Source organism: Balaenoptera acutorostrata, chromosome X, assembly GCF_949987535.1.
Source record: "Balaenoptera acutorostrata chromosome X, mBalAcu1.1, whole genome shotgun sequence".
Classification (NCBI taxonomy): domain Eukaryota; kingdom Metazoa; phylum Chordata; class Mammalia; order Artiodactyla; family Balaenopteridae; genus Balaenoptera; species Balaenoptera acutorostrata.
The window spans coordinates 106,140,487-106,212,575 of NC_080085.1; positions in this window are offsets into that span (position 1 = coordinate 106,140,487).

Consider the following 72,089-nt stretch of genomic DNA (forward strand, 5'->3'; position numbering starts at 1 on the left):
CTGACTAACCTGTGAGAGGTTGCATTAGGAGCAGCTAGCCAGATACCATTTGAAACCTTTTCTGAAGGTTTTTTTTTTTTCCTCAAGTGAACAGGCTCTTAACAGGCCATTTTCAAGTCCTAGCTCCATAGCAGGCGTGTGAAAGGACATTAAATGCATTGGCACCTCTGTAACCTTTTGCAGGTGACATGTTATCAGCTTGTTTCTACATGTCTCTTTCCCTTGGTGCCTCTGTTAGAGAATCCCAGGTGGATAATCATTTTGTCTAATGCTAGGAGGCATTTCTGATGTTCTCAAAAGTACATCTATGCACTCACCTTAGATATTGTTTAGCTCTTTTCTATAGTGTCTAGTTCAGGGATATACTGTGATGATACCACAACTGTTCTCAACTTCATTTTAATTTTAGCTCCAGCAAATCATTAATTGGACAATCAAGCCTTGAATAACTCTGGTTCCTTAAGACAGTATAATCATGTCTAAATCCTACCTTACTCTATTCTTTTCAAACAATCCCTAAGCCAAGATTGTGTCCAGAAACGGTTGCTAAATTCCATCTTCCATTAACTTCTTTTCTTCTCTCCATTTCTTTCCATTTAGTCTTCCCTTGTTTGTTCTCCTTACATCTAAATTTAGATAGCTTTTGTATATTATGAAATTTATCTAATTTTTCTGCTACTGCAACATTTTTGAATGACCATCCTATTTTGATATGTTTTTCCTCTCTGTATTCCATAGATATCTGTGTCATATGTAAAATTATGCTAATTAATTAAAGTCAAGAATCTTTTAGAAATCCCCCTGAACATTTATCTTAAGCAAATTGTACTTCTCATTACTCTGTGGTTAAAATTAAAAAAAATAATAATAATAAAGAAATAAATAAATCCATTCAAGTTACTTTAAACAAAAAAGGAATTGGGTCACATAATTGGGAAACCTAAAGGTAGATGTCAGTATCTGGGACTCCATTTCTCTCTGTGCATCAATATCATGTTCAGATAAACTCTCTCCATGTGGCAAGGAAAATGGCTATAATCATCCCTAAGGACGGACCTTCAAGATGGCGGAGGAGTAAGGCATGGAGATCACCTTCCTCTCCACAAATACATCAAAAATACATCTACATGTGGAACTACTCCTACAGAACACATACTGAATGCTGGCAGAAGACCTCAGACTTCCCAAAAGCCAAGAAACTCCCCACGTGCCTGGGTAGGGCAAAAGAAAAAAGAAAAAACAGAAACAAAAGAATAGGGGTGGGACCTGCACCTCTGGGAGGGAGCTGTGAAGGAGGAAAAGTTTCCACACACTAGGAAGCCCCTTCACTGGCAGAGACGGGGGGGTGGACGGGGGAGAAGCTTCAGAGCCATGGAGGAGAGCGCAGCAACAGGGGTGCAGAGGGCAAAGTGGAGAGATTCCCGCACAGAGGATCAGTGCTGACCAGCACTCACCAGCCTGAGAGGCTTGTCTGCTTACATGCAGGGGCGAGTTGGGGCTGGGAGCTGAGGCTCAGGCTTCGGAGGTCAGATCCCAAGGAGAGGACTGGGGTTGGCTGCGTGAACACAGCCTGAAGGGGGCTAGTGCACCACAGCTAGCCTGGAGGGAGTCTGGGAAGAAGTCTGGACCTGCCTAAGAGGCAAGAGATCATTGTTTCGGGGTGCGCGAGGAGAGAGGATTCAGAGCACTGCCTAAACGAGCTCCAGAGATGGGCATGAACCGTGGCTATCAGCGCAGACACCCGAGATGGGCATGAAATGCTAAGGCTGCTACTGCAGCCAACAAGAAGCCTGTGTGCAAGCACAGGTCACTATCCACACCTCCCCTCCCGGGAGCCTGTGCAGCCCGCCACAGCCAGGGTCCTGTGATCCAGGGACAACTTCCCGGGGAGAATGCACGGTGCGTCTCAGGCTGGTGCAACATCACACTGGTCTCTGCTGCCGCAGGCTTGCACCACACTCTGTACCCCTCCCTCCCCCCGGCCTGAGTGAGCCAGAGCCCCCAAATCAGCTGCTCCTTTAACCCCGTCCTGTCTGGGCTGGGAACAGACGCCCTCAGGCGACCTACACGCAGAGGCGGGGCCAAATCCAAAGCTGAACCCCAGGAGCTGTGAGAACAAAGAAGAGAAACGGAAATCTCTCCCAGCAGCCTCAGGAGCAGCAGATTAAATGCACAATCAACTTGATGTACACTGCATCTGTGGAATACCTGAATAGACAACGAATTTCCCAAAATTGAGATGGTGGACTTTGGGAGCAACTATAGACTTGGGGTTTGCTTTCTGCATCTAATTTGTTTCTGGTTTTATGTTTATCTTAGTTTAGTATTTAGAGCTCATTATCATTGGTAGATTTGTTTATTGATTTGGTTGCTCTCTTCCTTTTTTTTTAGTACATATATTTTTTTTTCATTTTTCTCTATTTGTGTGTATGTGTATGCTTCTTTTTGTGATTCTGTTGGTATAGCTTTCCTTTTACCCTTTGTCCTAGGGCTCTATCTTTTTTTTTTTTGTATACTTTTTAGTGTTTGTTATCATAGATGGATTTGTTTTTCGCTTTGGTTGCTCTCTTCTTTCTTTCTTTTTTTTAATTTAATTTTTTTTCAATCATTTTAAAAAATTTTATTTTAATAACTTATTTTATTTTTTTTATCTTTCTTTCTTTCTTTTTTTTCTCCCTTTTCTTCTGAGCTGTGTGGCTGACAGGGTTTTGGTGCTCTGGCCGGGTGCCAGGCCTTAGCCTATGAGGTGGGAGAGCCGAGTTCAGGACACTGGTCCACCAGAGACCTCCCGGCCCCACATAATATCAAACAGCTAAAGCTCTCCCAGAGATCTCCATCTCAGCGCTAAGACCCAGCTCTACTCAATGATGAGCAAGCTACAGTGCTGGACACCCTATGCCAAACAACTAGCAACAGAGGAACACAACACCACCCATTAGCAGAGAGGCTGCTTAAAATCATACTAGGTTCACAGAAACCCCAAAACCCACCACTGGACACGGTCCTACTCACTAGAAAGACAAGATCCAGCCTCACCCACCAGAACACAGGCACCAGTCCCCTCCACCAGGAAGCCTACACAAACCACTGAACCAACCTTACCCAGTGGGGGCAAACACAACAATGGGAACTAAGAACCTGCAGCCTGTGAAAAGGAGACCCAAACACAGTAAGTTAAGCAAAATGAGAACACAGAGAAATACACAGCAAATGAAGGAGCAAGGTAAAAACCCACCAGACCAAACAAATGAAGAGGAAACAGGCAGTCTACCTGAAAAAGAATTCAGAATAATGATAGTAAAGATGATCCAAAATCTTGGGAATAGAATGGAGAAAATACAAGAAACGTTTAACAAGGACCTAGAAGAACTAAAGAGCAAACAAACAATGATGAACAACACAATAAATGAAATTAAAAATTCTCTAGAAGGAATCAATAGCAGAATAACTGAGGCAGAAGAATGGATAAGTGACCTGGAAGATAAAATAGTGGAAATAACTACTGCAGAGCAGAATAAAAAGAAAAAAAGAATGAAAAGAATTGAGTACAGTCTCAGAGACTTTTTGGGACAACATTAAATGCACCAACATTCGAATTATAAGGGTTCCAGAATAAGAAGAGAAAAAGAAAGGGTCTGCAAAAATATTTGAAGAGATTATAGTTGAAAACTTCCCTAATATGAGAAAGGAAATAATCAATTCCAGGAAGCACAGAGAGTCCCATACAGGATAAATCCAAGGAGAAACATGCCAAGACACATATTGATCAAACTATCAAAAATTAAATACAAAGAAAAAATATTAAAAGCAGCAAGGGAAAAACAACAAATAACATACAAGGGAATCCCCATAAGGTTAACAGCTGATCTTTCAGCAGAAACTACGGAAGACAGAAGGGAGTGGCAGGACATGTTTAACGTGATGAAAGGGAAAAACCTACAACCAAGATAACTCTACCCAGGAAGGGTCTCATTCAGACCCGATGGAGAAATTAAAACATTTACAGACAAGTGAAAGCTAAGAGAATTCAGCACACCAAACCAACTTTACAACAAATGCTAAAGGGACTTCTCTACGCAGGGAACAGAAAAGAAGGAAAGACCTACAATAACAAACCCAAAACAATTAAGAAAACGGTAATAGGAACATACATATCGATAATTACCTTAAATGTAAATGGATTAAATGCTCCCACCAAAAGACATGGACTGGCTGAATGGATACAAAGACAAGACCCATATATATGCTGTCTACCAGAGAACCACTTCAGGCCTAGGGACACAAACAGACTGAAAGTGAGGGGATGGAAAAAGATATTCCATGCAAATGAAAATCAAAAGAAAGCTGGGGTAGCAATTCTCATATCAGGCAAAATAGACTTTAAAATAAAGACTATTACAAGAGACACAGAAGGACATACATAATGATCAAGGGATCAATCCAAGAAGAAGATATAACAAATGTAAATATTTATGCACCCAATATAGGAGCACCTCATTACATAAGGCAAATGCTAACAACCATAAAAGGGGGAATCAACAGTAACACAATAATAGTAGGGGACTTTAACACCCTACTTTCACCAATGGACAGATCATCCAAATTGATAATAAATAAGAGGGCTTCCCTGGTGGCGCAGTGGTTGAGAGTCTGCCTGCCAATGCAGGGGACACGAGTTCGAGCCCTGGTCTGGGAGGATCCCACATGCCATGGAGCAACTGGGCCCGTGAGCCACAACTACTGAGCCTGCGTGTCTGGAGCTTGTGCTCCGTAACAAGAGACGCCACGATAGTGAGAGACCCGCGCACCGTGATGAGGAGTGGCCCCCGCTTGCCGCAACTAGAGAAAGCCCTTTCACAGAAACGAAGACCCAACACAGCCAAAAATAAAAAATGAATAAATAAATAAATAATAAAAATAAAGGAATTCCAAAAAAAAAGCTTACTTTAAAAAAAATAAAGAAAATAAATAAGAAAACAGATGCTTTAAATGATACATTAAACAAGATGGACTTAATTGATACTTATAGGACATTCCATCCAAAAACAACAGATTACACTCTCTTCTCAAGTGCTCATGGAACATTCTCCAGGATAGATCATATCTTGGGTCACAAATCAAGCCTTGGTAAATTTAAGAAAATTGAAATCATATCAGGTGTCTTTTCCTACCACAATGCTATGAGACTAGATATCAATTACAGGAAAAAAAACTGTTAAAAATACAAACACATGGAGGCTAAACAATACACTACTAAATAACCAAGAGATCACTGAAGAAATCAAAGAGGAAATCAAAAAATCCCTAGAAACAAATGAGAATGAATAAACGAAAACACAAAACCTATGGGATGCAGCAAAAGCAGTTCTAAGAGGGAAGTTTATAGCAATGCAATCCTACCTCATCTCAAATAAACAATCTAACGTTAGAACTAAAGCAATTAGAGAAAGAAGAACAAAAAGACCCAAAGTTAGCAGAAGGAAAGAAATCATAAAGATCAGATCAGAAATAAATGCAAAAGAAATGAAGGAAACAATAGCAAAGGTCAATAAAACTAAAAGCTGGTTCTTTGAGACGATAAACAAAATTGATAAACCATTAGCCAGACTCATCAAGAGAAAAAGGGAGAAGAATCAAATCAAAAGATTTAGAAATTAAAAATGGAAAGTAATAACTGACACTGCAAAAATACAAAGGATCATGAGAGATTACTACAAGCAACTATATGCCAATAAAATGGATAACCTGGAAGAAATGGACAAATTCTTAGAAAAGCACAACCTTCTGAGCCTGAACCAGGAAAAATTTGAAAGTGCAAACAGACCAATCACAAGCACTGAAATTGAAAGTGTGATTAAAAATCTTCCAACAAACAAAAGCCCAGGACCAGATGACTTCACAGGTGAATTCTATCGAACATTTAGAGAAGAGCTAACACCTATCTTCTCAAACTCTTCCAAAATATAGCAGAGGGAGGAACACTCCCAAACTCATTCTGTGAGGCCACCTTCACCCTGATACCAAAACCAAACAAAGATGTCCCAAAAAAAGAAAACTACAGGCCAATGTCACTGATGAACATAGATGCAAAAGTCCTCACCAGAATACTAGCAAACGAATCCAACAGCACATTAAAAGGATCATACACCATGATCAAGTGGGGTTTATCCCAGGATTGCAAGGATTCTTCATTACAGGCCAGTCAATCAATGTGATACACCATATTAACAAATTGAAGGATAAAAACCATATGATCATCTCATAGATGCAGAAAAAGCTTTTGACAAAATTCAACACCCATTTATGATAAAAAGTCTCCTGAAAGTAGGCATAGAAGGAACTTACCTCAACATAATAGAGACCATATATGACAAACCCACAGCCAACATTGTTCTCAATGGTGAAAAACTGAAACCGTTTCCACTAAGATCAGGAACAAGACAAGGTTGCCCACTCTCACCACTATTATTCAACATACTTTTGGAAATTTTAGCCACAGCAATCAGAGAAGAAAAAGAAATAAAAGGAATCCAAATCGGAAAAGAAGAAGTAAAGCTGTCGCTGTTTGCAGATGACATGATACTATACATAGAGAATCCTAAAGATGCTACCAGAAAACTACTAGAGCTAATCAATGAATTTGGTAAAATAGCAAGATACAAAATTAATGCACAGATATCTCTTGCATTCCTATACACTAATGATGAAAAATCTGAAAGAGAAGGTAAGGAAACACTCCCATTTACCATTGCAACAAAAAGAATAAAATACTTAGGAATAAACCTACCTAAGGAAACAAAATACCTGTATGTAGAAAACTATAAGACACTGATGAAAGAAATTAAAGATGATACCAACAGATGGGAGATATACCATGTGCTTGGCTTGGAAGAATCAACATTGTGAAAATGACTATACTACCCAAAGCAATCTACAGATTCAGTGCAATCCGTATCAAACTACCAATGGCATTTTTCACAGAACTAGAACAAAAAATTTCACAATTTGTATGGAAACACAAAAAACCCCGAATAGCCAAAGCAGTCTTGAGAAAGGAAAACAGAGCTGGAGGAATCAGACTCCCTGACTTCAGACTATACCACAACGCTACAGTATCAAGACAGTATGGTGTACTGGCACAAAAACAGAAATATAGATCAATGGAACAGGATAGAAAGCCCAGAGATAAACCCACGCACATATGGTCACTGTATCTTTGACAAAGGAGGCAAGAATATACATGATGAAAAGACAGCCTCTTCAATAAGTTGTGCTGGGAAAACTGGACAGCTACATGTAAAAGAATGAAATTAGAACACTCCCTAACACGATACACAAAATAAACTCAAAATGGTTTAAAGATTTAAATATAAGGCCAGACAGTATAAAACTCTTAGAGGAAAACATAGGCAGAACACTCTATGACATAAATCACAGCAAGATCCTTTTGACCCACCTCCTAAAAAAATGGAAATAAAAACAAAAATAAACAAATGGGACCTAATGAAACTTAAAAGCTTTTGCACAGCAAAGGAAACCATAAACAAAATGAAAAGACAGCCCTCAGAATGGGAGAAAATATTTGCAAACGAAGCTACTGACAAAGGATTAATATCCAAGATACACAAGCAGCTCATGCAGCTCAATATCAAAAAAAACAAACAACCCAATCCAAAAATGGGCAGAAGACCTAAATAGACATTTCTGCAAAGAAGATATACAGATTGCCAACAGACACATGAAAGAATGCTCAACATCACTAATCTTTAGAGAAATGCAAATCAAAACTACAATGAGGTATCACCTCACATCAGTCAGAATGGCCATCATCAAAAAATCTGCAAACAGTAAATGCTGGAGAGGGTGTGGAGAAAAGGGAACCCTCCTGCACTGTTGGTGGGAATGTAAATTGATACAGCCACTATGGAGAACAGTATGGAGGTTCACTAAAAAACTAAAAGTAGAACTACCATATGACCCAGCTATCCCACTACTGGGCCTATACCCTGAGGAAACCATAATTCAAAAAGAGTCATGTACCACAATGTTCATTTTAGATCTATTTACAATAGCCAGAACATGGAAGCAACCTAAGTGTCCATCATCAGATGAATGGATAAAGAAGATATGGCACATATATACAATGGAATATTACTCAGCCATAAAAAGAAACGAAATTGAGTTATTTGTAGTGTTATGGATGGACCTAGAGACTATCATACGGAGTGAAGTAAGTCAGAAAGAGAAAAATGAATACCGTATGCTAACATATATATATATATATATATATATATATATATATATATATATATGGAATCTAAAAAGAAAAAAAAAATGGTACTGAAGAACCTAGGGGTTAGGACAGGAAGAAAGATGCAGATGTAGGGAATGGACTTGAGGACACGGGGAGGGGAAAGGGTAAGCTGGGACAGAGTGAGAGGGCGGCATGGACATATATACACTACCAAATGTAAAATAGATAGCTAGTGGGAAGCAGCCGCATAGCACAGGGAGATCAGCTCGGTGCTTTGTGACCACCTAGGGGGGTGGGATAAGGAGGGTGGGATGGAGACGCAAGAGGGAGGGGATATGAGGATTTATGCATACATATAGTTGATTCACTTTGTTATACAGCAGCAACTAACACAACATTGTAAAGCAATTATACTGCAATAAAGATGTTATAAAAAAACATTCGTAAGCCTACACTTTTACAGCTTGTAACTCATAAAGAGTTTTTCTCACTCCCAATGTGCATATAGCAAATTTTTAATAAGAATTCTGATTACTCATTCTTGAGTCATGGGCTTATCCCTTGAATAAGAAATAAGTTGTCATGATTGATTTGTAGGGTCTGGGTCACATGCCCGTCAGTATGGTTCAAGGGTCAGGCACTATGGTAAACAGTTCCACTAGAACAGTTTATGTTGTGGGTGAAATAACTCTTCCAAGGAAAGAATGCTGACATACAAAATTAACATATCTACTATACATATGATATTATGTTTTACATAATATTTTCCCCATATTCCTGCCTTTAAGAAGACGTTTTTTAAACTCAGTGGAAAACAGTAATCATGAAAGAAATCAGTCTTTTCATAACCTTACTGAACCCTTATATAACTTGTTATTTACCAGACACTTTTTTACTATTTTACAAATTTTAATTCATTAATCCTCACAACAACCTATGAGGTTGGTACTAGAATTATGTATAGTTTACATATGAGGAAACTGAAGCATGGAGAGGTTGAGTAATTTGCTCATGGCCACATAGTCAGTAAGTAGAAAATCCCAGGATTTGAACCCAGGCTGTCTAGACCCAGTGTCCATGTGCTTAACCATCTCATGCCATACACTGTGCTTATTATTTGACACCTCCTTCCTGATCCATCTAATTTTTTCACATGCTGTTGTTGAGTGTAACTTCTAGCTCATTAATAAATTGCAACTGTATTTCCTCTTCTCCATCTCTCTATCCACTGTTGTCATTCCATTCCTCCATCCTTGGTTCCTTCTTCATGAGTTGTTCTTTCCTTGCTTTTTTTTTTTTTTTCTTTTTTTCACGTGGCAAATTGGTATAGTATTTTAACTAATTTCTTTCCTTGAGTTTACTCCTTTGAGACATGTTTTCCAACTTCCTCCAGGGCGGTTTTTCTGAAATATAAACCTAATATTTTGCTTCCCTGATTAAAAACATTAAATAGTTTCCCAAAGTTTTTAAGTTAAAATCTAAACTCTTTAAAACAGCCTCCAGGGGCTTCCCTGGTGGCGCAGTGGTTAAGAATCTGCCTGCCAATGCAGGGGACACGGGTTCGAGCCCTGGTCTGGGAAGATCCCACATGCCGCGGAGCAACTAGGCCCGCGAGCCACAGCTACTGAGCCTGCGCGTCTGGAGCCTGTGCTCCCAACAAGAGAGGCCGCGATAGTGAGAGAGGCCCGCGCACCGCGATGAAGAGTGGCCCATGAAGAGTGGCCCCCGCTTGACGCAACTAGAGAAAGCCCTCGCACAGAAACGAAGACCCAACACAGCCAAAATAAATAAATAAATAAATTAAAAAAAAAAAAAAAAAAAAAAACAGCCTCCAAAGCTCTGCATGAGCAAGCTTTTTCTGATTTTTCAGATACTCTTGCCATTCCCACACTTGCCTAATTTTTTCATACACATCTCTTGCCACTTTCCCACTTATATCTGACATATCACCCACACTATCTAGCTTTATGATCTTTGGAGAATCATCTTACTCTCTGATCCACTGTTTACTCAACTGCAAAACTATGAGGTTAGACTAGAATATCCCTATGTACCTGCCAGCCCTTAAAAAATCTATGATCCCGATTCTTGGGTTATCAAGTTTTCCACTCTGATGTATTTAGCTTTCTGGATCCTTTATATGTATCCCCAATAAGTGGTCCTGGATGTAAGTTTTAACTATGTCCTTGGAGGAGGAAAATGTCTTAAGTTTTTCTTCTTCGTACTTTGAGATTAATAAGGAATTTCAGTGTATGTTTTTCTTTTGTATACTAATTATTTAAATGCTCTTAGTTCAGAACTGTGTCTGATCTCACCAATTTTAAAAGCTTTAAAAAGGAAAAAGACTAACCTATTTACAAAGAGTCAACAAACCCTAAAAATCAAAGATTAGAATTCAATTTAAAGTTTAGAATCCACAAAGTTTGAATGTGTTTATTAATAAGTAAATTTCCATGATCATTTTGAATACCGTCTTTAGCTAAACTGTGTTCATTCATTCTGGTGACTTATATAGTGATCCATTCGTGTTAGCTAAATTGAAAGTCTTGCAGCTTTGACGTATATAAACACTTATTGACTCTGAAGGGCTGGGATTTGTTTCTTGTCCTTTTTAGAGTCAGTGTTTTCCAAATCACTGTTGCAGAAACAACAGGACCTCAATGGCTAGTTGTTTTTGTGCAGAGGGAAAAACATGCTAATGAACTCTGTATGTAGAGGTATGAGTGTGTTTTTGAATTTCAGTTTAGTTTTTTTAATTTACGGTTTTCCTTAAAGGGAACTTGCTTCATTTGTGGAATGTTTTCATAAAATGTGAAGATTGAGAAGGGGCCCCTAAACAAACGTTTCAGAAGTGAAATTGGTTGCTTTTTGTTTAATGGAAAACAAATTGATCTCTACTCCAATGCAATACAGGGTTTTCTTGAACAGAATTAGAGACTACGGGAAAGAGGAGAAGGCAGAAAGGGATTATTAGTCCTCTCCTGCCTCTTCCTGCTTTCCGTTACTTGGCTTCTTTTCCCTAGTAGAGTGGGCTTTGGAAGCAAGCAGATTAGAGTATGCATCCTGACTTAGCTACTTCCTAGCTGTGATTTGGGGCAAAGTTATTGCCTCTTTAAGCCTCAGTTTCCTCACAGTCAAGTGAGGATAATAAAAGTGCTTCTCGTGTAGGACTGTAATAAAGATCAAATGACATAATGCATGTTAAGAGCTGGACACAGTGTAAGCAATCAGTAAATTGTTATTATTAAATATTACTGATGTTCCATGTGTTGATGAAGAATAAAATTATATTTCATACCACACAGCAAATTTAATTCAAAATTACCTGTGCAATCTTTCTGTTCTCTTTTTAAATGTTCTAACTGGCAGTCCCCTACCTCACTTCCCTTTTTTGTCCTCCTCCCTCACAAAGACTCTTAAATCTTCCCTGTTACCTGAGTAATTCAATTCTTTCCAAAATGTTTTCCCAGTTAGCAAAATGAAGGCCTTATAGATCAGCTAATCCGGCCTTCTTAGAAAGCAGCTCAGCAGACATTCAAGCATGACCTTGTGTTGCTTTTTTGGTCCATCCATCTCCACCTCACTCCCTATCCTCCCACCTACCATCCAGTAAGCAGGTCTCTTGCCAAAAAATGGATTCTGCTACTAAGAACGATAGGATTTCTCCAGTGGTACAATTGTTATCCTCAACAAGCAGAGGATTTAGCTTCAGCGCATATATTTTAAGTAATTGCATTGTTTGATGGTGCCTTTAAGGTCTCTGATCACACACCAGGAAAAAGCTTTCTAGTTTTGGAGGAAAGTGCTAATAGGTTAGTTTATTCTGTAGTGACTTTTGACCATTTAAATCTCTGTGCTCTGAAGCGTTATAGAAGTTGCTTGGACTTAAAATAATACCTCTCTATATCGGACTGGAGCAGTATATTTTAAGCAGTATAGCATATTAGAAGAAGCCAGACCTGGACTCATATCCTGGCTCAGACACTTACTGGCTGTGTGATCTTGGGCAAGTGTCTTAACTTCTCTGAACGTCATTGTTACCATCTATAAAAGGTGGATAAAAACATCTACCTCAAAAGGTTATTTTGAGGATTAAATGCAATACAAAACCCAAATCCCTGGTATATAATACACATAATAAGTGTTTCTGTAATCATTTATATGTGTGTGTGTGTATTTTAAAAATTCTCTGTTGAAAATATGTGGAAATACGGTCAAAAGTAATATACAATCTACACCTGAGTATATGTGCCACTAGAAGTTTTAAACTGTCAAGAGCTTAGATATGGCTGCTCTTAATAGCTATTAAGAAGTTAAGTCAACATGGACATGTTAAGAAATGCTCTGTTCACCAGTATTTCTGTGTGGAATCACCATTGGCACTGGGACCACACTGTAGCTCTCTCGTGGAACTACACTGTGTTGGAGACTGCTTTGTAGCAAGGTCTTTTTGGTATTTCAACTTTTAAATCTTTTCTATGATACCTAAGTTGGCCCTATCTAATGCTGAATTCTTGTTTGTTATAAGTAAAGTGATTCTCTTTACCAGGGAAAATAAATCCTACAGCTTGAAAAGGAGATGGAAGAGGAAAATAGTCACACCAAAATAATAGTTTTTTTCTCATGAAATACAGCCTCTGCACACTTTCACAAGCAAGCATTTGCCAGAGAATTCTTGACAATTAAATGTTGCCCCCTACCCTTTTTTAGAGGTAGCTCTTCAGTACAAAACAGCTGTCAAAATGACAAATGAATCTAATGTGAGCTGATAAAAAAATACAAAACTAGCTTCAGACTCTTCTTATGTGAATAGCATGTTGTATATGGGATTTGCTGGAATTTAATCAGATTTCTTTATAGTCACTGAAAAGAAGGAAAGTCCCACTCTCAAAGACATTGGAATGATCTAACTCTCAATTCTGGAGCACGTCTTTTCCTGAGACCTGAGGGTTCCGATAATACTTGCTGCTTAAAGTGGTGTGCAGGAATTATACTTTGTTTTGAATCAAGGTTCTCATTGCTCTTGATCTTCAGGGGCCACTGCTAACTATCTTTTGCCATCACATGTTTTCCTCAGGATCCTTGAGCCTATCAACCTGGCTTGCTTTCTTGACTCTACCAAGAGGACTGTTGACTTACCAGCCTTGCCAAAGGGAAAGGAAGACTGGGGAGTGAGTGCCCTTCCTACCACGCTGACTTCTTCACTTGGTCTGGGGCACTCATACCCACTTCAACTAGTCAAAGGCCACTCATTATTCAAATCTCAGATTAAGCATCATTTTCTCCAGGAAACTTTTTCTGACACACAGAATAGATGGAGTTCCCTTAGCATAAGCTCTAATTGTTCCCTCTACTTTCCCTTCATAGTGGTTACCACTATGACACTATTATGTCATTATAGTAAGTTGACCCATATGCAGTTGCTGTTTATGTTAGTCAAAAATGGTCAAGTATTGACAGTTTCTTATGGTCCAACCTAAAATACTTATTTGTGGAGTTAATTTCTCTCTCCCTTAAAATACCATAAGCTCCATGAGGTCAGAATTCAGTCTGTCTCTTTACCTCTGTGTCCTCAGTATCTAGCAAAATGTCTGTCATATAGCAGTTGCTCCATAAACATTTGTTGAATGATGAATGAGTGAATGAATGGATATCACCTGAATACCAATTTCAAGGATGATATGTAAACTCTTGAAACAAGTATTCAAGATACTTCAGACTAGGAAAATTACACTGTGTGTGGAGGGGTGGGCATGCTTTATCATGGGTGGGAAGGACTATTTTTTTTACAAGTGACTCAGCTTCTTCACAGTAGATACTCTTATGTGCCCTAGGGTGGTATACACTTGCCCACCACACATACACTCCTGAGTCAGAATTACTGTTGTATGTTTCTGTTACTGATGGATATCTATCATCTCCCTCAGGAATTTTGCACCAAAACAAACAAAACGTTTGAATACAACTACTCTAGCTTCTAATGATTCCTACTTCCCTGGTCAACCTTATCTCCACTACGCTTTTGGATGAAACTTGCACTCAAGCCAAACCACTCTGCTTGCTGTTCTCCACGTACATTTTGGACTTCTTTTCATTTGCATCCTTGCTCATGCTCCTGTCTTCTATCAGTTGCTATCCCACCCATATTTCAAAGCCCAATTCATAGTCCTTCCTCTTCCTGAATCCTTTCATGACCGGTCGAGGTAAAGTTTCTCTTTTAAACTCCTAGAACACTTACTATGTGTCCCATGCAGCGTTCTCATCACTTAGTTACTGCCTGGTTTGACAGTAATTTGGTCATGTGAGGATCTGTTATTCTCTTCATACCCTGCCCATTCTTACCCCTCATTATCAGTGATTTGGGAGAGTGGGGACTTGGAGAAAAACATGCCTGCTTTGAAGAAATTATATCAATAAATTTATGTTTAATGAACTTAAAACATACTTGTTATACAAAGTACAGAAAGTTCATGAGATTTTTATGTATAGCAAAAGGAAGCATTCATTTTAAGTTGAGAAATAGTTCAAAAGGGAAAATAACAAGGCACCATAGATAATATATAACTAGAAGGAGGTTAAAAAGTGCCCTGGCCTAGGGGACAGAAGAAATGGCATACATAGCCCCTCTCCTCTTATACCCACTGAAAGTCAGGACAACACAACAATATATAGAGGAGTCTTTTGGTGACACACATGGTCACTAAAAACTCTCTTTATCTCTTTTCTTTCTCTTTCCTAAGAGCAGCAGTTTGGGCTGTCAGATTTGGAGATGAGCAGTTTAGGACTGAGGTGATTTTGCTTCAAAGATACCTTAGATGCAGAGGTTTTGTTTCAGAGTCCATCTTACACTTCAGAGTGAGGTGAGTAGAGCTGGGAGTTTTTCAGTTTCCCTTTAAATGATCAGCCTAGATTCTGCAAGTGGGAGAGGAGGTAGGAAGCAGGGCAGAAGCTCTGTCCATCCAAAGAGACTCGTTTGGGTGGAGCGCCTTTTAGGCTGCTCTTTCTAGATGTGGTTTTATCATAAACAATTAGACAAATGCAGTACCAGTAAATGCTAGAGAACCACCAAGGTGTCTTTTCTCTCCAAGTAAATTATCAGGTTCTTGAAAATAATGGTCATAACTTGTACTTACATTATATGAAACACAGTGCATTATAAACAGTAAATCTTCAACAAGTACTTCATTGAATAACAGAAATTAGGCACTGGAAGGGCCCTAGGAATCACATAATTCGACCTCTTCATTTTATATTTCATTAATTCAACAGACAATTATAATGTGACTACTCTGTACCAGGTACTTTGTCCACAGAAGACGCAAAGACAAATAAGACAATAATTGTGTTTGGGGGGAATTACAGCCTGAGAAAACTGAAACTCATAGAGGTTATTTCACTTATTTAAAACCATGAAGCCTAGGGTAGACCTGGTCATGCACAGTTTAGTGCTCTTTTCTTAAAAAAAGTGCCTTTGTTGGGTCCATGGTGATCAACCCTACCTCACTCTGGATCCTGTATACTGGTACCTGCTGCCTCCCTAACTTGAGAAAGTTATTTCTTGCTCCTGTTCTAACCCTAGAAGAGGAGATGCAATTAGTAAAGTCTGGCGCTTCATTAGCCCTCATTGTGTGTAAGTTAAGAATTCCTTCTTATAGGAAGTTTACTTTTTGTCTTACTTTGTTGCATTCAGTTGCATAAAGATTTACATATCTGAGCCATTAGCTTAAGTTTTTCCTCTACTTTATGTCTTTCTAATCAGGTTTCCCTTCATCTAAACCTATGCCTCATTTTTAGGAAAACTCCCTCTAAAGAGCATCCTCTTTTCTTTTCATTTTATCAAAAATATTTTTATTTATAGCAAATGTTTTTCAAGAAAATTGTGGTAAATTTTAAAGATACAGAATATGAAGGAAAGAAGATAAGAATCGCCATAATAGCACATACCCAGAAATAACTACTCAACTTTCAGATATATTACTTTAATTTTGAGGTGGAGTAATAGTGGAATAATTCCATAATCTTTAATTCTGCAGTCTGCTTTTTCCCCTCAATAATATATTATGAATATCTATTCTTATTAATAATTATTCTTCAATATAAGTTAAATTTATTGGTTATATAATGTTACATTTCATAAAAGTTTCTCTTTCATGTGACTGCTATGTGCCAGGCATTATGCTTTTTTTAAATTGAAGTATAGTTTATTTACAATATTGTGTTAGTTTCTGGTGTGTGGCAAAGTGATTCAGTAATCATATATATATACATATTCTTTTCCATTATGGTTTATTACAGGATATTGAATATAGTTCCCTGTGCTATACAGTAGGACCTTGTTGTATGTCTACTTGTTGTTTATAGTAGTTTGTATCTGCTAATCCCAAACTCCTAATTTATCCCTCCCCCACCCCCTTTCCCCTTTGGTAACCATAAGTTTGTTTTCTATGTCTGTGAGTCTGTTTTGTAAATAAGTACATTTGTGTCATATTTTAGATTCCACATATAAGTGATAGCATATGGTATTTGTTTTTCTCTTTCTGACTTACTTCACTTAGTATGACATTCTCTAGATTCATCTGTGTTGCTGCAAATGGCATTATTTCATTCTTTTCTGTGGCTGAGTAGTACTCCATTGTATATATAATATATACCACATCTTCTTTATCCATTCGTCTATTGATGGAGATTTAGGTTGCTTCCATGTCTTGGCTCTTGTAAATAGTGTTGCAGTGAACATTGGGGTGCATGTGTTTTTTTGAATTATGGTTTTCTCTGGGTATATGTTCAGTAGGGGGATTGCAGGATCATATGGTAGTTCTATTTTTAGTTTGTTTTTTTTAATTTATTAATTTATTTTTGGCTGTGTTGGGTCTTCGTTTCTGTGTGAGGGCTTTCTCTAGTTGCGGCAAGTGGGGGCCACTCTTCATTGCGGTGTGCAGGCCTCTCACTATCGTGGCCTCTCTTGTTGAGGAGCACAGGCTCCAGACACGCAGGCTCAGTAATTGTGGCTCACGGGCCTAGTTGCTCCGCGGCATGTGGGATCTTCCCAGACCAGGGCTCGAACCCGTGTCCCCTGCATTGGCAGGCAGATTCTCAACCACTGCGCCACCAGGGAAGCCCCCTATTTTTAGTTTTTTAAGGAACCTCCATACTGTTCTCCACAGTGGCTGCACCAATTTACATTCCCACCAACAGTGTAGGAGGGTTCCCTTTTCTCCACACCCTCTCCAGCGTTTGTTATCTGTAGACTTTTTCATGATGACTATTCTGACCAGTGTGTGGTGGTACCTCATTGTAGTTTTGATTTGCATTTCTAATAATTAGCAATGTTGAGCATCTTTTCATGTGCCTATTGGCCATCTGTATGCCTTCTTTGGAGAAATGTCTATTTAGGTCTTCTGCCCATTATTTGATTGGGTTGTTTGTTTTTTTGTTATTGAGTTGTGTGAGCTGTTTGTATATTTTGGAAATTAAGCCCTGGTCTGTCACATCATTTGCAAATATTTTCTCCCAGTCGGTAGATTGTCTTTTCCTTTTGTTTATGGTTTCAAGGAACTGTACTTTAATGAACAGGCATTTTGTGTAAAAAGAATTCTAGTGAAGGATTTAAGTATAGTCTATAGTTAAACAGCTGACTCCAGATTCCACTTACAGAAAAATATGTTTTGGGGGGAAATTCCTTGGTAAGAATCTTGAAAGTGGAGGGTTGAATGTCTGAGAATGCGAGTTGGGAGCAAACCTGGCATGAAAATATTGCTAAACTCCTTTGTACAAGAAATTGGAATACAGGGCTGGAGGTAGAGGTGGGGTGGGGGGCAAAAGAAATAACAGGATAGGAGAGAGAGAGGAAGAAGTTAGGCAACATGTGAGAAGGCCAGAACCTTAAGGATGTGTCCAGTGGCATAATATCAGTGGTAGGGTAGAGGACCTTTAAAAACAAAAGTCAATAATATTCAATGTTTCATTTTTTTATGTAGCTACAATATAAAATCTCTTCCCTTTCTCAAACCTCCAATAATGTCTGTTATACCTCTCTAATCTTGTAGTTCAGTTTACAAAGAATGAATTTCTGTAGGTCTAAAGGGAAATGTAGTTTTGCCCTATAACAGCTTTGCTGATGCTTTGTGGAGGTTGGAGCATTCAATCAGGAGAGAAGTGGTCTAGCAGTTCCAAGAAGTGACTGCAAAAAAAAAAGGGAACAGAAGTCAAAGAGACTAAGTAATACAGACAAAAAGTAATTTTAACCTGTTTAAACTAAAGAGTGGCCATTTGACAAACTCCTGCTTTTTACTAGAAATACACTAGAGAAGTAATCTTGGAAGGTTGGAAGATGTTAGGAAGTGGACATCAAGGTTAGATAATACAGTGTGATAAGTTCTATAGTAGAGGCATGATCAGTATCTTTGTTGGGTCTAATGTGAATTGACATTTACATATAAAGAGTCCCCATAGCAACCCTCAATTAAACTTTGATTCCAAACTAGGAGTTAGGAAATTCATGGCTGTAGGAGACATATTTTTCCACTAAAATGCCTATTATCTTTCTTAGAACAACTTTGTCAATAGCCTTCCTACAGAACTTAAAAACATTTCTGAAAAGATAGCAAGATTCATCAATAAAGAGTTTAACTTAGATACTATCTTTTTCTGCCTCTTTCCAAAAGACTCAGCTTGTTTCTTCGCTGGTGTGGTGTTTTGCTGACACCTGTATGAATCGTGACTATCTTTATTTGGGCTTCAATGATAGTGCACTGCCCTCTAGTAATGTAATGAAAACCTATTTTAACAGCTTGCCATCATACTATTAGATATAGCATGGGTCAAGACCTAGTCCCAAAATAAGATGACTTTGTATAGTAGAAGCCTGGTATAATATGGTTAACCTGGCAGGAGGTCGTACTCCTACATCCCAATACCAGAGTTATAAAGGAGTTCTGCTGTATTGGTTTAATTGATGTGTTATGCTGATTAAAGATATGTGCCTTAATTCTGTCTCTTTCCTTTCCACTGCAATGAAATGTAACCTCTGGAGTTACTATGAAGTGTTGGTTGTTTATAGTGTCTTTCTAACTGACAGACAATATCCCAGATTCTACTGTTGATTGCAACTATGACAGGGATAGACTCATCTGGAGGTCTAGAATATATGGAAGCAGAATATATTCTGCTTGAGATTAAAATATAGAACACAAGGATAGGTATCAGAAAAAACATTCTAAGTATTTTTCCCTCCCAAAGGAAGCAGTTTGAAGTCAGATTTCAAATCTGAATAGAGTTATAGAAATTGAGAGCCAAGATGCAAAGTCAAATAAGACAGGAATGAACTGGAGTAGAAAAGTGAGGAAGTGCAAAGCAGTGAAAGGAAGATGAACTTGGAGTAATTTATGACTTGAAGGCTAGAGAGATATGGAAATTCTTTGTTTTGTTCTAGAGACTTCTGACGTAGTCATGTTGAGGATAATTTAAAGCAGGGTTTCTCAACCTCAGCATTAGTGTCATTCTGGACCAGATAATTCTTGGTTGTGGGGCGTTGCCCTATGCACTGTAGGATGTCTAGCAGCATCCCTGGCCTCTACCTACTAGATGCCAATGCCCCCACCCCATTGAGTTCCTGTAAACCAAAAATGTCTCCAGACATTGACAAATGTCTCTTTGTGGAAGAGAGTAAACTTGGCTGGTTGAGGACCACTGACTGAAGGCATTGACAGAAAGAAAATAGTTAAGAGAGTTAAAATATACTCCACTTAGGCTATATTTCCCACATATAGAGAAACTCATAATAGTGTCTTACTGTCATCCTCTCCACCTCATATTTCTAAAGTTGTGCTATCTCTTTTTTCCCTCCTCTGAAAGTTAAGACTATTGTTTACACTTTCCCTGTGGTTAGAGTAGTTCAGAAAATAGAGTGATGATAAATTCCATGTGTTCCTTAGGTCATGATATATATTCAGGGACTACTTTCAAATGAAGAATGGTGTCATCAGGCAAGGAAATCCTTGGAGGAATTTCTGACTTTCGGGCATTCTCAGATGTGTCTGGAAAAAAGTTCTAAATAGATACAAAGGTAATTCTATTCAAATATATTTTTTGATGGGTTTTCTGTTTATTTGGTGCCCCAGCTTAGCTGTGCGATATAAGCTCTCTGGATGTATGAGTGTTTCTGTGCATGTGTGTTGATTTTCTGAGTTTTGCTGGAATTTACTTCTGTTTGTTCTTACGGAGAATAAAAATGGAAAATAAAACAATACAGCTGCCCCCATTGACACTACTATCCTAATGTTATTTTGGTCTTGAATCTGTCTAGTTCTTGGCGGTTTCTTTAACTTTTCAACCATTTCATCCAAGGAAGCTGAAAATATTACATGAAATGTTTTCCTTATCTGTTTGTAAGCTGGGTTTTTAGAATTCAAGCAATGATCCCAAACTGTCATATTCCATTGATTTCTACAATTACTCATTTTAATAACTTCTATTGGACAGCAGGGGATCATCTGTAGTGTTGCAAAACAGCATTACCTTTTGTAACTCAAAAACATTTTTACTGACGTGAAGATTTATTGGCCTAAACTATTTATAACGCTTTGTTCTATTTGTTCTAAACATTAGCCAAGGTACATACTGGCATTCTTATTTCAGAAAAGGGTAGGTTACTATTAGTCCCTTATCCTTTGTTGACAGAACATTTGACACTTCTTTTTCATTTCAATGCTATTACTTTTCACAATATTTTGTTTCTTACATGGAGGATTTTGAAGAGCGTTTTTAAGACCAAATTTGTCCTGAAACTGAAGTATTTGACTTCTGGATTAATTTGCCATCTTGAAATAGAATATCTAATAAAAGTTCCCAAATCTGTAATTTTTAGTAGAGTAGATGATATGAAATGTGGTGGATGAGGTGGACATTTCTCTAAAATGGTAAAACCATCCCCAAATTGCAAAAGTGCCTTGTTGTGCACAAATATGATCACTATGTGAAGATCCACTAAATGAAAATGTACTTTTACAAACAGTTTATATCAACCAGATGGGCCTTTGGCCCGGTTTTATTTTTGTTTTAACTATAGAATTGTGTTCATTATAAACATTTAAATACAGAAATGTGTAGATATTAAAAGTGAAAGGATATTATTTACCTCTAATCCTCTGCCCAATTCCACTCTCCTAAAATCACTGCTGATGACAGTTTGGTGTATAATTTTTAGAATGTTGTTCAAGGTATACAAAAATAACCTGTCATGAGGTATCTTTTCATGATATACACACATCTACCCACCCTACTAACCAACACACACAATTTTTAAATGATTGCTTTAATATTTCATTCTATGGGTGTAGCATAAATTTTTAAACTAATCATTAATGTTAGAAATTTATTTATACCATTTTGTTATTTTACAGATGATGCTTCAGTATATATCTATGTTCTCTAAAATGACTGAGGGTTCCGTGAGAGTATGAGCTATATTTTGTTTATTTGTTTATTAGAGGTTCAACTATCACTGCCTCCAGATCTCCAGTTAAAGTCTATTCTACTCACTTGCCTTGCACAAATGTCACTGTGTGAGGTGAACAAAGGGAAGTTGGATTAGGATGAAGGAGAAGAAGTGATATCTGATAGCTGGTTGGAGACTGGGCAGTGATAAAGGAGCAGCAGCAGAATGCATAGTAGAAAAGAAAATACAGCAAAAGCCATAAATCAGAACCAGAGAGGATTATCAAAAACTTAAATTCCCAGGCTATGCAGAAATATTAGAGGAGTATATTAGACTCACATGGCAACTGGCCTTTCAAGCGAAATTTACCTGGACCATAAGTGGAAGGTAATTGCAGTTGATGTCTAAGTGTTAATGAGAACTATTTTACATGCTTTAAAACTTGAAAGTGATCCATCTAAGATATATATATAAACAAGAAGCAAAGAACCTAGATTTCAGTTTACATGAGAACATGGGCCAGGCTTATTTTGTCCACCACTTTAACTTACATATATTAAGCAACATGCTAAATATTTTTTTAAGGAAGAAATAAAAGGAAAGAAGGGAGGGAGGAAGAAGAAGGGAGGAAGGGAGGAAGGAAGGAAACTTATGGATAACATAATTCCAAACACAGCTTCATTTTAGCATAGGAAAATAAAGGTTCAAATAGAAAGATCTATTTAAAGATTTGGAGAAAGTTTTGAAATATTAGGTACATCCCTAATTTATGAATGTATGATTATACTCTTTAATAACATATCCCTCAGTAGGCCTATGAAAGATTAAATATTGACCTACATTATTTTTGCATTTAGTAAATATTTATTGGACAGCTACTGTGTATGCAGCGTTCTCTGTTGTGGGAGACACGTGGCTTTTGCCTTTAAGGAATTTATAATCTAGGCTTAAACACACATGCACATAATTTAAATGACTTAAGAGAACAAAAACAACAGCAGTGGGCCACAGTGGGAAAAAGACCGTGAGTTTTTGAATAAGGTTTAAGTTCAAATACTGGCTAGCCATGTAACCTTGGCATGATACATACTACTCTAAATCTCAGTTTCCTCATTTATAAAATAAGGAAATCAAAATATTATCTACCTCATAGGGCTATAGTGAAAAATAAGGTAATGTAGTTAAATACTTAGCATAGTGCCTGAAACATTGTAAGCACCTAATAATGAGGATATGAATATTACGGTTATTACCTACCAATAACAGTGAACACAAGATACGTCTTTAAACCATATATGATTAAGTGCCAAATGAGGACTGTAGATGAGAGGTCAGCACATTTTTCTTTTTTTTGTGTGTGAAAGAACACATAGTAAATACATTAGAATTTGCAGACTGTAGATGATCCCCAACACATATTCATTATTTTTTGTTTATAATTCTTTAAAAATATAAAAGCTACTCTTAACTCACAGGCTGTACAAGAACAGGTTTGCAGCTGGATTTAACCAGAGACCGTATTTCGCCAACCCCTGCTTTAGATGCTAAAGTACTGTAGGGTCTCAAGAAAGATACTACCGGCATGCTGAGTTTATTGTAAAAGGTGGGTCTTGATCTGTGTCTTAGAGAATCAATGGACCATAAATATAATTTGGAATGGTAATTCTTATCTTCTTAGAGCAACTGATAAAAATGTTGCTCAGTGTGTCACTCTGAAAAATGAATGGACTACTGAATGTAAATAACTGAAAACAGAATTTAGGAATAGGCTTTTAAAGCTTTGGGCACTCAGTGAGTTTCTTGGACCTACGAATGTGGATGGCACTCTTTGGTTATTACCCCTTCTATGAGATCTCCCACAGTATATTTTTTCTGTATACAAACCGTTTGTTTATTTCATAAGGATTCAACATTGAGAATTCAGCATATTTGAAAGATGAGTACAAATATAACAATAATTGCTAACAATAATTTCTTTATGCCAGGTAATGTTCCAAATGACTCACATTCATTAACTTATTTAATCCTTACAGTAACCTTATGATGTATCTAATGTTGTTATTACCCCCATTTTATAGAAGAGGAAACTGAGGCTTAAAGAGTATAGGCAGATTATCCTATGTCTCACAGATAATGAGTGGCAGAGGTGAGATGTAAGCACAGGTAGTCTGGCTCTGGAACCTATACTCATACAATACCTTTTCTAGTGGGCTCTGATTCATTAGTGGTCTTAGGCAGCTGAGACTGAAACTCAATTTTATAGAATTAAAAAATAAGGCTAGCATATTTCCTGCCATATTATTTTTATCAATATATTTTGAAAGATATACTGAAGTAAGAATTTTTTTCTGGCCATCCACAAATTTCTATAGTGTTTCATTTACCTATAAAACAGAGTGATAAACACTGTGGTTGGGGGGATGCCATGACGTTATAATGTCATCCTCATTTTACAAATGAGGAAACTCACATTTGGGGAGATACAGCAGCTTGTCCAAGGTCACATAGCTAGTCAAATGGCAGACCCAGGATTTGACCCTAAGTCTGTCTGATGCTAGAGCCCAAGCTTTAACCATCTTACATACTGCCCCCAAACAATTTACAGTCTAGTTGGGAAAATAAGGGAAATTATTACTAATAGTATCCAATGGCATTTATGAGATGAATAGACATTAAGTGCTGTGAAAATTCAGTGGAAGGAGAGAGCACTTTGAGCTGCGGTAGACACAGAGGAGGTGATGGTGATGTTAATTTTTATACCAGTCAGTCCAAAATTAGCAAAGCACAAGTTGCAAAGTGGGAGTGGGATGTGAATGCCAAAAATACTGGAGATATGCTAGATGATTTAAGACAATGGCACATTGGAAAGGGTTGCTTCTGCTGTAATTTATTGTTATGGAAACAATACATACTAACAGTAAATGTTTAAAAAAAAAAAAAAGAACCAAAGACTGAAGGAGAGAGGGCAGTGACATCTGAAATTTATCTCCAAACCATTAAATAATCAATCATACTAAAAGCTTTGAGCAGGAGAGTTAAAGATGATAGCATTTTGCTACAATACTATCCTTTCATAAATAGTAAAAGATTAGAATTAGCAGTGGTATATTTTTTAAAAAGGAATACTAGCTGAGTGGATGCTGTCAAAGTTTAACAGTATGCTTATGATTTAACAGTTTTCATGTTAGGGAAACAGAATTTTTATACTAATAATTTTTTGGCATCTTAAAAAAGTCACAGCATTTTAAACATCATTGTTGCAATCATCTGTATTTGCCCCATATTATATTTTGATTTTTTAGCCCCATAACTGGATATAATTTAATAATGTCTCTAAAATATGCCATTATCCATCAAGGAGTATGATATTATCTTGTCCCATTCATTTCTCTGATTTTCTATTGAAGAGTATGTCTGATATCTTTTGTAACTCCTGATAAGGTGTCTTTTTTTTTTTTTGTATTAGAAGGTCATTACAAATCTCTGAATAGATTGATGAAACTGTTAATTTACCTGTCAAGAGAGGGCCACAGATGTGTCTGAAAGAGATGTACTAATGGCATGGCACTAATGTAATTTCACAAACGACTTAATGGAGCACATAAAGCATATTTTCTCTATTAAATACACATAGCATGGCATTATATCTTGCTTTACGGGCTGTGAAAAATATTTTTAATCAGCTAAAAGATGAAGAGACTCTTCAAGGTTATGCAGATTAAGTTATAAAAAGCCCTTAAACGCATAATCCTCAGTGAGTATTCAGGAAGGAAAATTTCAATCAGGGATGTTTGTTTAGACTGACAACATTTGTGAGTTTAAGTTTCCAAGAGGATTTTAAAGGGAAAATTAGAATGTGAGTGTCATTCTTAAAAACCGAAATAGGGAAAATGCAAAGTTATTCAATGCTATGTTCATTAAAATATATTTACCGAACCAGGATCCTAGGTTGCTGACCTCCCTTCTAGTCTGAATCAGAACACAATTGTAGCTATAGTTGCTTTTGTTTGTTTTAATTACCTGACCACCTACAAATATTTCTCACTGTCCTTGAGATTGTGATCACCACTTCCTTCTCCTAAGCAGCAAGTAATTACCAAAATGCCTTTAAGTACCAACTTGCTGACCTCAAATAAAGAACCTTTTATACTTCATTGATTCATTCATTGATTCATTTACTTATTTACTCAACAAATCTATATTTAACTTTTATAATATACTCAGCACTCTAGTAGTCACTTGAGATATAATGGGCTTCAAAGTACTTCTACATGTCAATTATGCCTCAGAAAAAAAAAAACCCAACAACTTATGTAACACTGAGCTTTTTAGGAAATAGGCTAGGCCTTAGACTGAGAATGTAGCAGGTAGGGGTTCTGGCCCCTTAATAAATAATTGATGGGGGTGCTGCTGTTCTACCTTGGGAAGAATTTTATGCAAAAACTGGGAAACTGGCACTTAAGGTAGAGTCTGGGGAGTTAGGCATGCCTGGAATTAAGCAAAAGTCCTCTAAACCAGGAGGTTGAGGCAGAAGTCAAAGAACCTCCAGTCAACTGAGATGAGAGGCAAGTCCAAGGTCTTCCAGCCAGGGAATCAATCTCCAGGACCCGTAGTTTAACTTCTGAGCTGCCCACTCTTATCTTGCCCCTGATAATAAATAACCATAGGTGTCATGAAAGTTGATGGTCAGGGAATTGAGGACCCTGACCCTGAAGACCCTGAAGCACTGTAAGGTCTTTCATCATCCAAGAATGATTAAAATTCTTTTCAATATATTTTTCTTCCCAAAGTAAGAGAAACAAACCTTCAAGAAGAAGTGAATCTAAAATTAGTTTCCACTTTATATTAAAATATTCTGAGAACTCCATCAGGGTCCCAGGAACTGAATGTTGGGCCCGGCTGCATTACTTCTGAACTGTGTGATCATGTACACGTCACATAACTTTCTGGAGCTGTAGTTTCCATCTATAAAAAAAGGATGCTCAAACTGGGCCAGCCTGACATTTGGGGTTGTGTTAGGAGAATCTAATGATATTAAACATGAGAGCGTTTTAAACTTGTTCAGCAATATACAAATGTAAGGAATTTTTACTTAAGAGTATCTCAGGCTCTGAAAAAGTCTGCTTTAGTACTTAAGCAGCAAGTTCCTTAAGAGTCTCATCTGAAAGTTATTACAGTAGTTGAAAGTATTTTAAGAGTTTATAATAAAACTGGAAATGACAGATATTCTCATTTTGTTATGCAGGAGATAGAATTGCCAATCGTCAGGTGACCTTAGGACTGCTTCTTTTATTCTTAATAAATGTACTGTGTACTGATTCTAGGTAATACCTGTTCACAAAGAGTTGAAAACATTTACAGCTGTGCTGTCCCCCTCTTTGTAGAAGGTGTTTTGTCTATTAGGTTGAAGTAAAGGCCGTTGTACTGTATCAGACACGGCAGTGCATTATCTACTCAGGGCAGTAGGACAGAAATAATAAAGGCCAGAGATCTAGTTAATGATCGGCACCACTAAGATTTTGCAGCATAGAAAGTATAGCAGTACATCCAGAATGAAAATAAAAGCAGTAAAACCAAAACATACAATTATATAGGACCCAAAGTTGTCCAGGGATGTTGTTCTTCTGGAATGTAAATGTAGGCATGACTATGATCCCCTCTTTTTTTCCACCCTACTTTTTTTTTTAATATATATAAATTTATTTATTTATTTATTTTTGGCTGCGTTGGGTCTTTGTTGCTGCACGCTGGCTTTCTCTAGTTGCGGCGAGCGGGGGCTACTCTTTGTTGCAGTCTGCGGGCTTCTCATTGCGGTGGCTTTTCTTGTTGCCGAGCACGGGCTCTAGGCGCACAAGCTTCAGTAGTTGCAGCACGTGGGCTCAGTAGTTGCGGAGCTCGGGCTCTAGAGCGCAGGCTCAGTAGTTGTGGCTCACGAGCTTAGTTGTTCCGCAGCATGTGGGATCTTCTTGGACCAGGGCTGGAACCCATGTCCCCTGCATTGGCAGGCGGATTGTTAACCTCTGCACCACCAGGGAAGTCCCTCCACCCTAATTTTTAATAAAATTTGTGTACACTAAATTTACAGGTACTTTTTATGGTATACAGTTATGTTAGTTTTGACAAATCATAGAGTTGTGAAACCATTGCCAAGATCAAGATACAGAATAGTTTCTATACCCCAAGAAAACTGCTTCATGCTGCCCCTTTGTAGTCAAACTCTTCCTCCTATTCTTAACTCCTGTCAATCCATTCTCTGTCCCTATAGTTTTGCCTTTTCCAGAATGTCATATAAATCAAGTCATACCTAGAGTACATTGCCTTTTCAATCTGGCTGCTTTCACTTAGCATATAATGCATTTGAAATTCATTCACGATGTTATATTTATCAGTAACCCATTCCTTTTTATTGCTGATTAGTATCCCATTGTATGAATTTACTACAGTTTGTTTATAAATTCATCTGTTGATGGATATCTAGGAGTTGGATGGCTGGGTCACATGGGAAGTATATATATTTAACATTACCAGAAACTACCTGATTGTTTTCTAAAGTGGCTGTACCATTTTCCATTCCCACCTGCAACGCATGAGAGCTCCAGTTGCTCTGTATACTCTCCAGCATTTGGCATTGTCATTCTAATAGATGCATAGTAGTATCTCATCAAGATCGTTATTTGTCCTTTTTTCCCTAATGATTAGTTAGACTGAATACCTATTTGTGTGCTTATTTGCCATCCATATAACTTCTTTGGTGAAGTGTTTCTTCATGTGTTTCACTTATTTTTAAAATCAGGTTTTCTTGTTTTTAATCACTAAGAGTTCTTTATATATTCTGGATATAATCCTTTGTCAGATATATGATTTGCAACTATTTTCCCTCAGAATGAAGCTTATCTTTTCATCCTCTTTTTTTTTAACATCTTTGTTGGAGTACAATTGCTCGACAATGGTGTGTTAGCTTCTGCTTTACAACAAAGTGAATCAGCTATACACACACACACATCCCCACATCTCCGCCCTCTTGCGTGTCCCTCCCTCCCACCCCCCCAGGCGGTCACAAAGCACCGAGCTGATCTCGCTGTGCCACGCGGCTGCCCCCCACCAGCCATCAGTTCTACACCTGGCAGTGTATACATGTCCATGCCACTCTCTCACCCTGTCCCAGCCTCCCCCTCCCCCTCCCTGTGTCCTCAAGTCCATTCTCCAGTAGGTCTGCGTCTTTATTCCCGTCCTGCGCCTAGGTTCTTCATGACCATTTTTTTTTTTTACATTCCATATATGTGCGTCAACACACGGTATTTGCTTTTCTCTTTCCGACCCACTTCACTCTGCATGACAGACTCTAGGTCTATCCACCTCACTTCAAATAACTCAACTTCGTTTCTCCTTATGGCTGAGCAATACTCCACTGTATACATGTGCCACATCCTCTCCGTCAATTCATCTGTTGATGGATACCTATGCTGCCTCCATGTCCCGGCCACTGCAAACAGAGCGGCGGTGAACATTGTGGTACATGACTCCCTTTGAATTATGGTTTTCTCAGGGTATATGCCCAGTAGTGGGATTGCTGGGTCATATGGTAGTTCCATTTTTAGTTTCTTAAGGAACCTCCATACTGTTCTCCATAGTGGCTGTATCAATTTACATTCCCACCAACAGTGTATGAGGGTTCCCTTTTCTCCACACAATCTCCAGCATTTACTGTTTATAGATTTTTTTTTCTGTTTCCAATTGAATTTATTTATTTATTTATTTTTAACATCTATATTGGAGTGTAATTGCTATACAATGGTATGTTAGTTTCTGCTTTATAACAAAGTGAATCAGTTATACATATACATATGTCCCCATATCTCTTCCCTCTTGCATCTCCCTCCCTCCCACCCTCCCCATCCCACCCCTCTAGGTGGTCAAAAGCACCGAGCTGGTCTCCCTGTGCTATGCAGCTGCTTCCCACTAGCTATCTATTTTACGTTTGGTAGTGTATATACGTCCATACCACTCTCTCACTTTGTCCCAGCTTACCCTTCCCCCTCCCCATATCCTCAAGTCCATTCTCTAGTAGGTCTGTGTCTTTATTGCCATCTTGCCCCTAGGTTCTTCATGACCATTTTTTTTTTTTACATTCCATATATATGTGTTAGCATACGGTATCTGTTTTTCTCTTTCTGACTTACTTCACTCTGTATGACAGACTCTAGGTCCATCCACCTCATTACAAATAACTCAATTTCATGTCTTTTTATGTCTGAGTAATATTCCGTTGTATATATGTGCCACATCTTCTTTATCCATTCATCTGGTGATGGACACTTAGGTTGCTTCCATGTCCTGGCTATTGTAAATAGAGCTGCAATGAACATTTTGGTACATGACTCTTTTTGAATTATGGTTTTCTCAGGGTATATGCCCAGTAGTGGGATTGCTGGCTCGTATGGTAGTTCTATTTTTAGTTTTTTAAGGAACCTCCATACTGTTCTCCATAGTGGCTGTATCAATTTACATTCCCACCAACAGTGTAAGAGGGTTCCCTTTTCTCCACACCCTGTGCAGCAATTATTGTTTGTAGATTTTTTGACGATGGCCATTCTGACTGGTGTGAGGTGATACCTCATTGTAGTATTGATTTGCATTTCTTTAATGATTAGTGATGTTGAGCATCCTTTCATGTGTTTGTTGTCAATCTGTATATCTTCTTTGGAGAAATGTCTATTTAGGTCTTCTGCCCATTTTTGGATTGGGTTGTTTGTTTTTTTAATATGGAGCTGCATGAGCTGTTTATATATTTTGGAGATTAAGCCTTTGTCAGTTGCTTCGTTTGCAAATATTTTCTCTCCTTCTGAGGGTTGTCTTTTTGTCTTGTTTATGGTTTCCTTTGCTGTGCAAAAGCTTTTAAGTCTCATTAGGTCCCATTTGTCTCTTTTTATTTTTATTTCCATTTCTCTAGGAGGTGGGTCCAAAAGGATCTTGCTGTGATTTATGCCATGGAGTGTTCTGCCTATGTTTTCCTCTAAGACTTTTATAGTGTCTGGCCTTACATTTAAATCTTTAATCCATTTTGAGTTTATTTTTGTGTATTGTGTTAGAGAGTGTTCTAATTTCATTCTTTTACAAGTAGCTGTCCACTGTTGCCAGCACCAGTTGTTGAAGAAGCTGTCTGTTCTCCATTGTATATTCTTGCCTCCTTTATCAAAAATAAGGTGACCATATGTGCATGGGTTTATCTCTGGTGTTCTAGTTCTGTGAAAAATGCCAGTGGTAGTTGGATAGGGATTGCATTGAATCTGTAGATTGCTTTGGGTAGTATAGTCATTATCACAATATTGATTCTTCCAGTCCAAAAACATGGTATATTTCTCCATCTGTTTATGTCATCTTTGATTTCTTTCATAAGTGTTTTATAGCTTTCTGAGTAGAAGTCTTTCGCCTCCTTAGGCAGGTGTATTCCTAGGTATTTTATTCCTTTTGTTGCAGTGGTAAATGGGATTGTTTCCTTAATTTCTCTTTGTGATTATTCGTTTTTGGTGTACAGGAATGCCTGAGATTTCTGTGCGTTAATTTGTATCCTGCAACCTTACCAAATTCATTGATTAGTTCTAGTACTTTTCTGGTGGCATCTTTAGGATTTTCTATGTATAGTATGATGTCATCTGCAAAGAGTGACAGTTTTACTTCTTCTTTTCCAATTTGTATTCCTTTTATTTCTTTTTCTTCTCTGATTGCTGTGGCTAGGACTTCCAAAACTATGTTGAATAAGAGTGGCAAGAGTGTACATCCTTCTCTTGTTCCTGATCCTAGTGGAAATGCTTTCAGATTTTCACCATTGAGTATGATGCTCACTGTGGTTTCTCATATATGGCCTTCATTACGTTGAGGTAGGTTCCCTCTGTGCCCATCTTCTGGAGAGTTTTTATCATAAATGGGTGTTGAATTTTGTTGAAAGCTTTTTCTGCATCTGTTGAGATTATCACATGGCTTTTAATCTTTCAATATGTTAACATGGTGTATCACATTGATTGACTTGCATATATTGAAGAATCCTTGCATTCCTGGGATAAACCTCACTTGATCATGGTGTATGATCCTTTTAATGTGCTGTTGGATTCTGTTTGCTAGTATTTTGTTGAGGACTTTTGCATCTATGTTCATCAGTGATATTGGCCTGTAGTTTTCTTTCTTTGTGACATCTTTGTCTGGTTTTGGTATCAAGGTGATGGTGGCCTCGTAGAATGAGTTTGGGAGTGTTCCTCCCTCTGCTATATTTTGAAAGACTTTGAGAAGGATTGGTGCTAGCTCTTCTCTAAATGTTTGATAGAATTCACCTGTGAAGCCATCTGGTCCTGGACTTTTGTTTGTTGGAAGATGTTTAATCACAGTTTCAATTTCATTACTGGTGTCTGGTCTGTTCATATTTTCTATTTCTTCCTGGTTCAGTCTTGGAAGGTTGTGCTTTTCTAAGAGTGTGCCCATTTCTTCCAGATTATCCATTTTATGGGAATATAGTTGCTTGTATTAATCTCTCTGAGCCTTTGTATTTATATAGTGTCAGTTGTTACTTCTCCTTTTTCATTTCTAAATCTATTGATTTGAGTCTTCTCCCTTTTTTTCTTGATGAGTCTGGCTAATGGTTTATCAATTTTATTTATCTTCTCAAAGAACCAGCTTTCAGTTTTATTGATCTTTGCTCTTGTTTCCTTCATTTGTTTTTCACTTATTTCTGATCTGATCTTTATGATTTGTTTCCTTTGCTAACATTGGGGGTTTTTTTGCTTCTTTCTCTAATTGCTTTAGGTGTAAGGTTAGGTTGTTTATTTGAGATGTTTCTTGTTTCTTGGGGTTGGAATTTATTGCTATAAACGTCCCTCTTAGAACTGCTTTTGCTGCATCCCGTAAGTTTTGTATTGTCGTGTTTTCATTGTCATTTGTTTCCAGGTATTTTTTTTTTTTTTAAATCCATTACTTTTTTATAGCTACTTTATTTATTTCTTTTATTTTTGGCTGTGTTGGGTCTTCAGTTCGTGCGAGGGCTTTCTCTAGTTACAGCAAGTGGGGGCCACTCTTCATCGCGGTACGGGGACCGCTCTTCATCGCGGTGCGCGGGCCTTTCACTATCGCGGCCCCTCCCGTTGCGGGGCACAGGCTCCAGACACGCAGGCTCAGTAGTTGTGGCTCACGGGCCCAGCTGCTCCGTGGCATGTGGGATCTTCCCAGACCAGGGCTCGAACCCGTGTCCCCTGCATTAGCAGGCAGATTCTCAACCACTGCGCCACCAGGGAAGCCCCCAGGTATTTTTTGATTTCCTCTTTGATTTCTTCAGTGATCTCTTGGCTATTTAGTAGTGTACTGTTTAGCCTCCATGTATTTGTAATCTTTACAGATTTTTTCCTGTAATTGTTATCTAGTCTCATAGTGTTGTGGTCAGGAAATATGCTTGATACGATTTCAGTTTTCTTAAATTTACCAGTGCTTGATTTGTGACCCAAGATATGATCTATCCTGCAGAATGTTCCATGAGCACTGAGAAGAAAGTGTATTCTGTTGTTTTTGGATGGCATGTCCTTTAAATATCAATTAAGTCCATCTTGTTTAATGTATCATTTAAAGCTTGTGTTTCCTTATTTATTTTCATTTTGGATGATCTGTCCATTGGTGAAAGTGGGGTGTTAACATCACCTAGTATGATTGCGTTACTGTCAATTTCCACTTTTATGGCTGTTAGCATTTGCCTTATGTATAGAGGTGCTCCTATGTTGGGTGCATAAATATTTTCAATTGTTATATCTTCTTCTTGGATCAATCCCTTGGTCATTATGTAGTGGCCTTCTTTGTCTCTTGTAATAATCTTTATTTTAAAGTCTACTGTGTCTGCTATGAGAATTGCTACTCCAGCTTTCTTTTGATTTCCATTTGCATGGAATATCTTTTTCCGTCCCCTCACTTTCAGTCTGTATGTGTCTCTAGGTCTGAAGTGGGTCTCTTGTAGACAGTATGTATACGGGTCTTGTTTTTGTATCCATTCAGCCAGTCTATGTCTTTTGGTGGGAGCATTTAATCCATTTACATTTAAGGTAATTATCGATATGTATGTTCCTATTACCATTTTTTTAATAGTTTTGGGTTTGTTATTGTAGGTCTTTTCCTTCTCTTGTGTTTCCTGCCTAGAGAAGTTCCTGTAGCATTTGTTGTAAAGCTGGTTTCGTGGTGCTGGATTCTTTTAACTTTTGCTTGTGTGTAAAGGTTTTAATTTCTCTGTCAAAACTGAATTAGATCCTTGCTGGGCAGAGTAATCTTGGTTGTAGTTTTTTCCCTTTCATCACTTTAAATATGTCTTGCCACCCCCTTCTGACTTGCAGAATTTCTGCTGAAAGATCAGTTGTTAATAATATGGTGAGTCCCTTGTATGTTATTTGTTGTTTTTCCCTTGTTGCTTTTAATATATTTTCTTTCTATTTAATTTTTGATAGTTTGATCACTATGTTTCTTGGCATGTTATTCCTTGTGTTTATCCTATATGGGACTCTCTGTGCTTCCTGGACCTGATTGACTATTTCCTTTCCCATATTAGGGACATTTTCAACTATAATCTCTTCAAATATTTTCTCAGTCCCTTTCTTTTTCTCTTCTTCTTCTGGGACCCCTGTAATTCGAATGTTGGTGCGTTTAATGTTGTCCCAGAGGTCTCTGAGACTGTCCTCAATTCTTTTCATTCTTTTTTCTTTATTCTGCTCTGCAGTAGTTATTTCCACTATTTTATCTTCCAGGTCACTTATCCGTTCTTCTGCCTCAGTTATTCTGCTATTGATTCCTTCTATAGAAGTTTTAATTTCATTTATTGTATTGGTTATCATTGTTAGTTTGCTCTTTAGTTATTCTAGGTCCTTGTTAAACATTTCTTGTATTTTCTCTATTCTCTTTCCAAGATTTTGGATCATCTTTACTATCATTACTCTGAATTCTTTTTCTGGTAGACTGTCTATTTCCTCTTCATTTGCTTGGTCTGGTGGGTTTTTACCTTGCTCCTTCATCTGCTGTGTGTTTCTCTGTCTTCTCATTTTGCTTAACTTACTGTGTTTGGGGTCTCCTTTTCACAGGCTGCAGGTTCTTAGTTCCCGTTGTTCTTGGTGTCTGCTTCCAGTGGCTAAGGTTGTTTCAGTGGGTTGTGTAGGCTTCCTGGTGGAGGGGACTGATGCCTGTGTTCTGGTGGGTGAGGCTGGATCTTGTCATTCTTTTGGGCAGGATTGCATCGGGTGGTGTGTTTCATGGTGACTGTGACCTTATTTTGATTTTAGGTAGCCTCTGTGCTAATGGGTGGGGTTGTGTTCCTGTCTTGCTAGTTGTTTGCCATAGAGTGTCCAGCACTGTTGCTTGCTGGTCCTTGAATGGAGCTGGGTCTTAGCATTGAGGTGGAGATCTCTGGGAAAACTTGCGCTATTTGATAATACATGGAGCCAGGAGGTCTTTGGGGCCCAATGTCCTGAATTTGGCTGTCCCACCTCAGAGGCACAGGCCTGACACGCGGCTGGAGCATAAAGACCCTGTCAGCCACATGGCTCAGAAGAAAATGGAAGAAAAGAGAAGGAAAGAAAGCAAATAAAATAAAAGTTATTAAAATAAATTTTTAAAATTATTAAAATAAAAAAAATTTAAAAGAATTAAGAAAAAAGAAAGAAAGAAAGAAGAGAGCACTGAAACAAAAAACCAAATCCACCAATGATAACAAACAAATGCTAAAAACTATAGTTAAAAAAACAAAAACAAAAACAAAAAAACGGACAGACAGAACCCGAGGACAAATGGTAAAAGCAAAGCTATACACACAAAATCACACAAGGAAGCATACCCATACACACTCACAAAAATAGAAAAAGGAAAAAATTATATATATCTCTATATAAACAAAAAATGAAGAGAGCAACCAAATCAAGAAACAAATCTACCAATGTTACTAAACTCTAAATACTAAGCTAAGATAAACATGAGACCAAAAAAAAATTAGATGCAGAAAGCAAACCCCAAGTCTACAGTTGCTCCCAAAGTCCACTGCCTCAATTTTGGGATGACTCATTGTCTATTCAGGTATTCCACAGATGCAGGGTACATCAAGTTGATTGTGGAGATTTAATCCGCTGCTCCTGAGGCTGCTGGGAGAGATTTCCATTTCTCTTCTTTGTTTGCACAGCTCCTGGGGTTCAGCTTTGGATTTGGACCCACCTCTGCGTGTAGATCACCTGCGGGCGTCTGTTCTTCACAGACAGGATGGGGTTAAAGTAGGAGCTGATTAGGGGGCTCTGGCTCACTAAGGCCGGGGGGAGGGAGGGGTATGGAATGCGGGCCAAGCCTGTGGCGGCAGAGGGTGGTGTGACGTTGCAACAGCCTGAAGCATGACGTTTGCTTTCCCGGGGAAGTTGTCCGTGGATCACGGGACCCTGGCTGTGGAAAGCTGCACAGTCTCCCAGGAGGGGAGGTGTGGATAGTGACCTGTGCTTGCACACAGGCTTCTTGATGCCTGCAGCAGCAGCCTTAGCGTCTCATGCCCGTCTCTGGGGTCCGCGCTGATAGCCGTGGCTCGTGCCTGTCTCTGGAGCTCATTTAGGGGGTGCTCTGCATCTCTTCTCCTCGCACACCCTGAAACAATGGTCTCTTGCCTCTTAGGCAGGTCCAGACTTTTTCCCGGACTCCCTCCCGGCTAGCTGTGGCACACTAGCCCCCTTCAGGCTGTGTTCACGTAGCCAACCCCAGTCCTCTCCCTGGGATCTGACCTCCGAAGCCAGAGCCTCAGCTCCCAGCCCCCGCCCGTCCCAGCGGGTGAGCAGACAAGCCTCTCAGGCTGGTGAGTGCTGGTCTGCACCGGTCCTCTGTGCGGGAATCTCTCCACTTTGCCCTCTGCACCCCTGTTGCTGTGCTCTCCTCTGTGTCTCCGAAGCTTCCCGCCCCCTCCCCCGCCACCCACTGTCTCCGCCCACAAAGGGGCTTCCTAGTGTGTGGAAACTTTTCCTCCTTCTCAGCCCCCTCCCACTGGTGCAGGTCCTGTTCCTACTCTTTTGTCTATGATTTTTCTGTTTTCTTTTGCCCTATCCAGGTATGTGGGGAGTTTCGTGCCTTTTGGGAAGTCTGAGGTCTTCTACCAGCGTTCAGTAGGTGTTCTTTAGGAGCTGTTCCACATGTAGATGTATTTCTGATGTATTTGTGGGGAGGAAGGTGGTCTCCACGTCTTATTCCTCCGCCATTTTGAAGGTCTCTCAACAGTTTTATTTTAGGTTTTCAAAAATGTTGTTCTATTATATTTTGACCTGTGTGGTTTCTCATGAGCAATCCACCAATTATGCAAATTCATTTTTCTCTGGCTGCTTTCAAGATTTTTTCTTTATTTTGATTTTTAGCAGATTGATTATTATGTATCTAGTCATGGTTTTCTTTTAGTTTATTCTTTTTGTGGTATGCTGTACTTCTTGACTCTATAAATTTATTTTTTCATCAAATTTGAGATTTTTCAACTATTATTTTATTCAAATATATTTTATTTACCAATCTTTATCTCCTCTCATTCAGGGACTCCATTGACACAAATATTAGGCCTTTTGATATTGTCCTACAGGTCTGTGAGGCTCTGTTCATTGTGTTAAAATCTGTTTCTCTCTTATTCTGATTCTATAATTTCCCTTAATCTATGCTACCTTCAAGTTCACTTATGATTTCCTATGTCATGTCCATTCTGCTACTGAGCCCACCCCAGTGAAGTTTTTATTTTGGATCTTATATTTTTCAGTTTTATTATTTCCATTTAGATCTTTATTGTAATATATGTTTCTCTGCTTGGAACTTCTATTGTTTCTTTTATTTCAATGAATGTTCACCTTTAACTCTTGGTAAATGGGGAGGAAAACAACAATTACCACTGCACACCTTTTGGGATGGCTTAAAAAAAATCCAAAAAATTAACAGTACCAACTGCTTGAGAGAATGCAGGGCAACAAGAACTCTCATTATTGCTAGTGGGAGTACAAAATGGTACAATCACTTTGGAAGACAGGTTGGCAGTTTCTTGCAAAGCTAAGCATAACCTTATCATGTAATCCAGCAGTCATACACTTTGGCATTTACCCAAAGGAGCTGAAAACCTATGTCTGCACAAGAACTTATACATGAATGTTTATAGCAACCTTATTCATATTTGCCAAAATGTGGAAGCAACCAAGATATTCTTAATAGGTGAGTGGATAAATAAACTGTGCTCCATCCATAGAATGCAGTATTATTCAGTGATTTACACAATAAGCTATCAAGCCACAGAAAGGCATGGAGGAACCTTAAATGCATATTGCTAAGTGAAAGAATCCAATCTGAAAAGGCTACATACTGTTTGATTTCAGTTATATGATTTTCTGGAAAAGGCAAAACTATAGAGACAGTAAAAAATGATAATGGTTGCCAGAGGATTGTGGGAAGGGTTGAACAGGTAAAGCACAGAGTTTTTTAGGGCAGTGAAACTATTCTGTATGATGCCGTAGTGGTGGCTACATGACAGTGTGCATTTATCAAAACCCAGAAAACTTTACAGTAAAGAGTGAATCTTAATGTATGAAAATGAAAACTCATTTAGAAGGTTGGTGGATTCCAGGATGGATTGCATAAAATGACAAAAGGATATGCATGTTTCACAAATGTATGAAACAAATGAACAGAGTTGGGGGGATAAGGTGCTGACATAGTTATTTTGGAAATAGATGGAATCTGTAAGACTAAAGACATAAGGAACTTTATATAAGCATTTCTAGTTTATAAAATTATTTCCTATGGGGGTTATGGGTTGACAATTCTGAAACCACTATACATGTATACTGGAATGAAACAATTAAGTAAATGGATCCTGGATGGTGGGAACTAGTTTTCTCCCTGTTGACATGGAAGGTTACAGGTAAGTAAGGGGAAAAGTATAGATTGATCCATGTGTTAATGGGTTAGAGTTGGAGAATTTAGTATGAGTTCATGTTTAGCATAATACAGATACAAAGGAATATATATAGAAGTATTTATAGACATAGGTATACACATGAGTTAGTATACACACTTGCATTTTTTACTTTGCCAATTGAGAAAGCATAGAAGCAGCAACAATCTAGTACCAATCAGCACACCTAGTACCCAGATCTTGGTTTCTAATACCATTCTCCAATAAAAGGAGCCAGAGATCCTTTGAAAAATGACTGATTATAGGACTGGGGCTAGAAATATCCAAAATGAGCTTGGCGCATCTTATAATGCCAGAAAATAAGAAAGCATGCCCCCCCATACAAAAAATAAAAGAACCAAAACATAATGGTGGGGTGTGTCAAAGGATACCAGGAGCTAACTGAAAGAGTTTCAATTGCCAGTGCTGGAAAAAATTTGAGCAATAAAATAAATAAAATAGCATTAGATAATAGCTTAAAGTAGAAAATAAATATTCATGAGTCAAACTGACATAAATAAATGATCGAACAAGTACATAAATGCTGGAGAATAGGCAAATCTCACAATGCAGAAAAATCCCAAATAATTTGTGTAGATAATCTACCCTTAAGAATGTAGAGAACAACTCTCTACTTACTAAGTTTAGGTTGCATATCATGAATTTTTTCCAAAGAATATATTATGGAAAAGGAGGAAAAACATTAATCAATTTACATTAGAGAAACCTGACAAATACTACCTTAAGCCAGATGATCAAAGTAAAATTAACATCAACAATGATGTCAATTGATAATATGTTTCCTTGATATGATGATATGTGTATGCACTGTATGCACCTTCTGTGATCTTTCTCCCCAAAACATATTACCTCAAACTAATAATGAGAAAAACATCAGATAAATCCCAGTTAAGGGGCATTCTATAAAATGTCTGATTAGTAATTCCTCAAATCTGTAAAGGTCATCAGAAATGAGGAATGCCAAAAAACTCAAAGCCAAGAAGAGCCTAAAGAGACATAACATCTATATGTAATATAGTGTCCTGCATGGGATCCTGGAATAGAAAAAGACATTGGGGAAAAACTGAGGAAATCTTAATAAAGTATGGACATTAGTTGATAATAATGTATCAATATTGGTTCATTATTATGACAAATGCACCATACTAATGTAAGATATTAATAACAGAGTGGGTGTCAGGTAAATAGGAATTTTCTGTACTATCTTCACAATAACTCTGTAATCTAAAATAGCTCTAACATAAAAAGTTTATTTTAAAAAACTTGAAAAGAAGAGGATTTTTCCACAATTTTTGACTTTTATGGGCCTTGCTTCCAGGTCCTCTGACTGTAAATAAGGAGTTTCTCCTGGAATTTTTGTGTTGAGTGCTCACTACACAGTTCTGCGTTTACACCTCCTCTCAGGTCAAATTCAGGATACAAAGGAGGGAAAAATCTGTGAAGCTTACTAATATTTAAGTTGTGACTGTAGTTGGTGACTTTTCACAGCCCTCAGGTAGAGACTTCTGTATTTTATTCAAGGATTGTAGTTGTAATCAGTGGGAGAGATAAGGTGTAGTTTAATTATTCCATCTTGGCTAGGATTGGAAATCCAAACCCAGAATTTATTTGGTTGAAAGGGGAACTTGAATATCTTTGGATGATTTTTTTTTTCCTTTTCGAGAAATCCATATTGTTTTCGATTTTTCATTTTCTAGTTGCTCATGCCCCACTGAATGACTCCTATAGCTGCATTCAGAGTATTACCTTGCAACTCTATCATTTTATGTGCTAACCCATGGGTTTGTCTTTTATTGATTGGAGTTCTGCATTCAAACATACATTGGTAGATGGTATATATGTATATATAAATGCATATGTATATTTTCTTTTTCTTTCTTCCTTGCTTGCTTTTCTTTGCTTTCTTTTGTTTCTCTTCCTCCCTCCATCCCTCCTCCTTTCTCTCTCCCTCCCTCCTTCCTTCCCTCCCCTCCTCTCCCTCCCTCCCTTCCTTCCTTCCTTCCTTCCTTCCTTCCTTCCTTCCTTCCTTCCTTCTCCCCCTCCTCTGTCCTATATATAGAGAGAGATAACCATGTCCTTACTAAAATACATACACAAACAGGATCATATCATGCTTTTTGGTAACTTGCTTTTTCAAGTAACAATATATATTGGGTATTTTCCCATGTCCATACAAGCAAATAAATCTTCTTTCAAAATGGTTGCATATATAAGGATGTTAGATTTAGCCCATGTCTTATGGGGAGTATTTAAACATAGTTACACTTGCAATTTTCTGTGGCTGCAGTATAGAAGGGAACAAGACTAGAGGCAAGGAAGCCAATAAAGACAGTAAAGCTGGGCTTCTCCAGGCAACCAAGATGAGGACCTGGAATAAGGCAGGTGGATGGGAAGTTGGGACACATTTGAGAAATGTTTGAGAAGTTAATAAAAAAGATAAAATGCTTGAATACTATTCAAGGTAGAGATTATTTTATGCTCTAGAAATGACTTGACTGAACTCCTTCAGCATTGGGCTGTTTTTGATCCATCAGGCCATGGGTTCAATACAGAGTTCATTTCAGTGTTTCAAATGTTCATGGCAGAGGTATATTTAGAAACCATTTCTCATATCTCTAGTTTCATTCTGTTGATCTAGGGCAAGCTTTATGAATATGGGGAATTGAAAACTGCTTAAGAAAATTGGACTAGAATTTATTACACAATCATACCATGTACTAGCCCTGTACTAAACACTTTGTTTCCTTGATGACAGTGTATTACTCTGCTCAGGCTCCCATAACAAAATATCACAGACTGGGTGGTTGAAACAGAAGAAATTTATTTTCTTAGAGTTCTGGAGACTAGAAATCCCAGATCAAGGCTTCTGGTGAGAGCTCTCTTCCTGGCTTATAGACAGCTGCCTTCTCACTATGTCCTCACATAGCCTTTCGTTGGTGTTTACCCACCTACAGATATCTCTCTCTCTCCCCTTCTCTTCTTTTTTTTTTCAACATCTTTATTGGAGTACAGTTGCTTCACAGTGGTGTGTTAGTTTCTGCTTTATAACAAAGTGAATTAGCTATACATATACATATATCCCCATATCTCTTCCCTCTTGCGTCTCCCTCCCTCCCACCCTCCCTATCCCACCCCTCTAGGTGGTCACAAAGCACCGAACTGATCACCCTGTCCTATACAGCTGCTTCCCACTAGCTATCGATTTTACGTTTGGTAGTGTATATATGTCCATACCACTCTCTCACTTTGTCCCAGCTTACCCTTCCCCCTCCCCGTGTCCTCAAGTCCATTCTCTAGTAGGTCTGTGTCTTTATTCCCTTCCTGGCCCTAGGTTCTTCATAACCATTTTTTTTTTAAGAGTCCATGTATACGTGTTAGCATACGGTATTTGTTTTTCTCTTTCTGACTTACTTGACTCTGTATGACAGACTCTAGGTCCACCACCTCACTACAAATAACTCGATTTCGTTTCTTTTTATGGCTGAGTAATATTCCATTGTATATATGTGCCACATCTTCTTTATCCATTCATCCGTCGATGGACACTTAGGTTGCATGCATGTCCAGGCTATTGTAAATAGAGCTGCAATAAACATTGTGGTACATGACCCTTTTTTTTTTTAACATCTTTATTGGAGTGTAATTGCTTTACAATGGTGTGTTAGTTTCTGCTTTATAACAAAGTGAATCAGTTATACACATACATATGTTCCCATATCTCTTCCCTCTTGCATCTCCCTCCCTCCCACCCTCCCTATCCCACCCAACTAGGTGGTCACAAAACACCGAGCTGATCTCCCTGTGCTATGCGGCTGCTTCCCACTAGCTATCTATTTTACATTTGGTAGTGTATATATGTCCATGCCACTCTCTCACTTTGTCACATCTTACCCTTCCCCCTCCCCATATCCTCAAGTCCATTCTCTAGTAGGTCTGTGTCTTTATTCCCGTCTTGCCACTAGGTTCTTCATGACTTTTTTTTTTTCCTTAGATTCCATATATATGTTAGCATACTGTATTTGTTTTTCTCTTTCTGACTTACTTCACTCTGTATGACAGACTCTAACTCCATCCACCTCACTACAAATAACTCCATTTCATTTCTTTTTATGGCTGAGTAATATTCCACTGTATATATGTGCCACATCTTCTTTATCCATTTATCCGATGATGGACACCTAGGTTGCTTCCATGTCCTGGCTATTGTAAATAGAGCTGCAATGAACATTTTGGTACATGACTCTTTTTGAATTATGGTTTTCTCAGGGTATATGCCCAGTAGTGGGATTGCTGGGTCATATGGTAATTCTATTTTTAGTTTTTTAAGGAACCTCCATACTGTTCTCCATAGTGGCTGTATCAATTTACATTCCCACCAACAGTGCTAGAGGGTTCCCTTTTCTCCACACCCTCTCCAGCAATTATTGTTTGTAAATTTCTTGATGATGGCCATTCTGACTGGTGTGAGGTGATACCTCATTGAAGTTTTGATTTGCATTTCGCTAATGATTAATGATGTTGAGCATCCTTTCATGTGTTTGTTGACAATCTGTGTATCTTCTTTGGAGAAGTGCCTATTTAAGTCTTCTGCCCATTTTTGGATTGGGTTGTTTGTTTTTTTTGATATTGAGCTGTATGAGCTGCTTGTATATTTTGGAGATGAATGCTTTGTCAGTTACTTCATTTGCAAATATTTTCTCCCATTCTGAGGGTTGTCTTTTCGTCTTGTTTATGGTTTCCTTTGCTGTGCAAAAGCTTTGAAGTTTCATTAGGTCCCATTTTTTTTATTGTTTTTATTTCCATTTCTCTAGGAGGTGGGTCAAAAAGGATCTTGCTGTGATTTATGTCATAGAGTGTTCTGCCTATGTTTTCCTCTAAGAGTTTGATAGTGTCTGGCCTTACATTAAGGTCTTTAATCCATTTTGAGTTTATTTTTGTGTATGGTGTTAGGGAGTGTTCTAATTTCATTCTCTTACATGTAGCTGTCCAGTTTTCCCTGTACCACTTATTGAAGATGCTGTCTTCTCTTCATTGTATGTTCTTGCCTCCTTTATCAAAGATAAGGTGACCATATGTGTGTGGTTTTATCTCTGGGCTTTCTATCCTGTTCCATTGATCTATATTTCTGTTTTTATGCCAGTACCATACTCTCTTGATTACTGTAGCTTTATAGTATAGCCAGAAGTCTGGGAGCCTGATTCCTCCAGCTCCGTTTTTCTTTCTCAAGATTGCTTTGGCTATTCTGGGTCTTTTGTGTTTCCATACAAATTGTGAAATTTTTTGTTCTAGTTCTGTGAAAAATGCCAGTGGTAGTTTGATAGGGATTGCACTGAATCTGTAGATTGCTTTGGGTAGTAGAGTCATTTTCACAATGTTGATTCTTCCAATCCAAGAACATGGTATATCTCTCCATCTCTTGGTATCATCTTTAATTTCTTTCATCAGTGTCTTATAGTTTTCTACATACAGGTCTTTTGTTTCCTTAGGTAGGTTTATTCCTAGGTATTTTATTCTTTTTGTTGCAATGGTAAATGGGAGTGTTTCCTTAATTTCTCTTTCAGATTGTTCATCATTAGTGTATAGGAATGCAAGAGATTTCTGTGCATTAATCTTGTATCCTGCAACTTTACCAAATTCATTGATTAGTCCTAGTAGTTTTCTGGTAGTATCTTTAGGGTTCTCTATGTATAGTATCATGTCATCTGCAAACAGTGACAGCTTTACTTCTTCGTTTCCAATTTGGATTCCTTTTATTTCTTTTTCTTCTCTGATTGCTGTGGCTAAAACTTCCAAAACTATGTTGAAAAATACTGGTGAGACTGGGCAACCTTGTCTTATTCCTGACCTTAGTAGAAATGCTTTCAGTTTTTCACCATTGAGAACGATGTTGGCTATGGGTTTGACATATATGGCCTCTTTTATGTTGAGGTAAGTTCCCTCTATGCCTACTTTCCAGAGGCTTTTTATCATAAATGGGTGTTGAATTTTGTCAAAAGCTTTTTATGCATCTACTGAGATGATCATATGGTTTTTATCCTTCAATTTGTTAATTATGGTGTATCACGTTGAATGATTGCATATATTGAAGAATCCTTGCATTCCTGGGATAAACCCCACTTGATCATGGTGTATGATCCTTTTATTGAGCTATTGGATTCTGTTTGCTAGTATTTTGTTGAGGATTTTTGCATCTGTGTTCATCAGTGATATTGGCATGTAGTTTTCTTTCTTTGTGACATCTTTGTCTGGTTTTCGTTTCAGAGTGATGGTGGCCTCGTAGAATGAGTTTGAGAGTGTTCCTCCCTCTGCTATATTTTGGAAGAGTTTGAGAAGGGTAGGTGTTAGTTCTTCTCTATAAGTTTGATAGAATTTGCCTGTGAAGCCATCTGGTCCTGGGCTTTTATTTGTTGGAAGATGTTTAATCACAGTTTCAATTTCAGTGCTTGTGATTGGTCTGTTTATATTTTCTATTTTTTTCCTGGTTCAGTCTCGTAAAGTTGTGTTTTCTAGCTTTCTGCTTTGTAGAATTTGTCCATTTCTTCCAGGTTGTCCGTTTTATTGGAATATAGTTTCTTGTATTAATCTCTCTGATCCTTTGTATTTACTTCTCCTTTTTCATTTCCAATTCTATTGATTTGAGTCTTCTCCCTTTTTTTCTTGATGAGTCAGGCTAATGGTTTATTAATTTTATTTATCTTCTCAAAGAACTAGCTTTTAGTTTTATTGATCTTTGCAATTGTTTCCTTCATTTCTTTTTCATTTATTTCTGATGTGATCTTTATGATTTCTTTCCTTCTGCTAATTTTGGTTTTTTTTTGTTTTTCTTTCTCTAATTGCTTTAGGTATAAGGTTAGGTTGTTTATTTGAGATGCTTCTTGTTTCTTAAAGTAGGATTGTATTGCTATAAACTTCCCTCTTAGAACTGCTTTTGCTGCATCCCATAGGTTTTGGGTTATCATGTTTCCATTGTCATTTGATTCTAGGTAGTCTTTGATTTCCTCTTTGATTTCCTCAGTGATCTCTTGGCTATTTAGTAGTGTACTGTTTAGCCTCCACGGATTTGTATTTTTTACCGATTTTTTCCTGTAATTGTTATCTAGTCTCATAGTGTTGTGGTCAGAAAAGTTGCTTGACACAATTTCAATTTTCTTAAATTTACCAAGGCTTGATTTGTGACCCAAGATATGATCTATCCTGGAGAATGTTCCATGAGCACTTGAGAAGAAAGTGTATTCTGTTGGTTTTGGATGGAATGTCCTATAAATATCAATTAAGTCCATCTTCTTTAATGTATCATTTAAAGCTTGTGTTTCCTTATTTATTTATGCTTTGGATGATCTGTCCATTGATGAGAGTGAGGTTTTAAAGTCCCCTACTATGATTGTGTTACTGTCGATTTCCCTTTTTATGGCTGTTAGTATTTGCCTTATGTATTGAGGTGCTCCTATGTTCGGTGGATAAATATTTACAATTGTTATATCTTCTTCTTGGATTGATCCCTTGATCATTATGTAGTTTCCTTCTTTGTCTCTTGTAATAGTCTTTATTTTAAAGTCTGTTTTGTCTGATATGAGAATTGCTCCTCCAGCTTTCTTTTGATTTCCATTTGCATGGAATATCTTTTTCCATCCCCTCACTTTCAGTCTGTATGTGTCTCTAGGTCTGAGGTGGGTCTCTTGTAGACAGCATATATATGTGTCTTGTTTTTGTATCCATTCAGCAAGCCTGTGTCTTTTGGTTGGAGCATTTAATCCATTCATATTTAAGGTAATTATCGATATGTGTGTTCCTATGACCATTTTCTTAATTGTTTTGGGTTTGTTTTTGTACGTCCTTTTCTTTTGTGTTTCCTACTTAGAGAAGTTCCTTTAGCATTTGTTTTACAGATGGTTTGGTGGTGCTGATTTCTCTTAGCTTTTGCTTGTCTGTAAAGCTTTTGATTTCTCCATCGAATCTGAATGAGATCCTTGCTGGGTAGAGTAATCTTGGTTGTAGGTTCTTCCCTTTCATCTCTTTAAGTATATCATGCCCCTCCATTCTGGCTTGTAGATTTTCTGCTGAGAAATCAGCTGTTAACCTTATGGGAGTTCTTTTGTATGTTATTTGTCATTTTTCCCTACCTGGTTTCAATAATTTTTGTTTGTCTTTAATTTTTGCCAATTTGATTACTTTGTATCTCGGCATGTTTCTCCTTGGGTTTATCCTGTATGGGACTTGCTGTGCTTCCTGGACTTGGGTGGCTATTTCCTTTCCCATGTTAGGGAAGTTTTTGACTATAATCTCTTCAAATATTTTCTCTGGTCCTTTCTCTCTCTCTTCTCTTTCTGGGACCCCTATAATGCGAATGTTGTTGCGTTTAATGTTGTCCCAGAGGTCTCTTAGGCTGTCTTCATTTCTTTTCATTCTTTTTCCTTTAGTCTGTTCCGCAGCAGTGAATTCCACCATTCTGTCTTCCAGGTCACTTATCCGTTCTTCTGCCTCAGTTATTCTGCTATTGATTCCTTCTAGTGTAGTTTTCATTTCAGTTATTGTATTGTTCATCTCTGTTTGTTTGTTCTTTAATTCTTCTAGGTCTTTGTTAAACATTTCTTGCATCTTCTCGATCTTTGCCTCCATTGTTTTTCCAAGGTCCTGGATCATCTTCATTATCATTATTCTGAATTCTTTTTCTGGAAGGTTGCCTATCTCCACTTCATTTAGTTGTTTTTCTGGGGTTTTATCTTGTTCCTTCATCTGATACATAGCCCTCTGCCTTTTCATCTTGTCTGTCTTTCTGTGAATGTGGTTTTTGTTCCACAGGCTGCAGGATGGTGGTTCTTCTTGCTTCTGCTGTCTGCCCTCTGGTGGATGAGGCTATCTAAGAGGCTTGATGGGGGGGACTGGCGGTGGGTAGAGCCGACTGTTGCTCTGGTGGGCAGAGCTCAGTAAAACTTTAATCCACTTGACTGTTGATGGGTGGGGCTGGGTTCCCTCCCTGTTGGTTGTTTGGCCTGAGGCTACCCAACACTGGCGCCCACCTGGGCTCTTTGGTGGGGCTAATGACAGACTCTGGGTGTGCTCACACCAAGGAGTACTTCCCAGAAGTTTTGCTGTCAGTGTCCTTGTCCCCTCAGTGAGCCACAGCCCCCCCACAACTCTGCAGGAGACCCTCCAACACTAGCAGGTAGGTCTGGTTCTGTCTCCCCTGGGGTCACTGCTCCTTCCCCTGGGTCCCGACGCACACACTACTTTGTGTGTGCCCTCCAAGAGTGGAGTCTCTGTTTCCCCCAGTGTTGTCAAAGTCCTGCAATCAATTCCCACTAGGCTTCAAAGTCTGATTCTCTACGAATTCCTCCTCCGGTTGCTGGGCCCCCAGGTTGGGAAGCCTGACGTGGGGCTCAGAACCTTCACTCCAGTGGGTGGACTTCTGTGGTATAAGTGTTCTCCAGTCTGTGAGTCACCCACTCTGCAGTTATGGGATTTGATTTTACTGTGATTGCGCCCCTCCTACCGTCTCATTGTGGCTTCTCCTTTGTCTTTGGATGTGGGGTATCTTTTTTGGTAAGTTCCAGTGTCTTCCTGTCAATGATTGTCCAGCAGCTAGTTGTGATTCTGGTGTTCTCGCAAGAGGGAGTGAAAGCACGTCCTTCTACTCTGCCATCTTGGTTCCTCTCTGCCTCCCCTTCTCTTCTTAAAAGGCCACTACTCCTATTGAATTAGGGCCCCACCTTTATCACCTCATTTAACCTTAATTACCTGCTAAATACTCTATCTCCAAATTTATTCACATTGCGAATTAGCGCTTGAACTTACCAATTTTCTATGGGACGCAGTTCAGTTCGTCGCAATCATAGTTAATGCGCATGACAGCTGTACCAGATATTATATTCTCTATTTAAGAGATGATGAAATGAAATCTGAAAGGTGTTAAGTAAATAGCCTAGGGTTACTGGGCTAATAAGTGATATGACTATTATTTGGGCCCCCATCTCTCAGAATCATTTCATCAGACCAGGGGTTCCAAACTACAGTCCATAGGCCAAATCTGATCTATCATCTGTTTTGTTGAAACATAGCCATGCTCATTTTGTTATATATTGCCTAACTGCCTATGGCCGATTTCATGCTACAATGACAAGTTGAGTAGTTGTAATAGAGATCATATGGCCCACAAAGCCTAGTATTTACTATCTGGCCCTTTCCAGAAAAAGTTTACTGGCCCCTGTACAGTATCACACTGCTATCATACACAGCATAATTTTTGAGAATTTACCCAAGTGTTTATCATGTTATCATTTTTATTTTTTAGTCTATCATTGTGTGCCACCATTCCTTTCTAACTCTCCTAAATTTTTTTTTTCAGAGATGGTGTCTAGCTAAGGCTATGGCGTTCATGGAGATTAATTGTTTAATAGAAGATGCTAAACCTCTGCCTTTCACGCTCCGCTAGGAAACACAGATGAATGAACAAGAGAAATGACTCTTGGTGACAAAGATTCTTGTGCTGAGAAACTAGAGTATGGTAAAGGTAAGTTCTAGAGAATTGGATTAATTTCTTGATGGAAAAATGTATTTCACTAAAACAAGTACATAGTGTCTTTGGTGTCTGGCTGTCTTGGTAGAGAGATAACTTTCCTTGAAACCAAATGTTTGCTTTGGCAATTTTCACTTTAAAGTGGCAGAAATAAAATTGAAAGTTGAACACAGGCTCAGCAAATGTAACCCTTAGGGAGGAATGTCAGGACTAATTTTTATATAGATGCTGACTTTTAAAAGATTTACTGTTCCAAAGTCAAGCTTAAGTCAAGGACAATAGAGCCTTAGGGTAACATTGCTTACTATTACATAGACCCAGATGTATTTTGGGTCAAATCATGTCACAGGAATCGTAACTACCCCATCCAATTTAGAAGACAGTTATAATATGGTTAGTGTAAATATTAGTCCTATTTTCTATATCATTTTTATAAAAGGTACTTATCAAACTGATTATTAGGATAGATGACACTACACAGAAGAGAACTGCAACTGAGAATAAGTATGTCAGTGAAATAGTAAGTTACCTTAAAATAAATACATATATTTAAAATAAATTATATATATATATATTAAAGATTAGATGACTTTGAACTGCAGTAAATTGTTATGTGACTTAAGTTTTTCAATAGAATGGAATACCATTTAATGTAGAATTATCAGATGTCAGGGCTGGAAGAGCCATTAGAGTTTATTTAGTCCAATCTTCTCACTTAATAGATTCGGTAACTGAGGTCCAAAAAGAAAAAGGATGTAATCAAAGCCTCACAGTGAAGTTCATAGCAGAGCTTGGACAAGAAGTTCTTAGCCCATACAAAGCAGATGATTTGGGCTACATAAATTGTGTGAATGAACGTGAGAAACAGTGATAGAGGCAAAGAAATAACTTCCATTACCATTTGCCAAAGAAATCTATGCAACATAGTGGACCACATTTGAGGGAAGGAGGAAGAAAATATATATTTTTAACATCTTTTTTGGAGTATAATTGCTTTACAGTGTTGTGTTAGTTTCTGCTGTATAACAGAGTGAATCAACTATATGTATACATATATCCCCATATCCCCTGGAAGAATATTTTTTTAGTATGTTACAGGCAGCAAAATCAGGCTTATCCTGGAGTTGATCTTATGTGGTGACCTTTGTTTCCACCACCTCTCTTTCTAGTAAGGTTCCTACTAAGCCCAAAAGAATCTTCACAATGTAAGAGGCTTCAGTAGACATGTACTGAACCCCTATCAGATAATGATATCCCCATGATTTGCCATATATGTAGTAAAAAGAGCACTTAGAGTCAAAAAACCTGGATTTAAGTATTGCCTGTGACACCATGGACAGGTCACTTCTTTTTTCTAGGTTAGTTTCTTTACATGTAAAACGAAAGTATTGGGCTAGAAGATCATCTCTAAGATTCTTTTTAACTCGCAAGACTCGGACTCTAACATTTTAAGTTGTTAATCTGTCTCCACTTGGTCACCTGTGGTGGTAAGGAACTCATTAGCTATGCAACTACCTGATTTCTATCATGAATATCTCTATTTGTTAGAAAATAGTATCCATATACAGAACCGGAATCTGCATTCTCATAACTGCATCCATCAATTATAAAGGAAAACTGGAACAACTGTAATTTCCTCTTCTATATAGCAGTCCAGCAGATATTTGAAGCCATTCATAATCCTTTTCTAGGCTCAATCTCCCCACTTCCTTCAACTGTTCTTCACATGATATGGTTTTTGCCCCCCTCACATCTTGCTCAGGCTCCTTTGGATATGTGGTTTGCCACTGTGGAGTCCAGAAAGGACCTAACACAGATAGATCAGTGGTTTGTCTGGCTATCCCAGAGTAGAGCAGGCCTATCATCTTCTTTGTTTTACTAATCATATTTATTGGATTTCATCCCAGGATCATATCTGTTTTTAAACAGCTGTATTGCACAACTGACGCAGTAACGGATTTTTTTTTTTTTTTGGCTGCACCATGTGGCCTGCAGAACCGAACCCACGCCCCCTGCAATGGAAGAACGGAGGCTTAACTACTGGACCACCAGGGAAGTCCACAGCTGACTCATGGTAAATGTGTAGTCAGTCCACCCAAACCTTATTTTGTTGATATTTGAATCATCATTTCCCCAGTCTTTACTTGAATACTTTATTATTTAGACCCAAGGGCAAGATTCTGTGATAATCTTAGGAATAATTCATCTTGTTAGTATTTTTGGTTCTTATCTTTGTCATCCAACGTGTTCACTCTCATTTGAGTTCCCTATTGACAAAACTGATAAGCCAAACTTCAAAATTTTCTTCCAAATAATTAATAAAAATTTTGAATGAGAATGACCACAGAATGCCACTGAAGTTCTAAGCTGATACTGCTTCACTCAACTGAATTCTTATAAGATCTTTCAAATAAAAATAAATCTAACTCTACCAGCACCCAGCCATATTTTGCTATCTTTTTTACATTAAGGCTATTGAGACGGGCTTTTTCACATGCCCTGGTAAAGGCTAGATGCAGTATGCTAACAATATTTTCCCTGATTTACCAGCCACATAAACTCTACCAGAAAGGGAAATAAGATTATTTTGGTATAACTTGTTCTTCATGCATCAATGTGGAATCCTAGAAATGTGTTTATAAAATCATCACTTAAATAATAAAGATGAACTTATGTCTCACCCATCTTATTCCTTTAAGAAAAATTGGGAAACATTGATATACCTCTATTCTTCCAATATCCTTCCCAGGATTCTTCAAATATCACCACTCTCATGTACAAATAGGACAGCCTGGTATACAGCAGAAAGAGAGTAACCATAGAATCAGATGTGTGTTCAACTTTTGACTCCACAATTTACTTGTATAGCAGATTACTTAAGATCTCAACCTCAGTATTTCCCTTTGTAAAATGTAAATAATGCAATCTACTTGGCAAGAAGCGTTGTGATGCTTAGAAATGCTACATGTAACATACCTGGTTCATAGTACATACTAAGAAATTCTGTTGTTGTTGTTATTAGCATTATTATTATTATTTCTCTGGAGTATAATTTATTTGGGTCTAGTAGTTTAACTTCATTTAAGATTATAAGTGTCCTCTTAAAGATCTTCCTCTCTTGCTTAGGATTCCAATTTCTTCTTCTTAATGACCATTCCAAACTTTCTAATCCAAAGACTATTCTCATACCCACTCTGGCTTTATGTTCTTACCCCACTGTTGCTTCACGTACAGTCTAAGTACTATCTGAGGTGCAGTCTCAGATCCTGAGGTTATGAATCAGAGCTTCTCCTTGATGTTATAGTGAGTGCTCAGAACACTATCTCTCCTCTCTCACTTATCTCTTCTGCCTTATTTTGATAGAAAAACATATATCAATACTTTCCCCAAGATTCCTCTTCCTTACTGTCTCAGATTCTCACTTATGGCTTTTTCTTCGGGCCTTTCCAGGTTTTCATACAATCCAAAATGAAGTCTTTGGTCCCTGCTTTCTCACTATCCCCTTGAATTCTATAGTTCTATAATAGAAACCCATAGAATGTTACAAAGGAAGATTTTTCTGATTTCTAAGTGACTGTATCTGAGTTCTATTTTCCATGTCACCAAGTGACTAACACGTGTTGGGTATATATTCCTGATAGATTATATGTTCTTCATTAAAAATCTGCTCTAAATCTGCTCTGTCCGAATATATATTTTCAGTATACACAGGATGGCGCTGAAATGACTGTGTTCAGTGTAAGGAGTTGTGCTCAGTAGTAGCAATGTGGGGTAGGTTTATTGTCAGAGTTACCTCAAAGTTTCCATGACTTCTGTGTATCACAGAATTTGGTTTCTGTAAACCAGACTGTAGTTTCCTTGGGAAACCTCTAGAATCACAGTGAGGAATGGCTTCAGGAATAACCATGAAAGCCCTGGCTAGCTTGTTGGATGTTGAGACCATATGGAGAAGAGCCTACCTTAGCTGCCTTCAGGATGAAATTCAATCACTTTAGAATTATATATAAGACCCTACATCATCTGGCCTCAGCCATGATCTTGCTACGGCCATAGCAAGGTACACTTTTAGTGTGTCATATTTTCTTTATGTCTGTACTTTGCACATATTCTTTTGTCTGTAAATCTCTTCTGGAATTCAAGAATTAGTTCAATGATCACATCTCCTTTTGTAAGTCTTCACTGAACCCCTTCATTTCTAGTCTGAGTTAATATGACATCTTTGTGATCCCATAGCACCTACTTTTTCCTCTATCCTGGTACTTATTAAGCTGTATGATCTATATATCTACCTAACTTCCCAATAGGCCATATTCTCCTTAAAGGCAGGGATTGTACCTTATTTATTTCTATATGCTCAGTATTTAAAGAGCAAAAGAGTAAGTGGTTGACAATTTGATTAGCAACATTTGTCTAACCGGTATGGTGACTGACAAGGGATGTCCAGAATTTCTAGGGCCTGAGACTGGAAATGAGTATATGCAAAAGACATTTATAAATCAATATACCTAAATGGATAATGCAGTATGGACTGGGGGAAAGATTTTTTTTTGTCATCCATTAAATAGTGCCAGTGGTTGTGTATTTATAGTCCACATGTATCGTGATATGTCTGCTAACAGAACTATTTTTGGAAGAAGTAGTGTACCATGTTTCACTCTGTATTGTATCAGTTGGCCTTATACACAGGTACACACATACATGCACACAGACATACACATATGTGCTATTCCTGTCTAAGAGAGCTGTAGTGTACCATGTTTCACTCTGTATTGTATCAGTTGGCCTTATACACAGGTACACACATACATGCACACAGACATACACATATGTGCTATTCCTGTCTAAGAGAGCTGTAGATCCCAGAAAATAGGGAGAAACTTACTTAATTTTGAATTATTGTTGAATTTTGACCCAATATGTTTAAATACCCTGTAAAAATAACATTGAGGCTAGTCATTCCTTTCCTCTGGTTGGAATATTTATGCAGTATAGACGCATGATAGTCCTGAGAGAAGCAGTTTGGGAGAATGTCTGATTGACTGAGGGTCTGGATTCATTAAAAATGCTTATTTATAACAAACAGGTGCATGTTTGTATATAAGTGTGTGTGTATACACATATAAACATTTAAACATTTTCTGTTTATTTATATGCTTACATGATCTGTATATATAGACCTATATTTATCATGTACTCAAGCAATGAAAAAATGCTGTGTATTCACTTCATTTAAGAGACATCACCAGTACACAGTGCATGCTTGAAAGCTTTTAGGGGAATTATATGTATGACATAGTGCAACTGTAGAAATCTGCCATATTGTAAATGGTCACGAGTGTTCAAATTGAACCCTATCAAATCAGAGGGTGGAATTACAAGGAAATTTCAATTTCTATTCATTTGTGTTTTCGTTGTTTGAATAATTCACTAAGTGCTTATTTTACTTTTGTGATCAGAAAAAAGAAAAAAGCAATTTTAAAAAGACAGTTGTCAGGTTACTCTGTCCTGAGGAAAAATAATAAAGCAGTGAACCCATTAGTATACTATCATGTAAATTATGACAGCTTTGCTGAGATTTGTTTGAGAGGTAATGAAGTTAGTTTCCATTCGACTCTGTATTTTATAGTAAATGAATGCCATGCACACATATTCAGATTTATGAAAATGGAGTTTATAAAGGCTACAGTTTCAGAATTAAATCTGTGAATACTCTGAATAAGAGTTGAGTCCCTGATGGTTACACACATACAAATTTCCTTTGAAATCTATTGAGGCAGCTATGTATAATAAGAGAAAACTGGAAAATTACAACCATAGCCATCTATCTTACTCTGTGAAGCCTTGATCTTCACAGTATTTTGGCCATTTTTTCATAGTTGTCATCTTACTTGCTTTCCTTTTACTGGTATACTCATGGCCACTTTAACACTTTACTTGCCAAAAAAAAAAAAAAAGTCAGCCTTCTATTGCCTTTCCCAAAGGGCAGCACTCTCTTTACCTTTCAAGAGGAAAAACATACTAATTTGGTATAGTGATCTGTGTCATCCGTTTAAACAGTGGCCTTTGGAATATAAGTAAGAGCCATTGTGGTCTAACTCATGAAGCAATCTATTGACTGATGATAAGAATACCTGGCTCAGTAGGAAAAGTGAGCAGTGTTGAGTGAGACTGGATGCTGGTAGGTATGGAATAGATGGGTGTCAGCAGAGTTGTAGCACACTCCTCAAATCACACTCTTTGAAATTACCTATATCAGTTAAACCTGAGAAGATCTCTCAATAATATCATTTATGACTTGTTTATTCATGAAAAATGGTATTTACTGTTTATACAAGGGGGGAAATGCTAATTTGGCTCATCAGAGTATTCCAACGACTCTTTGTGTATAAAGTGTCACAAAAGGAAGAAGTACATTTTGATGAGTCAGTGTAAATGAATCAGAAACATACGGGCATGAACTTCCTTTCATTTTGAGACACAGGAAGGATTCTAAACATTCCAAATAGAACACTGTAAGGTTAATGATGGCATATCAAGCTTAATCCATGGCATTTGGTCTGAAGTTCAAAAAGTTTGAACTGAAAACAAGGTCAGCCCTCTGTAGTCCGGGATGTATTTGTTACATTAGTTGGTGAACAGATGAAGTCCATTACATTCTGATTTTCCAGGGTTTTTATTTTCTCCCATCATTAGTTGAGTACTGTTTTCTGCCTCATAGTTTGTTCAGTTCACCTTCTCAGTGGCCATTTGGTAAGGGAAACAAAAGCTTACATAGTGATAAATAAATATCTGAGTGGTTATTTTATGTTAACCTAGTATTTACCCCTAGCTTGGCAGAGTTGAAATAACTAAGATATTTATTAGATTATCTGTAGTTCTTTTTATTTTTTTTCTGCACCAGTGCTTCCCATCATTAGTGCAAATAATCAATAGCTTGAATGTTCTGCAATTCTATTCTTCCTCTTCCATCACTTTGTTATTATTTTGAGTCATAACAGCTTTGGAAGTGGATGTGGTCATTCCTAGAAGTTAAATAAATTCTTTGTTCTCTGTACATCTGTAGCAAATGTGGTTCTAGGATTTGAGAATATGCTTCTCTGGGAAAAAAAAAAGTTTTATTTTTCTTTTGCTCAGTAAGAAACGTTAGTATCTGCCAGCCAAACGTTTCTCCTTGCTGTGTGCTGAATCCTCAGGTTCATTAAACAATTTGTAACCTCAGCCCACAATCCAGGCTGAAGAAATGTTGGTCATTTTATGTGATGGAACCCACTGATAGGGCCTCTCTTAATGAGAATTTAGCTGGAGGGGAGTTGGCAGGAACTGCAGAGATTTTGAGTAGTGTTTCTCTGTCTTTTCTCAACAACTGAGGTCTGAGTACAAAGCTCAGAGGAAAGAAAATAAAGCCTATCTGTTGGGACAGGAGTTACATAAGAATGGTCTTAGGCAAGATTCCTAGAGAGATAATCTTGTTTATGCTGAGGTCGTGGGTGATGTACTTTAGGACAATATCAAGACACTAGGAAAGTGTCAGCAAAGAGCAAATCTTGTTGTGCAACTCTTTCTTACTCTAATAGGCTTATTGCATTTCCTTTTCAAAAACAATAGCTTTAAAGAAGAAAATAGCGTTTTCTTACTTTGATTCCCAAAGAGCAACAAGCACGCCTAAATGGGGGTGTAATTCATGATTTCAGATTAGACGCTCCTTGATAGCAGTTTTGGTCCTATGCAATCATAGTAAAATTACTAAATAGCAGTGGTGCAGCTGTGAAAAAAATCAAACTTTTTTTTAGGGAGGTATGCTTAACATATAACATTATATTAATTTCAGGTGTGCAGCATAATGATTCAATTTTTTTATGTTGTGAAATGATTCACCACGATAAGTCTAGTTAACATCCATCATGTTACATAGTCACCAAATTTTTTTCTTGTGATGAGAACTTTTAAGAACTACTCTCTCAGCAACTGTCACATATGCAATATAGTATTATTAACTATAGTCACCATGCTGTTCATTACATCCCCATGACTTATTTCTTTTATAACTGGAAGTTTGTACCTTTTGACCTCCTTCATCCATTTTGCCCACCTCTCACCCCCTGCCTTCGGCAACCACCAATCTGTTCTCTGTATCTATGAGCTCAGAAAAAAAATAAACATTTGTTGGTGAAGATTGAAGTCACAACTATCAGAGAGCAAGGAGCAAATAGCATGCATCCAGAGCAATACATTCTATGTGGAGGAGTGTGTGTGTGTATGTGTGTGTATGTCTCTGTGTGTTATTTATTTAAGAGTACACTCTCCAACACTTTTTTCTGCTTCTAGGTTGAAGCCTAAAGAAATAGCAGAGTTAGATGAGTGAAAAGGGGCTGGGAAGATGGGAAATAGTTCAGGGCAGATGCAACAGTATATGCAAAGTCCCAGAGATGAAAAAGAAGATGACACTTTTAAGGAACTGAAAGGAGTTCAATACAACAGGAATTCAATACAATATGCATAATGCACTGGCATGAATAGGAGATGTGAACCTCCAGAGAGAAGCAGAGACCAGATCATGAAGGATCTTGTAAGCTAATCTGTGAGTTTGAGCCTTATTCTTAGAGTAATGGGAAACCATTGAAAATTTATGAAAGGGACATGATCAGGTTCATGTTTTGTAAAGCTCATCTGATTGTACAGTAGAGAATGAATTTGAAGGCTCAAAAATGGAGGTGGGGAAAATATTTTGGAGGCTATTGGAATAAATAAGGTAAGAGACTAATAATGAGTAACTAAAAGAAAAAAAATCCAGTAGTAAATTAAGTTATTCAGTGGCTATGGGGGAGTGAGAAATGAGTCAGGGGCCAAGGAAATTGAAATATTTTTAATAATAGTGAAAATGAGATGGCAATGATGATTATTATGTAATACGTGCAGTGCTGTACAGTTTACAGATAACTTTCAAAACTATTATCTAATGTAAACCTTATTAATAACTTCATACATTAGATGCATGTATTATGATTATCATTTATCTTATGCAAATAAAGGAATAGAGGTTTGTAGAAGTTCTATGAATGTTCAATGTCATAATTGCCAAGATCTGTGCAAGGTCTGAGGTTTCACCCTATTTGCAAGCTAACAAATTAGTCTACCGGTTTCATGGAGGCTGAAAGAAAATGTGAAATTCCTGGGTCAGGGACAAAGGACTTTATTATTCATGGCAGCATGATCGTATTTATATCTGTTCCTATTGCCCTTCAGTCACCATAGGAGTAATGTGAAATGGCTCAAGGGGATGCTGCACATGTAGTGGGTATGATTCACAGCTGAGAAGACCCAAGCTTAGGAAACCCCAATATTTTAAACTCCCCACCATTTGCACTGGAAGAAGATATTATCTTTACTATCCTGAACAGCAAACAACTCTGTCCTTTGCCTTGAAGGAAGACACTTTCTCCATCTTCCAAGTTTGTTTGCTATACAAACATCTTTGAGAAGAGAGTCTGGAACAAAAACTCCCAATATTGTGATTAGAAGATATGCAGACATGTAAGAAACCCATGGATAATTGTCTCCCAACAATAATCCCTGCCCTTGGATGTCAAAACCCATGCATGTCTTATATTCCTGTACTTGCATAGGACTTGTAATTTTGTGGGCCCATTCACAACATTGAATTGTCAAAGCCTTTATATAGAGACCAGTTTGCTGTGAGGTCTAGAGATTTTTGCTCGTGACTATACAATTGTAGAATTGAGTACATTGCCACAGAAATATTCTCATATTTTTCCTTGCTCTAGCATTTAGAAGATTTCAATTATTGCTACTGTCTGGATTTAGAGGGATGAAAACTAAAGGAGCATGGCTGATTGGTTGTTTATTTATTAGACTTTCTAAGTTGCTCCTTCATGGTGATTGGAACTGCAGGAGAACATCAATCCTACCAGAACCATTCAATGTGAAAGGAAATGACAGGAGTTACAAGGAGCAAGAGAAATGCCTAACTAGTGGAATCTCAACAAATAATAAAACTACATTGGATGTACACTTCAATGTGTTAGGAATCAGTATCAAATGTAGCCAGTGTGTTAGTTACATACAGTGAGAAAACACCATTTATATTGTCTAGAGGAAAGCAAAAGACTTATGCTACTTTGTAAAGTGCTTGGAAAACTCCAAATCTAAATAAAGTTTAAAAAGCAGGAGGGGAAGGAACCATGAGTTTCTGATCACTTTCCATATGCCCTATGCTTATATTTAATTCTCACAGCAACTCTATGAAATCATTATTATTCTCATTTTAAAGATGAGGAATATGGATTTTGGGAAGACTAAGTAACTTGCTCAAAATGTTACAGTTGCTAAGTGGCCAATCTAGATTTGAGTTTAGGTATAACTCTCAATGCACCACCATACTACCTATGTATAAATCCTCATAATTTCATAGGACAGTTAGAATTACTATTTCCCAGCAGTACTTGGACACTCTTAATGAAATATGTTGATGTGCCCAAGTCAATATATTATTCTTTGGGGGGAAACTTAAAACAGTAAACAAAAATAAGAAGCTAGGTCAGATAGAAAAGCAGTGACTGTGATAGGTTGGGATGAGACAGAGCAAAATCAGCAATGACTACTTCTTGAAGACTGGAAAGCCTTCTAGACACAACCAATGTGTATGTGTATTATCTAGTTGGATACAAAAAGATATATAAATCCTATCTACCCAATTCTGCCTAAAAGAATGTGTTCACAATGGATATTGTTGGATTGTCTGGACTACTCAATCAGATCAACTATCTGGAGATTGCTTCATTACTCAGAAACAATTCATTACAGTAGTTGAAAAAAATCTTGCGGTCTTACTGCCTGTATTTTCTGTAAAAAAAAATGGTCAATTCAATTGTAGAGTTCAGTGAAACTGATTATTTGAGTCCTGTGGACAAATTAATAAATCAAAGTAGTGATTTAACAGGATTTCCACCCTTTTCAGTCACTTGGGGTTGGCTTTCTATAGATATCGCTTTATTCTTAAGAGCCTGAAGTAGCAAATATTGCTTTTTTCATTCTTCCCTCAGGTCTTTAGTAGAGGCTCTGTAGAATTTTGAGATAATATAGTAAGGAGCAGCAATATATATTTTTTGTGATGTTAATTGGGGAACTATGCTGACACTTACAGTATTGCCTTGCCTGCCTGGAGTTACTCAGGTTTATAATTCAGCTTGGACTCTGAAAAGTAATCTCAACATGTACCCAAGGAAATGGAAACCTCTGGAATGAAATACATTACTGAGAATGGAGTCCAAGGTCACAAATAATCTGGATTAAATATCTGAAGAAAGGCAGTATAGAATCAATTATAATGAAAAAGCTTAGCAATACACACTGGAAAATGATTTGAGAGAAGAGTGGAAAATTGATTATTAGTTTATGAATTGGGATAAACATGTTTTCCACTTAGTGCCTTTAATGAGAATCCTTGTAATGGAATTAATGGTGTTAAATTTTAAAAATAGGTTGAAGAGAATATTTTAAACAACATAAAATTACCCTGTGAGACTCATGAACACATTTTATATAAGGCAAACAAAAATTTAAAAAAAAATCTGAAAAGTGCAATAAGTTGATTAGGGTAAAATTGGAGTTGTGCTTTAAAAAAAAAACTCCTGTAATTAACATATGATATCTGAGGAATTAGTGATGTTCCCTATGCCTCCATGCAGTATGGGATTAACTGTACTGCTAGTAGTAAGCTCTTGACTTTCTTCCAAGAAAATCACAACTTTTAATTGATATTGAGGATTCTAAAATACATTATTTTGGCACACTTGGTAAATGCCAGGCTGATGGCAGAACTTATTTTGTGATCAGGAATTAGGGGTTGTAGAGATAAGAATTTGGGTGTGCAGAGCTCTTACTTATTACCTCAATAGGAAGAGTTTAGAAACAAAGTTTTTATTTTTTATTTTTGGCTGTACCACGCAGCTTGTGGGATCTTAGTTCCTTGATCAGGGATTGAACCCGGGCCCTTGGCAGTGAGAGTGCAGAGTCCTAACTGCTGGACTGCCAGGGATTTCCCAAAAACAAACTTTTTACTTCAAGCAAATTCCAGATTGTCTTCTGAACTAATTGAACCCAATGAACAGTCAACAAGAGAGTAACTCTTCAGGACTGACTCTTCAGACTTTTCCTTCCTTTCCCCCTCCTCTTCTCCCCCCTTTACTTTCACCAGAAAATTTTAATTAATTTATTTATTTGAATTGAACAATTCTTTATTAATTATTATCACTTATGAAGCCCATTTTATCATCCCCATTATAAATGCATATCATCAAAAACAGAGAAAATAAAGAAGTATCATTACTCAGGAGTAACCACTATGCACATTTTATGTTTTTGTGTTCAAACTTTTTCCACACATATACTTGTTATAGAAATTGTTTTATCTATATTTATAAATTTTTTTATGACTTAACATAATTATTTTCCCATTTTGTTAAGTATTCATATATATATTATCATAATTTTCTTAACCATTTTCCAATAGATTGATGATCTAAGTTGTTTCTAATCTTTAATGATTTAAATAGTGCCTGGCCAAAAGTATTTTTTTTTTGGAATTTTAATTTATTTTATTTTTTAATGAATTTTTTTCTGCCCTCAGCTATTTTTTTTAAATTTTATTTATTTATTTATTTATTTATTTATGGCTGTGTTGGGTCTTCGTTTCTGTGCGAGGGCTTTCTCTAGTTGCGGCAAGTGGGGGCCACTCTTCATTGTGGTGCGCGGGCCTCTCACTATCGCGGCCTCTCTTGTTGCGGAGCACAGGCTCCAGACGCGCAGGCCCAGTAATTGTGGCTCACAGGCCTAGTTGCTCCGCGGCATGTGGGACCTTCCCAGACCAGGGCTCGAACCCGTGTACCCTGCATTGGCAGGCAGATTCTCAACCACTGCGCCACCAGGGAAGCCCTATTTTATTTTTTTATACAGCAAGTTCTTATTAGTGTATATATGTCAATCCCAATCTCCCAATTCATCCCACCACCACCACCACCCCCCCTCCCACTTTCCCCCCTTGGTGTCCATACGTTTGTTCTCTACATCTGTGTCTCTATTTCTGCCTTGCAAACTGGTTCATCTGGTTCCACATATATGTGTTAATATGCAATATTTGTTTTTCTCTTTCTGACTTCACTCTGTATGACAGTGTCTAGGTCCATCCACGTCTCTACAAATGACCCAATTTCGTTCCTCTTTATGGCTGAGTAATACTCCATTGTATATATGTACCACATCTTCTTTATCCATTCGTCTGTCAATGGGCATTTAGGTTGCTTCCATGACCTGGCTATTGGAAATAGAGCTGCAATGAACGTTGGGGTGCATATGTCTTTTTGAATTATGGTTTTCTCTGGGTATATGCCCAGTAGTGGGATTGCTGGGTTGTATGGTAGTTCTATTTTTAGTTTTTTAAGGAACCTCCATACTGTTCTCCATAGTGGCTGTATCAATTTACATTCCCACCAACAGTGCAAGAGGATTCCCTTTTCTCCACACCCTCTCCAACATTTATTGTTTGTAGATTTTCTGATGATACCCATTCTAACTGGTGTGAGGTGATACCTTATTGTAGTTTTGATTTGCATTTCTCTAATAATTAGTGATGTTGAGCAGCTTTTCATGTGCTTCTTGGCCGTCTGTATGTCTTCTTTGGAGAGATGTCTATTTAGGTGTTTTGCCCATTTTGGGATTGGGTTGTTTGTTTTTTCTGATATTGAGCTACATGAGCTGCTTGTAAATTTTGGAGATTAATCCTTTGTCCGTTGTTTCATTTGCAAATATTTTCTCCCATTCTGAGGGTTGTCTTTTCCTCTTGTTTATGGTTTCCTTTGCTGTGCAGAAGCTTTTGTTTCATTAGGTCCCATGTGTTTATTTTTGTTTTTATTTCCATTTCTCTAGGAGGTGGGTCAAAAAAGATCTTGCTGCAATTTATGTCAAAGAGTGTTCTTCCTATTTTTCCTCGAAGAGTTTTATAGTGTCTGGTCTTACATTTAGGTCTTTAATCCACTTTGAGTTTATTTTTATGTATGTTGTTAGGGAGTGTTCTAATTTCATTCTTTTACATGTAGCTGTCCAGTTTTCCCAGCACCATTTATTGAAGAGACTGTCTTTTCTCCATTGTATATCCTTGCCTCCTTTATCATAGATTAGTTGACCATAAGTGCATGGGTTTATCTCTGGGCTTTCTATCCTGGTCCATTGATCTATATTTCTGTTTTTGTGCCAGTACCATATTGTCTTGATTGCTGTAGCTTTGTAGCATAGTCTGAAGTCAGGGAGTCTGATTCCTCCAGCTCTGTTTTTTTTCCCTCAAGACCACTTTGGCTCTTTGGGGTCTTTTGTGTCACCATACACATTTTAAGATTTTTTTGTTCTAGTTCTGTAAAAAAATGCCGTTGGTAATTTGACAGGGACTGCATTGAATCTGTAGATTGCTTTAGGTAGTATAGTCATTTTCACAATATTGATTCTTCCAATCCAAGAACATGGTATATCTCTCCATCTGTTTGTGTCATCTTTGATTTCTTTCATCAGTGTCTTACAGTTTTATGAGTACAGTTCTTTTACCTCCTTAGGTAGGTTTATGCCTAGGTATTTTATTCTTTTTGTTGCAATGGTGAACTGGATTATTTCCTTAATTTCTCTCTCTGATCTTTCGTTTTTAGTGTATAGGAATGCAAGAGATTTCTGTGCATTAATTTTGTATCCTGCATCTTTACCAGATTCATTGATTAGCTCTAGTAGTTTTCTAATGTCATCTTTAGGATTCTCTATGTATAATATCATGTCATCTGCAAACAGTGGCAGTTTTACTTCTTCTTTTCTAATTTTATTCCTTTTATTTCTTTTTCTTCTCTGATTGCCATGGCTAGGACTTCCAAAACTATGTTGAATAATAGTGGTGAGAGTGGACATTCTTGTCTTGTTCCTGATCTTAGAGGAAATGCTTTCAGTTTTTCACCATTGAGAATAATGTTGGCTGTGGGTTTGTCATATATGGCCTTTATGATGTTGAGGTAGGTTCCCTCTGTGCCCACTTGCTGGAGAGTTTTTATCATAAATGGGTGTTGAATTTTGTCAAAAGCTTTTTCTGCATCTGTTGAGATGATCATCTGGTTTTTATTCTTCAGTTTGTTAATATGGTATATCATTGATTGATTTGCATATATTGAAGAGTCCTTACATCCCTGGGATAAATCCCACTTGATCATGGTGTATGATCCTTTTAAAGTGTTGTTGGATTCTGTTTGCTAGTATTTTGTTGAGGATTTTTGCATCTACATTCATCAGCGGTAGTGGTCTGTAATTTTCTTTTTTTGTAGTATTATTGTCTGGTTTTGGTATCAGGGTGTAGGTGGCCTCGTAGAATGAATTTGGCCTCGTAGAATGAGTGTTCCTTCCTCGGCAGTTTTTTGGAAGTGTTTGAGAAGGATGGGTGTTAGCTCTTCTCTAAATGTTTGATGGAATTCACGTGTGAAGCCATCTGCACCTGGACTTTTGTTTGTTGGAAGATTTTTAATCACAGTTTCAATTTCATTACTTGTGATTGGTCTGTTCATATTTTCTGTTTCTTCCTGGTTCAGTCTTGGAAGGTTATACCTTTCTAAGAATCTGTCCATTTCTTCTTGGTTGTCCATTTTATTGGCATACAGTTGCTTGTCGTAGTCTCTAAGGATGCTTTGTATTTCTGCAGTGTCCATTCTAACTTCTCATTTTTCGTCTCTCATTTTATTGATTTGAGTCCTTTCCCTCTTTTTCTTGATGAGTCTGGCTAAGGGTTTATCAATTTTGTTTATCTTCTCAAAGAACCGGCTTTTAGTTTTATTGATCTTTGCTGTTTTTTTCTTTGCTTCTATTTCATTTATTTCTGCTCTGCTCTTTATGATTTCATTCCTTCTACTATCCTTGGGTTTTGTTTGTTCTTCTTTCTCTAGTTTCTTTAAGTGTATGGTTAGATTGTTTATTTGAGATTTTTCTTGTTTCTTGAGGTAGCATTGTATTGCTATAAACTTCCCTCTTAGAACTGCTTTTGCTGCATCCTGTAGGTTTTGTATTGTTGTGTTTTCATTGTCAATTGTTTCCAGGTATTTTTTGATTTCCTCTTTGATTTCTTCAGTGATCTCTTGGTTATTTAGTAACGTATTGTTTAGCGTCCATGTGTTTGTGTTTTTTACTTTTTTTTCCCCTCTAATTGATTTCTAATCTCTTAGTGTTGTGGTCAGAAAAGATGCTTGATATGATTTCAGTTTTCTTAAATTTACCGAGGCTTGATTTGTGACCCAAGATGTGATCTATCCTGGAGAATGTTCCATGTGCACTTGAGAAGAAATTGTAACCTGCTGTTTTTGGATCAAATGTCCTGTAAATATCAATTAAATCTATCTGGCCTATTGTGTCACTTAAAGCTTGTGTTTCCTTATTAATTTTCTGTCTGGGTGATCTGTCCATTGGTGTAAGTGAGGTGTTAAAGTCCCCCACTATTATTGTTTTGCTGTCAGTTTCCTCTTTTATAACTGTTAGCCTTTGCCTTATGTATTGAGGTGCTGCTGTGTTTCACCAGAAAATTTTTATTAAGCCTCTACTATGTGTCAGATATTTTTGCCAATCTCTGGTGGTTTGATGGTAAACAAGGGCATGATTCATGCCATCTTGGAGCTTATAGTGTATAGTAGAATATAGACAGGTAAATAAATTCAAGTATGTTGTCATCAATACTAAGATAGAAGTTCAGCGTAGTATGTAAACAGAGAGGAAAAACATCTCAGCCTGTATCTCAGGGAAGGCTTAACATATAGATGAGACATGAAGGATAAGTACTAGTTAGTCAAGAGAAGAAAGGAAGAATGAATGTGATTGTGTAGAAGAAACAGTAAGTGGAAAGGTTTAGAGGTGAGAGCAAGCACATGATCTTTAGCAACTGAAAATTCACTCTTGGAGCAGAGAGCTTGAAGGTAGGAGTAGTAATAGTAGGTAAAACTTAGGAAGGAAGCCAGAGCTAAACAGTAAGGACTGTAAAGCCATGTATTAGGCTCAGTACTGTTTGCAGTGAGAAACTGTTGAATGGTTTTAAGTTAGGGAAATGGCACAACCAGGTATATGTTTTCAAAGTTCACTCTTACAGCTCTGTGCAACTAGCAGGGCAGAGTGGAGTGGAAGAACAAGAGGAGAGGTGCACTATCATTTAGGGAGGTGTTACAACAATCAGTATGAAAGAAAATGGAAACATGGACTAGTGTTATGGCAGTGAAGATAGATTCAGGAGATTTTGGTGTTACAGTTCACAAGACTTGGTGATGCATCAGCCAAGGCAGGGGGATAGAGATCAGGCAGTGACTCAGTAATGACTCCTGGTTTCTGGCTTACACAACCATTTTCTAAGCAAGGTAACACTGTAGGAAAATAATTATGGAATTGGAGTGATGATAATTTAGTTTTTCCAGTGAGAAGTCACTTTGGAATTATTTACGAAGTTGTTGAATATATGTGAGTGGAATGTAGAGAATTTGTGATGAAGATATTAAGTTTAGAGTCATCAACGTATGGGTTGTGATTGAAGCCGTTTGAGTTGAGAACACCCAGGGAGAGTATATAGAGCAGTAAGAAAAGAACTTAGAACAGAACCCTGAGGAGTGAGCACTCATATTTAAGGAATGGCCATAGTAAAAGTAGCCATCAAAAGAGACTGAAAAGGAGAAAAATCTGGAGAATGTGGTTTTATGTAAAGCAAGGGAGAAGAATACCTTGAAAAGGAGGTGATTGCCAACAGTATCAAAAGGTTCTAGGATGAGAATTACAAAAGGAGTCATTAGATTCAACAACAGGGATGTCTGTGATCTTAGCAAGAGTGTTTTCAGTAGAGTGATGAGTAAGTATAGAAACAACACTGGAATAGATTAGAAAGTAAATGGGATTTGAAGACGAGTTTGATTGAATAACTGGGGGAAGGTATGTGTGTAACAGGGGCCACAAATCTTAGTGGTAGTGGTGCTGGGCATGCATCCTAGAATTCTGTATACCACAGTGTTGTATCTAAGAAATATTTCCCTAAATCAAAGTCACAAAATTTTTCTCCTGTGTTTTCCTCTAGAAGATTCATAGATTTAGGTTTATGTTCAGATCTATGATTCATTTTAAGACACTTTTTATACATGGTGTGAGGTTTTTCTTGTTTATTATTTTTGCATATAAGTATCCAGTTATTCCAGGACTGTTTGTTGAAAAGGCTCTTCTTTCTCCACTGAACTGCCTTTGTTGAAAATCAGTTGCCCATTTATGTGTGGATCTATTTCTGTACTTTACATTACATTCTTTTAATCTGTCTCATCTTTATGCCAGTACCACACTGTCTTGTTTATTATAGCTTCATAATACTGATGTTTTGACTATTCTAGGTCCTTTGCATTTACATTTTCATATGAATTTTAGATCCAACTTGTCAATTTCTACATAAAAACCTAGAGAGATTTTGATTGGGAATACTTTAAATGTATAGATGAATTTGGGGAGAGTTGACATCTTAATACTGAATTTAACCCATGAACCAAGGTCTCTCTTCATTTAATGAATTTTTCTTTAATTCATCCCAGCAATGTTTTGTTGTATTCAGTGTATAGGTCTTGCACATCATATTTATCCCAAAATACTTCATATTTTATGCTCTTTATGAGTATTTTTTAAATTAATTTATTTATTTATTTTGGGCTGTGCTGGGTCTTCGTTGTTCGGTATCGGCTTTCTCTAGTTGCAGTGAGCGGGGGCTACTCTTCGTTGTGGTACACGGGCTTCTCATTGTGGTGGCTCCTTTTGTTGCAGAGCATGGGCTCTAGGCGCACGGGCTTCAGTATTTGTGGCACTCAGGCTCAGTAGTTGTGGCTCACGGGCTCTAGAGCGCAGGCTCAGTAGTTGTGGCGCATGGGCTTAGTTGCTCTGCAGCATGTGGGATCTTCCCAGACCAGGGATCGGACCCGTGTCCCCTGCATTGGAAGGAAGATTCTCAACCACTGCATCACCAGGGAAGTCCCTGAGTATTGTTTTTAAATTGAATTTTTTATTGTTCATTGATAGGATAATTGCAATTGATTTTTTGTTAAACTTTTTATTTTGAGATAATTGTATATTGACATGCAATTGTAAGAAATAGTACAGAAAAATTCCATGTGTGCTTAACCCAATTTGTCTCAGTGGAAACATGTTGCAAAATTGTAATACAACATCACAACTGGGATATTGATATTGATACAGTCTAGATACAGAACATTTCCATCACTACAAGGATCCCTCACGTTACCCTTTTATATAGCCCCATTAACTCCCATCATTCCTTCCCACCTCCACCTCTTTTCATTCCCTGACAACCATTAATCTGTTACTCTTTGTATAATATTGTTATTTAAAGAATGTTATATATAAATTAAATCATACAGTATATAACCTTTTGGGAATTGGCTTTTTCATTCATCATAATTCTCTTCAAATTCATCCAGGAAGGATAGAAATGTATCATTAAAGATGTGTATGTCAGATGTGTATTGTTATCATAACTTCCCTTTTCTTCTCTTTCCTACTTTTTTGAAAATATAATATTAACCAGGTTGGACAAACTAAAACAGTAGCCATATGATCAGTGGAAGATGGTGGCGTAAGAACTAGAGAAAGTATCTCTAAACCTCAAGTTGTAGCCATTACAGTTCCTATTTTCCACTGAAGACCACTAGAAGGAATGAGGATTGTAGGCTCCTGAGTTTTTCACCTTCAATTAAGCAAGACCTTTTCTCTCCCAGAAAACCATACATATATGTTTACATATATATGTTTTACATATATATATGATTAATTGTTGTTGGAAGTTTATACTTTCATTTATGTAAATTATAGTGGGGAGTTCTTTGGGCATTTGTCAGATTTTTCAGGAATTGGAAATATGTGAAAGCAGCAGGCATTTCTTCAATTGGATAACTGTAATTTCACACTTAACCAAATCTTCTCTCTTCATTAAGTGTAGTACCAAGATAAGTGAAATAAAAATGCAGTGCCAAATAGCAAGTCCTGCCCTATATTTTCACAAAAGAGACAATTTAGAATAGGTATTCTTCTGTGGGCTAATAGAATAATTGCATGCTTAGTGTGTTCATATTCAGGATTGATATCATCTCCCTATTGCTATTTTTCTGAGGAACCTGTCACCTTGGTATCTAAGCATTAAAACACTTTTTAGAGAAGGAAATTCTTCTTTAAGCCTACTCTCTCCCTGTAATTTGTAGAGAGAGGCACTATGTAGCTTGGCTCATGTCCAGTAGTTGGCATATAGCTTGCAGTTCTGCAGATTTCAGTTAGCTCTTACTGTAGAGCACATCTCAGAGCTGAAACTATTCTAGTCTACTTTCATTCACAGTACCAGATGCTTTTGAAAGGAATAGGTAGCTAGAAGAGTGTGGAGCGGGGACTGTGTAGATACATATACAAATGAAAACATGCATACATACTTATACATTCTGGCTAGTACCAGATTTAATGGTTCTCAGTTAGGCTCACTGGATCTAAGGTGTTAGCATCCTTTTCAGAGTGGAGAGGGGTTCAGATTTAGGGGACTGGGTCCAACATAATTTTTAATACCAGTAATATTATATTGCAATTAAGGGCTTCATATTGCTTCTGAGCAATTCTTATTACAACTACTGGGAGACTTTTACAGAGAAGGTGGGTATAACAAGGCAATATCTGTAAAACTGACAATCAAAATTATTATTATATAAAGTATTTATAATAAATTATAAAGTTAATTTCTTTATATGAATTCTTAAATTCTTTATATAGATCGATAAATTATTTACATGGACCAATGTGAAAATGGGCACGTGAGTGGTGCAGTATGTTTACCACTCCAGCTTAATGATAACACTGGGGTTTACATTGCTTTAAAAACTGAAAATATACAGTTGCTTAGAGGATATTTTTGGGATCAGTTTGTATTGACTATGAGAAGCTGATGACCTTGTCTATTTCCTAGAAGCTCTGGGAGTTTCTATTTGTCCTGATTTTGCTTTGAATATTAAAATGAGAGGGAGAGAGAGAGGACCCAAGGAAAGAAGGAAAGGTGAATTTATAAAAGGAAAAATACCTGGATGTAAAAAGAAAAGTCAACCATCCAGGTGTTTTAGATTAACTTAGGTGGTACAAGAAAGAGAATGACTATTTTCAATTTTGCACACCCTTCATCCATGAATCCATTCCCTTTTGGATGAAATTTTCACACAAGCAGTTTTAGAATTTATTCTAAGATACCAATTTTTCAAACAGTTGGTATCTAGCCTGTCTTAGGGTATGTGAGGCTAAGGATTCATGTGTCTGAAGATAATTTTCAAAGAAGATGTGTTTGAAGATAATCTTTTAGGCAAAATAATCCTTTCAGACACTAATTTCCCACTGTTCTTTTTTTTTTTTCCCATTGAGGTGAAATTTACCTATGCTAGATATTTCATATAAATAGAATTAAATAATGTGTTACATTTTGTGTCTAGCTTCTTTTACTTAGCAAAATTTTTTCAAGGCCCATTCACATTGTAGCATGTATCAGTACTTTATTCCATTTTATGGATGAATAATATTCCATGGTTTATGCGTGTGTGTGTGTTTGTATACACACACATATCTCACAATTTGTTTACCCATTCATCTATTGACAGATATTCATGTTGTTTACACATTTTGGCTATTATGAATAAGCTGTTATAAACTTTCTTACACGTTTGTTTGGGTATCTGTTTTCAATAACTAGGAGTGGAATTGTTGGATTATGTGATAATTCTATGTTTAACTTTTTGAGGAACTGCCAAACTGTTTTCCACAGTGGCTGTTGCATTCCCACCAGCAATATACAAGGGTTCCAGTTTCTCTGATGGATGTTGGAATGAGAGAGGTTTATTACTTATATATACTTACAAAGTAACAGAAGTAGAACTATTATCCTGGTCTTTTTGGTAGAAGCCCATTATTTATTATATCATTCGGCCGCTCAGATGATACTATTTTGGAAACAGAGCAATAAGTAGTTGTGATTTCTGTTTATGGAGAAAAGGTTTGTGTGCACATGAATAAAGAAACAATAAGAGGGATTTGTTAAGAATTCTGTCAGTTGTTAGGCTCTCTTAAGCTGCATTTTATTGTTTGGTTAAATGTTATAATGACTGACTTTGCTAATACTAATCACAAAGTGTCCTATAAGATAATTCACATACCATAAAATTCACCCCTTTAAATAGTAAGTTCAGTGGTTTTTTTGTACATTTGTACATTATGCAACCATCACCACATCTCAGTTTAGAACATTTTCATCACTCCAAAAAGAAACTTTGTATTCATTAACAGTCACTCCTCATTTCCCCTTTCCATCCAACCCCTGGCAATGACTAATCTACTTTCTATCTCTAGATCTGCCTATTCTGGCCATTTCATATAAAGAGACTCTTGTACAACGTGTGGTCTTTTATGATTTTTTTCACTTAGCCTAATGTTTTCAAGGCTTATCCATGTTGTAGAATATACTTTACCCCCTTTTAAAGCTGAATAATATTCCGTTGTATGGATATACCACATTTTGTTTATTCATTAATCAGTTGATGGACGTTAAGATTGTTTCCACATTTTGGCTATTATCAATAGTGCTGACATGAACATCCATGAACAATTTTTGTGCAGAAATATATTTGCATTTCTCTTAGTTATATACCCAGAAATTGAATCACTGTATCATATCATAGCTCTATGTTTAACTTTTTGGAGAACTGCCAAACTGTTTCCCACAGTAATAGAACCATTTTACAATACCACAGGCAGTGCATGAGGGTTTCAATTTCTCCACATCCTCACCAACATT